This window comes from Ruditapes philippinarum, unplaced genomic scaffold (genome assembly GCF_026571515.1).
Source record: "Ruditapes philippinarum isolate M1 unplaced genomic scaffold, ASM2657151v2 ctg1187_1_1_1_1, whole genome shotgun sequence".
Taxonomy (NCBI): Eukaryota; Metazoa; Mollusca; class Bivalvia; order Venerida; family Veneridae; genus Ruditapes; species Ruditapes philippinarum.
Genome location: NW_026859078.1, coordinates 28,564 through 100,652, shown reverse-complemented (window position 1 = coordinate 100,652; position 72,089 = coordinate 28,564). Strand labels below are relative to the sequence as shown.

General features: G+C 31.6%; 3 protein-coding genes across 5 annotated transcripts in view; 1 reads left to right on the top strand and 2 right to left on the bottom strand.

Annotated features, from left to right (window-relative positions):
• Nucleotides 1-7,248: 7,248 nt before the first annotated feature.
• LOC132755117 (perlucin-like protein) lies at nucleotides 7,249-8,673 on the bottom strand. The gene has a single exon (XM_060745914.1). The coding sequence runs from the start codon at nucleotides 7,843-7,845 to the stop codon at nucleotides 7,420-7,422; it is 426 nt and encodes a 141-aa protein (XP_060601897.1). The 5' UTR covers nucleotides 7,846-8,673; the 3' UTR covers nucleotides 7,249-7,419.
• A 2,979-nt stretch (nucleotides 8,674-11,652) lies between these two features.
• LOC132755124 (myosin-11-like) lies at nucleotides 11,653-61,379 on the bottom strand. Its single transcript, XM_060745922.1, has 27 exons — nucleotides 61,226-61,379; nucleotides 56,561-56,643; nucleotides 56,119-56,230; nucleotides 55,630-55,765; nucleotides 53,342-53,419; nucleotides 52,793-52,847; nucleotides 51,898-51,996; nucleotides 51,641-51,696; nucleotides 50,938-51,001; nucleotides 50,420-50,529; nucleotides 49,117-49,271; nucleotides 48,694-48,711; nucleotides 46,735-46,798; nucleotides 45,561-45,671; nucleotides 42,784-42,855; nucleotides 42,019-42,154; nucleotides 36,869-37,000; nucleotides 35,858-35,996; nucleotides 31,720-31,799; nucleotides 24,738-24,890; nucleotides 24,210-24,312; nucleotides 22,303-22,346; nucleotides 21,035-21,197; nucleotides 17,947-17,982; nucleotides 15,764-15,806; nucleotides 14,358-14,380; nucleotides 11,653-12,132 (listed from the first exon to the last, which is right to left on the bottom strand). The coding sequence occupies exons 1-27, from the start codon at nucleotides 61,284-61,286 to the stop codon at nucleotides 11,885-11,887; spliced, it is 2,574 nt and encodes an 857-aa protein (XP_060601905.1). The 5' UTR covers nucleotides 61,287-61,379; the 3' UTR covers nucleotides 11,653-11,884.
• Nucleotides 61,380-66,864: 5,485 nt separating this feature from the next.
• Nucleotides 66,865-72,089, top strand: part of LOC132755127 (uncharacterized) — a 5,729-nt gene continuing 504 nt past the window's right edge. Inside the window, exons 1-5 of one of the 3 annotated variants that reach the window (XM_060745928.1) lie at nucleotides 66,865-66,933; nucleotides 67,190-67,236; nucleotides 67,785-67,945; nucleotides 68,372-68,527; nucleotides 69,351-69,400. In XM_060745928.1, the coding sequence (XP_060601911.1) occupies nucleotides 67,199-67,236; nucleotides 67,785-67,945; nucleotides 68,372-68,527; nucleotides 69,351-69,400 (405 nt within the window). In that variant the 5' untranslated portion in view covers nucleotides 66,865-66,933; nucleotides 67,190-67,198. Of the gene's footprint in view, nucleotides 67,027-67,189; nucleotides 67,237-67,784; nucleotides 67,946-68,371; nucleotides 68,528-69,350; nucleotides 69,401-72,089 lie in introns of all 3 variants that reach the window. The other 2 variants (XM_060745927.1, XM_060745926.1) reach the window with 2 other exon arrangements.

Sequence of the window (72,089 nt, the reverse complement as noted above, 5' to 3'; positions counted from 1 at the left end):
TTTTTTCCTGGCAGTTCCCAAGAAAAAGAAAAAGGTTGACGTTTTGTAACAAAATCAAATTTTGTTAATGTAACAATAAAATTGAAAATATAAATATCTGGCTCAACCCTCCTAACATTGTAAAACACTTAGTCAAAAATTAATTCCATGTATCACAATAACAATTGAGTGTAACGTGTGCACGATAGTTAAATAATATCGAAAAAGATGTTTTTCACACACATATTTTCGTTCAAAACTGCAATCCATATCATTCCATTTTCCATTCAACATGATACAACTATAACCAAGCAGTCCTCATCATCACTGTTATCTGGTTGCTCTTTTAACCAGTAAGTAAAACCAGCGTCTATTGCTCTACCAGAACTTGTCCATTTGGTCTGTAGCATCCTTGTGATAGTCACACTTAAATTTGCTCATGCCATTTCAATTGGCCCCTTTTAGGGTTCAGCAGAGCTAAAAATAGAAAAACCTTTAAACATCTTCTACTACAGAACTAATGGATGGATGATCACCAAACTTTGTCTGTAGCATCCTTAGGTAGTCTTTTATCAAGTTTGCTCATATTAATTTGATTGGCCCCTTTTAGGGGTCACTAGGGCTAAAAATAGAAAAACCTTTAGACATCTTCTTCTACAGAACCAATTGATGGATGATCACCAAACTTTGTCTGTAGCATTCTTGGGTAGTCTTTTATCAAGTTTGCTCATATTAATTTGATTGGCCCCTTGTAGGGGCTGCTATAGCTAAAAATAGAAATACCTTTAAACGTCTTCTTCTACAGAACTAATTGATGGATGATCACCAAACTTTGTCTGTAGCATCCTTAGGTAGTCTTTTATCAAGTTTGCTCATATTAATTTGATTGGCCCCTTTTAGGGGTCACTAGGGCTTAAAATAGAAAACCTTTAGACATTTTCTTCTACAGAACCAATTGATGGATGATCACCAAACTTTGTCTGTAGCATTCTTGGGTAGTCTTTTATCAAGTTTGCTCATATTAATTTGATTGGCCCCTTGTAGGGGCCGCTATAGCTTAAAATAGAAATACCTTTAAATGTCTTCTTCTACAGAACTAATAGATGGATGATCACAAAACTTTGTCAGTACCATTCTTGGGTAGTCTTTTATTAAGTTTGCTCGTATTTATTTGATTGGCCCCTTTTAGGGGTCTCTAGGGCTAAAAATAGAAAAACCTTTAGACATCTTTTTCTACAGAACTAATGGATGGATGATTACCAAACTTTGTCTGTAGCATTCTTGGGTAGTCTTTTATCAAGTTTGCTTATATTATTTTGATTGGCCCCTTTTAAGGGCCGCTATAGCTTAAAATAGAAATACTTTTAAATGCTTTTTCTACAGAACTAATTGATGGATGATCACCAAACTTTGTCTGTAGCATTCTTAAGTAGTCTTTTATCAAGTTTGCTCATATTAATTTGATTGGCCCCTTTTAGGGGCCGCTAAAGCTAAAAATAGAAATACCTTTAAACATCTGCTTCTACAGAACTAATAGATGAATGATCACCAAACTTTGTCTGTAGCCTTCTTTGGAAGTCTTTTATCAAGTTTGCTCATCTTGATTTGATTGGCTCCTTTTAGGGGTCTCTAGGGCTAAAAATAAAAAAACTTTAGACATCTTCATCTGCAGAGCTAATTGATAGATGATCATTAAATTTTGTCAGTAGCATTCTTAGGTAGTCTTTAATCAAGTTTGCTCATATTAATTTGATTGGTCCTGTTAAAGCTAAAGCTTAAATGCACTAGCATTTCTTTAAATTAAAGTTTAAAGATATTCTAAGCTCTAATTTTAATATAAAAAAAATATTGACAATGGATACACAGTCTCCTTATAAATATAAATATGAAATATACGTGTTTTGACTTCACACAAAGTAGATATGTTATGTTTTAAACTCTTAACACTATTCGTGGTCACAGTATAAATATAATGATAGTGTCATTACAAAAACTTTTTTTTCTTTTTTTTTATAGAAAAGACCATCTTTACATTGCCTGTAATAGCATATGCAGTTTCCTGTACATAGTATATTCATTCTTTTATCCAAATAAGACATTTTCAGCAAGAATTTCATAAATTTCATTGGCTTGGGTCATGACCTGTTTATGATGTGTAAATATATTTCAGCTCTGGAATTCGGACTATTGCATCATTGTAAGGTCAGTTGTAGGTCATTAACCAGGAAAAAATAGGCCTAAAGAAACATAAAATTTGTTTCTCCTGTACTTTACTATCAAAGATGAGTTTATCTGCTCAATTCTCTTATTGAATTTTGTAAAAAATTGTAATTTTTTCATTTTTTTTGTTGAATTAACAAGGGACAAGGGGTTTAATTTCTGTTCCTGAATTGAATTTTGATATGAACTGGCTTACTTTTGATATATTTGATATCGCTTTACCTACTTTTTTGTCTTTTATGTACAGACTTGAAATTTGGACTATGGGTGTAATTTGTGTAATTTTTGATGTTGAATTCAATTTTGATACCAGCTGACCTACTTTAGGTATTACTGACATCATTTGACCTACTGTCTTGTATTTTGACATTCAGATTTTAAATGTTGACCAGGTTTGTAAATTCTGATGCCGAAATGAATTTTGATATCAACTGACCTACTTTTGATATTTTTGATATAATTTGACTTTCATTCTTGTGTTCTTGACATACAGACTTGAAATTTGGACTAGGGGTGTAATTTCTGATGCTGAATTGAATTTTGATATTAACTGGCCTACTTTTCATATTGTTTACAATGTTTGACCTATTGTCTTTTTTTTGAGGTACAGTTATGTTACCATACAGAATGTATAAAAAAATTTTGTCCCAAACTGTGAACTTCAAACATCTACACCTTACATGTTTTGCATGTAACATTTTGTGTTTCATTCGAAAAAAGTTTTTAAAAAAATTGTCCAATCAAAATTAATCCTGCTCTAGTGGTCAGTTGTTCTGCATTTATTCTTCATAGTCTCATAGTCACACACTTGCAACATACATATTTTAACAAATCCTTTCCAAAATATTAGGGCAAAATATTACAATTTTTATAGTGAATAATGAAATGATGGGTTAGATGAGTCATCTAGGGCCATCTTAGTGGTCCTATTGCTTATAATGAAGAAAAAAAGCTAAAACAATCAGTGTTGTGAAAGTATATTACTAAAGGGGCAAGTTAAAGTTGATCGAGCTGAACTGCCGAAAGAGCTGGACTTGCCTTTCAGCAAGTTCTTTTGAAAAAATAATTTCCAACACTGAAAAGCAGTTGTTTCTGGTGAGCGACTCAGGGCCATCATGGCCCTCTTGTTTAATAATTTCATTTTTCTTGCGCAATTCTCTAAAATGAGACTTGGTTTTTCTATATGCGTTTCACAATTAACATTCACCATACCAGGTTGTAAAATAACTTAATTTGGTCCTTAAATCAGTTTTTACCACAACATCAAACTTCATTCAGAATTCATGTCACGTTATTGTGAGCAAAATTCTGAGTTTCCTTTAGATATGAGCAAGAAAATGTTTATTACCCCCCGCCGAAAAGACGGATATAGAATTAGTCTCCATCCGTCCGTCTGTCCTTCCGTCCGTCACTCTACATTTTTGTCCGGAGCATATCTCAAAAAGTATCAATTTGAAACTTCATAGGTGGAGGTATCAACTTGAAACTTCATTTGTGGATAAATCATATTTAGGAAAAGTGCAGTGCACAAGAATGATAACTCTACGCTGCATATTTTTTTCATTGTTGCCCTTTGTTATTCTTCAAACTCAATTTTTGTCCACAGCATAACTCAAAAAGCCTTTGAGATATCAACATGAAACTTCATGTGGATAGATCTCACTCAGGAGGTGTGCAATGCAAGAGTGATAACTGTACCATTTCTAAATTTTGAGTTATTGCTCTTTGTTATTTTTCATACTTAATTTTTCACCTGAGTGGAGCATAAATTAACTAAAAAAACAAACTTTGAGATGTCAATGTAATCTTCATAGGTAGATAGATCTTTTTGAGGATGAATGTTGTGCGAAAGAATGATAACTCTAACCTTTATAATTTTTGAGTTATTGACATTTGTTATTTTCTTACTTTTTGTCCGGAGAATATCTAAAAAAGTGGTAGAGGTAACAACTTGAAACTTCATAGGTGGATAGCTCTTTTTGATGAGAAGTGCAGCACACTAGAATGATAACTAACCGTGCATTATTTTTCAGTTATTGCCCTTTGTTATTTTTCATACTTAATTTTGTCCAGGGTATAACTACAAACGCCTTTGAGATATCTACATGAACCTTCAAAGATAGACAGATCTCAGTCAGGAGATATGCAGTGCAAAAGAGTGATAACTCTACCCTTCATAATTTTTAGTTATTACCCTTTGTTATTTTTCAAACTAATATTTTCACCTCAGTGGAGCATATCTCTGAAAAAGTCTTTGAAATGTCAACATGAAACTTTATAGGTGGATAGATCTTATTGGGGAGGAATGTTGTGCGCAAGAATAATACCCTTTATATTTTGTTAGTTATTGCCATTTGTTATTTTTCATACTTTTTGTCCGGAGCTTATCTCAATTATTATTAATTGAGCCTTGATTTTAAACTAAATGTGTCTGTATTTCTTACCATCCTTTACTGGTTTTAGATTATCATTATTGTTTAATAGGTTTACTTAATTAATGTTGTTCATTATGTCTTATATATATATGATTATGTTTTATCGGATTTATGTAAAGCACTCTTGAACATTTATTATTTATGAAAAGAGTGCTATAGAAATGTGGTATATAATAATAATAATAATAATAATAATAATAATAATCTCAAAAAGGTGTTAGAGGTATCAACTTGAAACTTATTAGGTGGATAGATCTCATTGAGGAGGAGTGCAGCACACAAGACATTTAACCTACCGTGCATTATTTTTCAGTTATTGCCCTTTGTTATTTTTCATACTTAATTTTGTCAAGAGCATAACTACAAAGGCCTTTGAGATATCAATATGAACCTTCATAGGTGGACAAATCTCACTCGAGAGGTATGCAGTACACAAGAATGATAATTATTCTGCTCTACTACATATAAACATGGCTCTTGTAACAAGTTACATGATTATGATATTTTAAAACCTTCTGAACAAGTTAACATGTCAATTCCAAACAATGCTATTTGGAGATACCTTATCAATATATTTAACTGGCTTTTTTTGTTGTTTTTTTTTTTTTTGTGTGGGGGTTGGTTTTTTTTTTTGTCTTTGTTTTTCGCCGTGACAATCATATTGCTGCATTTCCCAGCAATTTTTTACTTGTAGAAATGTTACTCGATTGCCCGTGTGAGGATATGGATTGATTTATCACAATGTATACACCTCATGATATAAGTTAGGTGCTGATAGTATTTAATTATCAGATAAATAGGTTATCGGAGCGGAAAAATGCAATGCAACAAAAGCAACTTGTATTTTTTTAAAACTCTTCAAAGTGTATGTGAGGAAGACCTCGGTTTCTCTCCGTGCAGTATTTCCGGTATTTCGAGCCTAGATAGCTGCCTTACAAGAATACAAAGATTCAAGAAATTCAAAGTTAGCGATTCCATAACCATTCGAGTACTGTTGACCAAAATATTAGCAAATGTTTTGTAGTATAAGCTGCTCTTTTTTAAGGTTTGCCTTAAACTTACAATAAGCAATATTTATTGTTAGTACATCTCAAGTGTTTCTACTTATATATTATATGACTCATTTATGAGCTCTAGAAGACGCTTCATGTAACATCTTCATTTATTTTTACAAAAACAAAAAAGGTAAACGAGCCAACTTTTTTTTATATTTTTTCACATAATAGAAACACTATTTTAATACAAATGGTGTGGGTGGGGGGGAGTTATTCACACATGAGGGAGGGTCACGGTCCTACTGAGCTAGCTCTGGGTGAGCTTTTAGGATCGTTGAATATCCGTCGTCCGTCGTACATTGTCTGTCGTTCGTCGTCCGTCTACATTTCTTCGTTTACACTCTTATGGTCATATTTTTGCCTCAATCATCATCAAACTGTGTCAGGATATTTGTCTAGGTAATTGCTCGGATGAGTTCAATCTCGAGTCATCTCGGGTGAAAAACTTGGTCACAGGAGATAAAAACATAAAAATCTTGTTAACACTCTACTGGCTACTGTTTTGATCTAAATTGGTCTGAAAGGTTGTTTTAAAGACGGATGAAAAACTAGGTCACAGGAGCTAAAAACGAAAATTCTTGTAAACTCTCTGGTGGCTACTGTTGTTATCCAAATAACCTGGAAATTAGTCTGCAAGTTTGTTTTGATAATTTTATGTCAACTTTGAATATGGTTTACCTGAGGTCAAAAACTAGGTCACACTGCCCAAATATGGAAAAACCTTGTTAACACTCTAGTGGCTACATTTTTGACTCAATTGTCATCAAACTTCTAAGTAATTGCTCGCATGAGTAAGATGGGTCTGGTGAGCGATCTAGGGCCATTTTTGCCCTCCTTTTTGTTGAGTTATCTGCCTATGAACGACCTTTTGCTTGTTTATGGCCAATTCCTGAGCAGATTACTATTACCTATTGTGATATATTTCTTTTGAAAGCGAGTGAGGTATGCCAAACCGAAAGAAATAGCAACGGAAATATTTTGTTCTGGAACATTTTATTCTGTAAACGTACATTATTCGTTTATATGTAATCATATAGACATTCTATATTATCATTATATATGTAATAGTAAAATAAGTATTGACTTCTATAGTACATATATAGTGTATATAAGTATTTAAAATTTCAAAGTGATTTTTACCACATTAGATTATAAAAACGTGACCGAAATTCTCAGTCAAATATGGACATTATTTGGGGAAATAGTTGACAGAGTTATGTCTTATTGTTTGTGCTGCAGCAGAGTGATGGTTATAAGCAAGTAATACCAGACACTTTCCGAAAAAGTTATGAAATCTTCTTTCAAAGATTATGTTATCATCGTCCGCTCCCGACCACACCTGTAGTTATCCTTCAGGTCAGTCTGTCCGATTTTGCTTCAGTTGTTCAGGAAAAAACTTTATATTCGCGATTATAATGTTGCAGTCGTCAAAATCCGAGGCTTTCATGCGCATTTTTGAGGACTTAATTGGAAAATCGGGCTCTTTTTCTATAATTTAGATGGCACTAACTTGTTACTATTATATGTCAATAATAATTGGTTACGTGTACTTAATAATGTTGTTTTTTTTCATCTTTCAATTTACAAGATAGTCTTAGTTGAAAATTTAAGAATAAGTTTAAAGTATTGTAACAATGAATAAAGAAAGTTCATGTAGACTTTGAATATCTTGATCAACCCTCATAACTTTGTTAAAACACAAAGATACAATACCGGTATGTGAGAGAAAGTTAATCAATGTTATCAAAAAGTGGTTTTTCACACACATATTTCCGTTCGTTATTACAATCAATATCATTCCATGTTCCATTCTGGTTGATACAACTTGTCAAACAGTCCTCATTAGAATAGTTATCTGGTTGCCCTTCAAGCCAGTAAGTAAAGCCAGCGTCTATTGCTCTACCAGAACTTGTCCACTTCCATGTTCCCTCTTTCTTTTGATCAGATCCTCCAATCAAAAATCCTGTAAACTTCCCAGAACCATACCGCCCTGCAATACTTAACACAAGATCTAAAACAAACTTCACTTCATCTTCGCTCTCATATTCCACTAAATGTGCTCCTTCCTTTTTACAAGACTTAACAGCATGTTTACACGTCATTCTTTCTGTTCCAACTGAGTAGCATGACAATCCGTGTTTGCTCCATCCAGACATTCTTTAAGCGTGCTTAAAATATTCTTAATTGTCTGTATATCTTCCGTATTTTTTACAAAACTTATGTTAAGAGTATTTAATTCATCGTCATGCTTTTTAAGCGATCCCTTGTTAAATTTGTCAAAAGAGTTCAAATCTTTGCCATGTTTCTCCACTTTTGAGGATGTGTTATCTAATTTAGCTTTAACATCGGCCTGATTTTGCTCAAGTGTTCTTATATTTGCATTGAATGTCTTTTCTAATTGTGTGACATCTGTATTTAATGTGCGTATTAAAGAGCACATGTTGTTTTGCCTTGATTTCATACCTCGTCCACTGGTTTTTCTTGAGCCTTTTTGCAAGTCACAGTAATTGTTGTCGTTAAATGTTTTTCGTAGTTGACCAATATCCTTCCATAATTTCGAGATATTACCTCTAAAACCAATATATGTCACTAGAAATCGCCTTCAAAAAAATCATTTTTGAAATGCTTGTAGTTTTTTTCAGTAACATTGACTTTGATTTCTTTTCAGCACTTGATACCAGACCAAACACTAAGGTGAAAAACATCAAATAAAATGCTCCTCTAAAAATCCTCGTATTGATACTGCTATTCTAACAAATATAAAATTTGGAAACGTTCGTTCAGTTTTGTCTCATACGACGGTATGAGTTTCTACAGTGCTTCAATATAATGTGATTAATTATCAAACTTAGGACATAACGAAATATTTGGTAAGGCATAATATCAAGAATAACTTTGTTTTTCCGTCTGTTTTCCCTTTAGATAAAGGTGAAATGTATCTGAAAATGTTTTAAGCATTCTGCAATAGAAAACAATGCAACAACACAAAGAAAAAGAAATGCTAAAATGTTTGACTCGCCTTGGACCTTCATGTGTAATTTAACAAAAAACACTTCATGCCGTATGATGTAACTACATGTATTTCAAAAGGAATGCATTCTTGTTTCATTATTATCTCCTTAAAGAATGGCGTTATGAATTTCGAGCAGATAAATCAAGAAGCTTTGAAGATATAGTTGATAGAAATGTTACTTGATTGCCTATATGCGGCAATTGATTTATCACAATTTATCTTATCCATCATGTAATGATGTAACCAAATGTTATTTTTGTTGGGTATCACGACAATAATGCCAAGAACATGACACGACATTCAACCTACACTAGTAGAGAAAGACCATGTAGCGTTGACACATAACGCTGAACCATAATTGCCTTACAAGAATACTAAGATTCGAGAATTTCAAAGCACTGTTGTCCAAAACACATAGAAAAGTACTATATATAGTATGGGCTGCACCTTTGCTTTTTTTAGTTTTGCCTTAAAGCATACATGTACTTATTGTAAGTACATCTAAAGTATTTCTACTTAATGACGTATAATTATGATACTTAAAAAAAAAACATTTTCTATTGTTTCTTTATCGTTAACATAGACAACGAAGGAAAAGATAAACCAACGGAGATTTTTTGAAATATTTTTTTAAATAATGGGTCCCAGCCCAACTTTTAAGATCTCTGTCCCTACAAGTGAAATTTTGCTTGTTTTCAGCCATTTTCATGAGCAGCTAACTCAAACTATAGTAATGAACATTTCAAGTTCGTGTTTTTTACTCATTAAAGCATAGCAAACTATATTTGCATAGAATTGTTCTAAAATTTACACAATATCTGAAATGAAATAACAAAAATAATTAAATGAAATTAAAAAGATTTCAGTATGGTTAGTTTGGAGTTATCTGATCTAGAAAATGACCTTAAAGGCCCATCATGCTTCAGAAATGCTGTCAGTTTTATTTCTCAAAAAATAGTTATTTTTGGTATTTTGTTTCAGTTTCCAAAAATTTACCCATTTTTCTTATACATGAACTGTTTATGTAAGAGTTTAAAAAAAATGGATTTATGAGGCAGTTTTTTTAAATCGTTGTCTCAATATGATTTTCTTTTATCATGCAGATTTTAAGCATGAGGGCCAACATGGCCCTAGATCGCTCACCTGACCCAACAAACTCATACGAGCAATTACCTAGACAAGCATTCTGACCAAGTTTCATTACAGGTGAGTCAAAAATGTGACCAAGGATTTTCCATATTTGCGCGGTGTGACCTAGTTTTTGACCCCAGGTAACCCATATTCAAACTTGACCTAGAAATCATCAAAACAAACTTTCAGACCAATTTCCAGGATATTTGGATCAAAACAGTAGCCACTAGAGTGTTAACAAGATTTTTCTATTTTTAGCTCCTGTGACCTAGTTTTTCATCCGAGATGACCCATGTTCAAACTCATCCGAGCAATTACCTAGACAAGCATCCTGACAAAGTTTGATGATGATTGAGGCAAAAATGTGACCGCTAGAGTGTTAACGAACAAATGTGGACAGACAACGGACATTCAACGATCCTAAAAGCTCACTCTGAGCTAGCTCAGGGGAGCTAAAAAGCTTGTGTTTCCTTGTTTCATTTTTCCTTCTGTCCTTAAAAAAAAATTCAAGAAAATTAAGAAACTATAATTATGAAACATTTAAAAATATGCCTAGCGCTAAATGTGAAATAATTTGTCATAAATATAGCAAAACTTTAACAAAGTAGTATTTTAACTTCCGTTCATATACTAAATAACTTTAACTGCATTAATTGATAACAAGAAACATGGCAATGCCATGAAACCAGGTTTTCAATTATCACCATTGTAGATAAATATGTTGTATTTGAAATACAAATACAAGCAACAAACAATGTAACTATGTGCAATGTAAAACATGAATAATGTAGGAGGAATTGCCACTGAAGAAGTGTTCACTATAATAGTATGTATAAGGAAAAAAACAAAGGGCCATAATTAGGTCAAAAACTATCCAATCACAAAACCCCGACAATATGTGCCAGGGTGCTTGATGACAAAGCTTCTGTGAAAGTTTGAACAAAATCCGTTGAGAAATGTAGGACTAGTTCAGCACAGAAGAATTTGTTCACTATAATTATATTGATAATTCTGTATAATGAAAAACAAGTTACAAAGTAGACATGAAATAATATATCATATCTTTTTTAAATTACCTCCAAAGATGATATGACCTTTGACTGCCAAATCAAGTTAAAATCATGTAAACAGGATTTTCAATGTTAATGTCACTGTGACCTTGACCTTGGAGCCAGCCATGCGGAACATGCGTTCTGCACGTCATCTTGATGTGGTAAACATTTGTCTGAAGTTTCATCAAAATTCTTCAAAGGGTTGAAGAGTTACAGAGCGGACAGGATTTTCAATGTTAATGTCACTGTGACCTTGACCTTGGAGCCAGCCATGCGGAACATGCGTTCTGCACGTCATCTTGATGTGGTAAACATTTGTCTGAAGTTTCATCAAAATTCTTCAAAGGGTTGAAGAGTTACAGAGCGGACACAATTTCGTTTGACGCCCGCCCGCCCATCCGCCCAGCCGCCCATCCGCCCGCCATACCCCAATCTAATAACCAGGATTTTCAAAATTGAAAACCTGGTTAAAAAGCACAAGAAGAAAAAGATGATTCAGGTAATTGGCTAGTGTGTACCTTTTCGGAAACAATAAGAGTACATCAAAAATAAAAATCTTCTGAGAAATAAAAACAAAAGCATTTCTGGACCACCACGGAAGTCATAGATAGGCCAGGTATTGGACACTTCATTGCACACTTCCATGAGCCCAAGAATTTCACTAATTCATTTCTGTTTTTACTGTTCTCAATGGACTCGTTCCATATTCAGAAAGTTGCATGTTTTTTAGATTCCTTTCCCAATTAATATTCAAGAAAACATAGGCATTTCTTCATAAAATTTATTTAAAAAAAAAAGAAGAATATCACAGTCAAGGAAACTAAAATCATTTAAATGCAAGACAAATATACAGTGCTTTCAATTTTAAGAAGTGGAATTTTACATAAATAATACTATTATACTTAAAAAGTTATTCAATTTCCTTTGTCCCACTGACAGATTAAAATATATGATTTAAATAATAAATCATAACATATAATTGTCTGAAGGGCTGTCAGCTTAAGATAACTTTGTTAAAGATTTTGTTACAGCATTTGGGCCAGTTTGAATTTCTGTTACTTCTTCTGCAATGACGACACTTTTTGCACTTCTTGTACTTCGAATACTTTTAGATGTAGTTGGTCTTGAAGATTTATGACTCTCTGCCTTGTTTGCCTCGTTGACCATGTCCAGCAAGGTTTGACTTCGGGTGCTGAGTCGACTGAGACCGCCTTCCCGACTCGAAAGTCGGCTGCTTCCCCGGGAGTCTACAAAAACACAGAAAAAAATGTTGAACTCTTTTTCTTAAATACTTACATAATTATAGGACTCATTTTGGAAGAGTTTTTTTGGGACATATTAAGAGTATACATTTTATGAAAAGCATATCAGTTTGATCATAACTTAATTAACAAAGTTTAAAGAGGTGACAATTTGATGGCTGATATCTTTGAAATTATCGAAAATGTATATCTTTTTTTTTTTTAAATGAAAATGTTATGCAAAATATTGTAAGTAAATGTATTAATGTAATTTATTAAAGCAATGTTAAAAGTAAAAATTTAAAGTAATGATTATTGCATTACTAGTACTTAACTGATCTAATCAAAAATTATTTTCATATATCATTTTTCTTTGACAGCAATGTCAGAAAAAATGAATACTTCTCTACAAAAAGATAACGTTATGGGAATAAAGTATTAATAATTAAAGTATCAAATATATGAGCCGCGTCATGACAAAACCAACATAATGGGTTTGCGACCAGCATGGATCCAGACCAGCCTGCGCATCCGCACAGTCTGATCAGGATCCATGCTGTTCGCTATCAGTTTCTCTACTTGTTATAGGGTTTGTAAGCGAACAGCATGGATCCTGATCAGACTGCGCGGATGCGCAGGCTGGTCTGGATCCATGCTGGTCCCAAACCCACTATGTTGGTTTCGTCATGACACGGCTCATATTAGGTTTTCAATGATGTTGTTTCTTTCCTATATGCTCTGAGAATAAACTAGATGAACATTACCATTCTACTATACCCAGATAAAGCACAGCTATACATGGAAAAATACAATTAAGTGATCATTTTGATTACATCATAATAATACTCAGTAATATTATTATACTGATTCTTCTCAATTAAAGATCCTGTAACACAATTTTTTATGGTTTTAAATCATAAAAATGATGCTCAAATAAAGATTTATCAATATTGTAGGTTCCAAAAAGCAATATATATATAAAGATATTACCGAATTTAAAATTTCATGAAAATAAAGGGAGGTAATAGTGTCAAATTTTACAATAAGAAATGAATGCATATATTCTAATGATTACATATAATATGCACAAATATTTACAGCACATATTTTACATATTTTTCGATGTTTGAAAATTGTTTTATTTGCATAATTATGTACAATATATAATATATTTTCACTCAGTGTGGTTTAACACTGTGATTATAACATATTACAGGATCTTTAAAGGTCCTCAAAATGATATATAGTATAATATTAGCTAATCTTGTGTTAGACAGCAATGAATTGCTGCAAAGAACTCAAATACACATGTAAACAAAAGTATATCATATTTAAGTATAATGTCCACAAAGTTGAAACTTTTATCAATTGTAATAAGGTCTCCTTGAAAATAAATGAAATACTGTATAACAAAACACCAATTCATGTAAAACTAATTCTTATACATTCATAAATCTGCACACTGATTACTTCTTAAAGAAGAAATACCATCACCAAAATTTTCTTTATAATAAATAACCAAAACACCAATACATTTAAAGGTAAAGTTTAGAATAATGTTTGAACAAAAGTCACATTTGTATATAATAAGGTCTTTATTTGTCAGGAAAAAAATGTCAGAATTTAGTCAATTTACCATTTACACTGTATTAAATCTTTCAAAAAATCTATAACACATATTGTGGACTCAAATAGAGTTGTTTGCAAGAGTGCAATTTTCAGTTTTCTCATACTTTTTCCCATGAATTTACTTTCACTCTTGTCTCCACGACAACCATGCAGAATGGTAATAATCCAAAATGAATTTTCATAATCCTGCAATGTGGTTGAATGAATAACTCAATTCTCAATGAAATTTACAAAATTTAACTAAATGAGCCGCGTCACGACAAAACCAACATAGTGCTTTTGGGACCAGCATGGATTCAGACCAGCCTGCGCATCCGCGCAGTCTGATCAGGATCCATGCTGTTTGCTATCAGTTTCTCTACTTGTTAAAAGGTTTAAAAGTGAACAGCATGGATCCTGATCAGACTGTGTGGATGCGCAGGCTGGTCTGGATCCATGCTGGTCGCAAACCCATTATGTTGGTTTTGTCATGACACGGCTCAAATTTCAAATATGTAAGATTTTGGCTTTCCTATTGCAATACCTAATAAAGTCTTGCCTGGAATAATTATAATCTAGCTAGAAATATGTCACATAATCTATATAGACCTAGCATATCTTACCCTCATCCACTGAAATTCTTAACCTAAAAAGTTCAAGACTATCCCTTAAAAATGTTTACTTGAAACATAGATGTTCACAATATTTTGAGTGTTGGAAAGTTTATGAACTCTTTCTGTAGGAATTTAAAATTTTTTAATAACATTTTATTTATCATGCATCTAAATATCAGTTAAAAATTAAGTCTACTTAAGTCTTATGGTCAATTAAATTGTAATGTTTCTTATGTGTCACAGAACAATAATTATTATGGTATATTAAAGAATTCCACAGACTGATTAATAAAATTTATGTATAAATAGCTTCAAACACAGACCAGTAAGGACATGTTGACAAAAGCTCAATAAAAAAAACATATAGTTTTAAAAAGTCATGAAATTATACTTATTATTGCAATTTTGTTCACAACAAAAAGTGTGTTGATATTGATTCCCATCCTTCATGAAACAGCCAACAAAGAAATTACATTTGAGCCGCGTAACAAAACCAACATAGTACGTTGGCGACCAGCATGGATCCAGACCAGCCTGCGCATCCACGCAGTCTGATCAGGATCCATGCTGTTCGCTTACCAACTCTATTACAAGTAGAGAAACTGATAGCGAACAGCATGGATCCTGATCAGACTGCATGGATGCGCAGGCTGGTCTGGATCCATGCTGGTCACCAACCTATTATGTTGGTTTTGTCATGACACGGCTCATTTCTTTTCATAACAAATCTCATCATACATTTCAAATAAGAGTTGAAATGACTTAAATTAAATAAATTTAAATAAATCTTAATGCAACATTATGAATTTGGACAATAAAATCCCAATATATGTTTTACAGAAAAACTTATTATCAACACATCGAAGTATACAATAACTTGCAAGTTTTGTCAAATTTAAATCATAATCATTAAATAGTTCATAAAAAAACTCTATTTGTACTGAAAACTTCATATACATGTATTTGTTCAGTTTTAATATAACTAATACAGAAACATGTGAATCAATACAAAAGTTATTATTCTTTTTCTTTCCATAATACAAAAATCCCAAGTGGGTCTAACATCACTCACCTGAGTTTATAGAGAAGAATGCTATCATGAGCCAATATGTTTTACAAAACTTTTGAAGATGGTGAACAAGACAATGCTACAAACCAAATATCTTATAGCTCTTTTGGATTTAGAAAAGCCGATCATAAGTAGTAATATATTCCAATATATAACAAATCTAATATCTAATTAATGAAATTGTGGAAAATGACAAATAACAGCAGGATGCAGACATCAAATGATCACAAATATGCTCTCCTCTGAGCACCTTCTGCTAAAAAAAGCTAAAATGGTGGGGAATTCTCTTTAAAACAAACAAAATTCATGCAAGAAAAAAACAAGTGAAGTAAATGGTGAATGTTACCTGAAACTCAATGGTTTTTTCCCAGCAGCAGTGCTAGGGGTTCCTGTTAGTGGTTAGATAGAACAAAATGGTCATTATGATAGATAGTAGGTAGGAACATGTGTAATGTGATCATCATGTGAAAATCATGCTGTATACCCCTGCCATTGTTGGCACAATCATATAACAACACCTACATGCTTAATTGGTTAACAAATAATTCAAAGAGTCTATTAATAATAAACCATTCTATTGTAGAAGTAACCCGGAAAATGCTTTCCCCTTTTGCCCAATCTACAATTAATAAGTCATCTAAATTTCAGATCTTCATGTTTTGTTTTAATCAAAATTCCCAAATTGAACTGAGTCATAATTATAAAGTCTGGTATTAAAGACTGTAAAGATATTTTAACTAAAGCATGTCTGGTTCTAAACTATATTTTAACCCACGCATTTTGTCAATAATGCCATTTAATTATAGTTAACATATAGATAATACGGTTTATTATTAATAAACTTTTAAGCAAACTATCATCAGTTGGGCTTTACAACATAATATATAGTCTACATTATCTCTTAAACTGCTGAATTTGATAAATTGACTTGACCAGCTTTTTAAATTAACTTTTTGAAAATATCCATTATCAAAGAGGTGTGGGCTGGCCTGACTCTATAATACCCACTTCAAAGCCTTATTACTTTCGATTCCAGCAGGTTAAAAGATTTATAACATAACACAAATTAGAAATTATACAGTAAAGAGTATAAGCAGATAGAATGTCATAAGATTTTATATTTCTCAAAGCAGTACTTTCTGAAATGTACACTATATAGAATAAATATTTACATTACAAAATTAATGAATGTGCTGATGATGTTGTAAAATTAATGAGCTCCTATTCTATATAGTTAACTGTTATTAAAATTTAACATTCATTCTTAACATTACAAAATTAATGAATGTGCTGATGATGTTGTAAAATTAATTAGCTCCTATTCTATATAGTTAACTGTTATTAAAATTTAACATTCATTCTTAACTTTGATATAAAACTGTTATTTAAATATGAATATTGATGAATAGAAGGAAATAAGAATATTTATCAAATAGAAATTAAAATTTAATGAACTGAATTTAAAACTAGATTGCCAAGCCAACTAAAGGTTGGATAGTCAAGATATAAAAGCTTGTATTCCTAAGGTCAGTTTTAAATAACTTGATTATTCATCTTTCACCTTATGAAACCAAAAAAAGTTAGAAATTTAAGTAAGTCCATGACTATGATGAAGTTCCAATGAAAAAAAAAATTGTATAAAATTGTATGTTTATTTTCTACAATTTAATAATGATATGCCCCAAATGCTACTATTCAAAGCCACTAATTTATGATAATAAACGTGACATATATGAAAAAATCCAATTGATTACCCAATCCCAATTGATTAAAAGAAATTATTACGGTGTTTAGGTACTTAACTTTAATGATAACATGATAGTCAATAAAGAATATATAAACATGTTTGTTTGATACCTTTTAATCAATAAATATAAGAAACCTCAGAATACTATTTTAACAAATATTTATGAGGTAACATTTTTATCAATAAGAATTATCTCCGGTAAAAAAAAAACTCCTGTTATTTTAAGTTATAATAAATTATTAGAAAATATGTAATGTAAAATGTTTCCCTGTACATGTGATACTCTAACCAAATAACCAATTGTCCCTTTATATCTTCTTAGTGTTTGAAATTATTTTTGTCCAATAGGATTGCAGTATTTCAAATAAATTGTAACACATTTACTTTGGTAAATCGGCAAACTGTGAATCAGTCTAGTAAATTGACTGTTTATCAAAATAATTTAAAACACTAAGATGGTTAAAATTATTAGTACGTATTTACAAAATTGTCACACCTGACAAAATTTAGTTTTGTAAATATGTACTAATAAACTTTAACCTATACTTAAATGCCATGTTATCATAATTCACCTATACAATAATATTTTCATAAGGAAGTTAGATAATTACAGGATGAAAGCGAGAGTTTAATACAACACTGTTATAACTAAAAAACTTGAAGACCAAGCTTAGATAGTGTTACATTGAACTTTTAAATTAGAGTTGGTGCAAAATGATGAAATAATTGTGCTCAAGAAATAAAGAAAGGTATAAAATGGTTATAATTCTGACTAAATTTACCTGGAGTTGGGGTACGACACTGACTCAAATACGAGTCTAAATAGAGATGTAGATATTTTAACAACATGCAATAAAATTGACAATAAATTAAGTTTGGAGGACAATATCATGAATACTCATATTCTGATATGATCAAGTAGTGAGTGATTAATATATACATGTTTTCACATTGAATGTTGTTTCAGTATAAATATAATTATACAATGTATATGATAAATGATTGCTCTCCTCATTTCAACTCCAATCAAATGAACTTTGATCAAATTCAACACAATTCATAATTTTTGTTTGTATATTTTTATTTTTGGTTGGGTTCAAAGTCACACTGACATCATTAAGGTTAAATGGCGACTTTCAAGCTTTCTTGGTAGAGAAAGACCTCTGGTTACTCTCCATTCACTATTTCAGGCATGAGCTGGTACCTGGCAGAGCAGAACCATCAACCATGGTTACTTAAGCTAAAAAGTATGCTGGAAAGCCTTTTTACAGGAAAGATTATCCAAAGTTCCTAAGACGGGGTGGGGAATTGGAACCTTTTAATATGTTTTATAGTAAGAAAGGGCTTCAGGCAGACCGACAGACAGAAAGACAGACACTGTTGATATTTCTATTACATAATTGTTACGACATTTATCTACTATTTATTATTTGTTGTCTCATAAAAGAGCAAAATAAGAAAATTTTATGATAATTGAGCATGCTTGAATGATTACCATATATACAGTTATATAAATCAAAGTTCTATGTCCAGAGAGATATAATTTCTATATTCATGCTAGGTAAAGACAGTACATAATATGTATAGTACATGTATATAGACAATGGCTGGTAGTATGGAACATGCATAATTTATAGGGGTGTCAAAATCTTACATGTTTCTTATGTTTCCCTGTTTGCATGTAATTTTACAAAAATATTTTCCTTTAATTTTTTACACAAAGGATTCTTTTTTTTTGATTTAACCCTTTTCCAAACATGACATATTTGGTACAAAATTGCCGTTTTCAGTTGAAAATGTTTTGTCTCTTTAAAAGTTAAAATGATCTAGTTAAACTTTATAGAAATTTAATATAATCATAATTTGAAAATGTTTTACTGGACCATTGCCTTTTGGCTCTTCATTTCATTAAATTTTTATACCAAATTTTGGAAGAACGACAGTCTCAAAATTTGAAAAATCATTTTATCCTCGAATGAATTTCCCATCAAAATTTATTTAAATGCTGTTCCAATTGAGATGGAAAGAGCTCTTTGACTTTTACACGTTATTATGATCGAAACTGAGGTGATTTTGACCTTTAACCAAGTCCACAAATTTACGGCAAGGGACTTGCCCCCCCCCTTTTAAAGCCCCCCAAATAAGTGGGCAAAATTCCCCTTTGGCACCCCCATAATGTATCGTTTGGAGGGGTTGCGCGAAAATTTGGGCAACTTTTTCGGCACCATTCTCAAACGATACACAGTGGTTGGGGCCCAAAATTGCGACCATTTTTTTTTTGAAAGGGGGGCAGAGTTCAGCCAAGTGCGTTTTTGGCTTGTATGAGGGTAAAAGGACTCAGCATTATAATAATAATTTAAAGCCAATGCTGAGATGGGCTCCTTTTACTGCTAAATCTTAATTTCTTAAAAGTTTGCAGCCTTTGAAATAAATTTTTATGAAAAATAGAGGCAAAATAGTGATTTTTAAGGCAAATTTGAAATATTTCCCCCTCTTGCCATTAACAAAAATTTAAAAAATTAACAAACAATATGGACCAGATTACAATTTGTGATAAAAGTATTCATTTATCTATTGAAGCAGTTTTCCAAGTTTTATAGGTTTTAAAATGTTCAGTAGGCTTACATGAAAAGGCCCTTTATTCCCAAATACTCATGGGGTAAAAGGGTTAAAACAGCATAGCCAAGCAGCCCTCTGCTTAATATTATCATAGGTGAAAAAGTAAAGATCATTTAATTATCATGAGCGAATAAGGTTATAGATTATTTTCAAACACTTAATAAAAACAAAAGATCAAATGGTACTCCTGAAATTAACAGGTCTAATTTGTTATGTAGAATTAAAGAAAACATTTTTCTTCTATCAAATACTTTAAGAACTGTCCAATGACTGTATTAGATTTTGGTGGAAACAAAAAATGTGCAAAACTTCTGCGTTTGTTTCAAAGTGAGTGACCTTTTATATCATTGGTGCTTTCAGCAAAACCAATCTAAAATTCTTAAACAAAATGTTTACACCTTACAATTTACTATGTGTAATCTCTGTTTAGGTCCCTCTTATTTTATTTTTTGGTCTTTTATAATGTTGCTCTAAATTGATTTGGCTGAAAATTATTTTAAACAACAAAATTACCAAAAATGAAATTTGAAGTACAAAATTTACAACAGTGATATTGGTTTCTGCTTTAATGACTGTAGATCAAACAATATGTTCAGTTTACACCTCATTTACAAAACATTGCCTTATTTAGAATCCCTCCTAAAACCAGTCAATTTTATGGATCCCGATTGACCTTACTATATTTAAGTATATCGTAGATGATCTAGGTTTATTTAGAACAACCACTCAATTTGGATCCTCTTTATCTAGTTAACCATTAAGAAAATGAAGACAATTCAATTATAATTTTTTATCATTAATAAGCAAATAAAACACTTATTAACATTCTAATTATCTAATACCATGCATGATTATCTGTCTATATTTAAGTTAGAGAGCTATTCTGTCAAATCTAATCACAAGGTTCGTACTGTTCAACATAAAGACTCAAGTATGAAGGACAGGTGTTTTAGGCTGTGAAGAAACCTGAGGGGAAACTGGCATGACCAGACAGGCGTCTTATGATTTCAATACATAGCTTCTTTCATGCATACAAGAAGTTTGTTTGTTTTTCCATTTTTCAATAATTTTCAAGATAAGTCTTCTAAATTATTCTTTTCATTGTTAGACTGTAAGACAAGCCCTAAACAATTAAAACAATCTTTAATTCATTTGTTTGAAAAAGTTAAACAGTTAAACAGTAAATTTTACAACACAATATCAAAGTGACTGTGACCTCTTATGAGTGAGACAAAAAATAGATAATCTTACCTTTTGGCCTCCTACTAGCAAGGTTGTCCAGGAATGAGGTCAGATAACCTAGCTCCACCTCAAGCTGGCTGGTTATGTGCGATATTTTCTCCTCTCGTTTTGATGTCCTGTCCAGCAAATTACCCAGCTCATCTACAACACCTTGATCTCTGTCTGTAAATTTCTACAAAATAAACACTAAGGTCAGTTCTATTATTACAAATGAAAGTTTGGATAAACAATTCAAGATATTTGGGTTGAGAATCTTAGCATTCATTGTAAGTGTATAACAGACAAAAGTAATGTCCTTGTCTGTAACAACGTCATAAAGAGGGAACATTAAAGTGTTTATGAATTCAACTGCTAGGCCAATTTGGGTTAAAAGTTTTAGTCTATGCCCTACTTTTTCATTCAATGAGAATGCCTTAATCACAGTTTATTTTGCATTAACTGTGCTCAATAGTGCTTATTTAACCATTCAGTTCTATCTTGAAAATCACTATGTTTGTCTACAAAAAGTAGGTCAGCAACAAAATATAAATGCTTTAAACAGCTACAGATGCTCTTATGTCCCCCCTTTGAGTCTATTAAATCATTTGATCTGTTCTTATTAAGTATCTAACAATTACATAAGACAAACTGTCTTCATAAAATTACCACATTTCTTTGACATTAACTCACTGCTAAAGGCATTTTTGTATTGTTTTGTTTTTCAAAAGGTCATATGACAACTTTAAAACTTAACTGCTGGAGAAGGAAAGTGGTGGCATGGATGAGTGGTTAACATGTTGGACTAGTAATCTAATGATTGCTAGCCGCATGGATTCAAACCCAGTCAGGGGCAAGTCGATGTTTCCTAGAGTAAGAAACTTTGCACACATTGCTCAGTACTGGTTAATTCCAGGAACGGATTTGAAAGTGTGACTATAAGCTCATAGCTTCTAACACAAACTAAAATAAATTCTGTATAAACCAAAGACAGCAAGTACACCACTAATAATCATTTGAGAATTGTTTTGTTGGTTTGTTTGTTTCATTTTACGCCTTTTCCCAACAGTATTTTAGGTATATAGGCGGGTAGTTTCCTTACCTTCGTTCCTGGAGAGTTACACCAGTACTAGACTACCTTCCTCCGCGCTAAACTACCAAAGCATTTCCCAGGGATCGAACCCACGCTAGAGGTAACTGGATTAGAAGTCATTGACTCTAACCCCTCGACCATGGAGGCAGTATTTGAGAATTGAGTAGTCCTACAAAATATGAATCAAATCTATAACAAGTAGACATACCTGCTGTGTGTCTTGGTCCTCCTGCCATGTCTTTTCTAACACACCTGTAAGTCAGACATTATATGGATTTAAAATTCATTTGTTATTTAAACACAGCTATAGTCTACACCCAAATGTCAGCTTTAACTTTTATGTTTCCCGAGGAATTAAGTTTAAAATTCATCGTTAAAGAAACTTCACTGAGATAAAAAAACGAAAATCATAAAATTTGAATTTCTTACATAGATCACTAGGGGCACTTAAAATAGAAAGAAATGTAAAGGATAATTTAGAAATATCCTCAGAAGTAATTTGAAAATTGTATTTTTGTGCAAATCTCAATCCGATTGAGTAAAAAGTGTTGCAATGCTCTTCAATTTAGGATAATCTTTCACAATTAGTATAATCATTTTGGAAAAACAGAGTAAGCAAATGATCTAAATTTTTGGCACAAGTTATTGTTATTATAGACCTATATCAAATGATACATTAATCTTGAAAATATATTTTCCATTGCTGCCATGTTAAAAAAAACCTCAGTTGAGCCCTTTTTTAGTTAAAACCATTTTACACAAAGTTAGATAACCAGTTTAACTATGGGTAATAATACTTATTTTGAACCCTATCTAAAATTACAATGATTTAATAATTGATCCGTGCCACGACAAAACCAACATAATGGGTTTGCGACCAGCATGGATCCAGACCAGCCTGCGTATCCATGCAGTCTGATCTGAGGATCCATGCTGTTCGCTTTCAGTTTCTCTAGATGTTATAGAGTTTGTAAGCGAACAGCATGGATCCTGATCAGACTGCACTGATAGGCAGGCTGGTTTGGATCCATGCTGGTCAACGCACTCATACATGTGACAAATGAAATGGGCCAAATCTGGATTTTCAGCTGGATTTTGAGGCTCAAAACTGGATTTTTTATCGACTCGAATTTCAATGCGTGATTGGCACATTTGGTTCAAAGAATCTATATTACCCTCAAAATCATTAAATGATTATACTTTTTATGATTTTTTTTGTTGATCAATATTAATTAATTTCACCAAAAAAATAAATAAAAAGATAAATACGGTAAATAAGTGTAGTCATACAGGCTATTTCTAAAACAGTCACACTTTCACATTTCATTATTTTCAGTTTGAAGAATTATCTGTCTTTTCAGTCATTCAATAATTGTCTACAAGCTATTTGAAAACGTACAACAACTATTCATGAACATAAGACTGTGACAGTTAAATAACGTAACATAAGTAGAAGACTCAAAATAAATACAAGAATCGTTCTGTTAATTAAATCCACATTTTTGCCTGGATGATAGTGTAATTCCTAAACAAAACAAAAAAATTACCCACTCACTAAAAATAGGTTAATTAGACATCTCAAACAGGTTTTTGAATGATCCACTTTAAATGATTCTGCTCACCTTTTATCTTTATCAGTGCGGCACTAATCAAAGAAAATCAAAGGTTGAGCCGAATTCATACATGTAAATTTACAGGGTAGTTTTGATGACGTAGCGTGTAATACCTACTGCCAAATTACAAAAGAGGTCAATTGACTGACACACGACACGTGATAAGTTAAACATGTGAGAATAACTTTGGGTATTGGAACTGTTTATTACGTCACCTTGCTGCCAATTAGCAACTCAACATTTAATCCGCTATAATTTAGGATATGGACAGATAACAATCAATGCCCGGAGGCACTGTTTACATTTTAGATACAGGTGCTGTGTTTAATTTTTTTTTATGTTGATTTTTTTTTTAAATATCGGGAATTCAAGCTGTAATATCGGGAATCGGGATCAGTGTTGAAATATCGGGATTTTTTAAAATCCCGCCGGGATGTCACATGTATGCGCACTACGTTGGTTTTGTCATGACGGGGCTAATATATACAAATTTAGGGAATACCTTTGGTATTAAGGAGTTCTTGCAGAAGTCTTGCCTTGAGTCTCTCATTATATTCCATTTGATAATGTATGTCATCTATTTCTGCTGTGAATTCCTTACATCCCTACAGAAAATAATAAAGTATTTACATATTGTCATATTTCATTTCAGTTCAATGAATGTACATATAGCCAAATAAATGTACACATGAAACCCTGCAAATTTTAATCAGCTTTTGTCACACGCTGGCAGGCAAAATTATAAACTTGTCAAAGTGTCATACTTTTAAGCAGTGTTGTCTGCTCCTCAAAAGTGAAAGCACACTCTTCTTCAACTCAATACAAAATCACAAAATCAACAAACATAGAAATGCACAAAACAGTGACTTTAACGGCCAAAATAACAATGGTACTTGCAGTCTATCTTTTTTATCAAACACAATTTCTAATATAAAATGCACGTGTCTATCAAACAAATGTAAATGAAGCACTATGATAATAATTCTGTCACTGGTAAACTTAAAAGAAAACAAACAAAACTGCATGTTACCTCATCTAATTTATGATTTTCATCAAGGACAGTTTTCAATTTACAACCGCCCACATAGATCTCTGACTCTATTTTCTTGGTCTCCTCGCCATGATGTTTCAGCTGGAATATCACCTCATGTCTCTTCTGCTTTAGATCATGACGCAACTTCTCCTATATGAAAATATTAAATGACGATCAAAACACAAATACAGAGTTCAATACAGGCTTATGAAAAAGTAAAACTGCTAAAGTAAAGCTGCTAAATGTAAAGCTGCTAAATGTAAAGTAAAGGAGATGGGCTCGCACGGCTCTCATTCCAATGCTTATCTGGTGTAAAGAATTTACAATCTGCATGTATATATCTTGAATAAAAATGTGTTTAAAGCAATTTTACAGGCTCACTCATTCATTAGGAACTCATTCTGAAGAGACTAAGAATCTTCACCAGGGGATGCCAGTATCGGTAACTTGTGGTAATTATAGATCAATGTATCCATTTAACACCAGTAAACACACAAAGAAAACATATTAATACACCAATCTCTTTCTTCATCTTAACAGTGGGGCATTCTGAGATCTGTTTGTTCTTCAAATGCTATTGCTTTGAAGAGTTTTAACTTTTCTTCTGTTGAAATGAGAGTTACTGTATAAGCATGTACAAGGAGATATGCAAATTTAGAATATGATGTTTATACTATAATGTTATCCAATTTATAAACAATGTTTATTGTTTCATTACATAGAGCTAACATAACTATGTAAATATCCTATTTTCTATCTCATCATGCATGTATATTAAATCATACTTAAACTTCATAATAAGTACATATTAAAGAAACACTTAGCAAAACAAGAAGATATCCTTCAAAACAAAACAAAAAACAAAAGTACAAAGTTTATTTGACTTTAACCTTGAACCAGTTACAATTAACTGCATTATGATAAAGAGTCATTAAAGTAGCTTGCCATTCATTCTAATTTTGATAAAAAGTTTATAATTATTTTTATTAGGAAACTATTTAAAGTATACAATGAAAAACAGTGTAGATTCAGTGAAATCTTGCAAATCATCACATTCATTATGAATTTTTATACATTTCTTAAATTCTTAGAAATTTACAATTTATAAACTCTTCTTTAAAGAAAACTGTGAGTCTATGGGAAAATTTGCTGGTCACAATAACACTTCATAAAATGTCAAATCATGACTTACGACATGACCTTCAAATGAGTGTAACTTGACCTCACTTTTAACAAACTTAAGAGCATATTAAACTAATTTCCTTTTTCTCCTGAATGCTAGACGTTTTTGACATTTATTTTTTCTGTCATGCATGCCATGTGGGCAGATAACATAAGTAGGTAAAGTGGATCTAGATAATCTATGTAATACAAAGAGTATCTACACTCAAGGCTATATGATTTTTTTCACAAATGTGCCCATTTAATATTAGTTTTAAAGGTGAACATTTGAGATAAGTTTGAAGAAAGTCCTTCAAGAAGTTTTATGAGAATTTATAGTTGAGACACACCATACATGCCATTATCCACCGCCGGGGGACAAAAAACCCCGATTTTCAACAGTCTCCCGATCTCCCGCCGTGGGATCAAAATCCCCCGATTTTCAAAAATTCAACCAACAAAAAAGTTAAAATCATTTTTTCCAATAAACATAATCTAACAATAGACTTAAACAACTTTTACAACTATACATGCCTGACACATGCCTGCTCCGACACACTTCAGCTGTCAAGGAATATACAAACCAATGTATGACAATTCTCCTTTGATAAACCTGTCAATCAGTGTCAGTATGTATAGGATATCGACCGAGTACGAGGTCTTTCTGTTTAGGAAAGACCTGGTCACGAATTTTCATGTGACACCGAGAGCGCGTAGCGCTCGAGGTGTTTCATGAAATTCGTGACTAGGTCTTTCCTAAACAGAAAGATCGATGTACGAGGCCGATATCCAACTTACACACCGTAAAACTATACTTGCTTGAGCAATGGCTGATCCGAAGCATTTGATGTAATGCACAAATATTGTTTTTACCACAACGCAATACAGGTAAGCTTTTTTAAATACAATAGATATTTTGCATTTAATTTTGCTTTTCCCTTGAAAATAATAATCAAACAAGAGGGCCATGATGGCCCTGAGGTCGCTCACCTGTATATAGCCCCCCCCCCACACCCATAAGAAGATGTTTCATGCTAAACATCTAAGCTCTAGCTCATTAGAAGATTTTTAGTTAAAAACAATAACACCCCTGGGGCGGGGCCAGTTTTGACCCCAGGGCTTTTATTTGAACAAACTTTGTAGACACTTACTAGAAGATGTTTCATGCTTAATATCTAAACTCTAGCTATTTGGGTTTTTTCAAAGAAGATTTTAAGTTTTTGCTATACACATATAAGGAAAATCAATGACCCCCGGGGCGGGGCCAATTTTGACCCCAGGTCTTTTATTTGAACAAACTTTGTAGACACTCACTAGAAGATGTTTCATGCTTAATATCTAAACTCTAGCCATTTGGGATTTTCAAAGAAGATTTTTTAAGTTTTTGCTATACACATATAAGGAAAATCAATGACCCCCGGGGCGGGGCCAATTTTGACCCTAGGGCTTTTATTTGAACATACTTGGTAGACACCTATTAGAACATGTTTGATGCTAAATATCTTAGCTCTAGCTCTTTGAGTTCTTTAAAAGAAGATTTTTAAAGTTTTTACTATATACATATAGGGAAAATCAATGACCCCCTGGGGCGGGGCCAATTTTGACCCCAGGGCTTTTATTTGAACAAACTTGGTAGACACTCACTAGAAAATGTTTCATGCCAAATATCTAAGCTCTAGCACTTAGGGTTTTTTAAAAGAAGATATATAAAGTTTTTTCTTTCGGTTGCCATGGCAACCAGAGTTCTGCATGGAATTAAATTCTTTGAACAATTTTTAAAGGTGACCACCAAAGGAACATTCCTGTGAAGTTTGGATAAGATTGGCCAAGTGGTTTATGAGGAGATGTCATTTAAAGTAAAAGTTTACGGACGACGGACGGACGACGGACGGACGCCGGACGAAAAGCGATCACAAAAGCTCACCCTGTCACTTTGTGACAGGTGAGCTAAAAAGCTAAGTGTGCAATTTGTCAATAATAAAGTGAATAGATCTGTAGTAGAAGGTATTTCAAAGAATGAATAATTATGTTGATAGTATTTCGTATCAGACAATGCAGATTCTAGGACATTTGCCCTCCGGATAGTTGCCCCCCTTTTGCTGTTGTAACTTGTCATTTGTCATCTCGTGAATAGATTTTTTGTATGCCAATGAAAATATTGAAGTATATTTATTTATGGATGCTATTTTGACTTTCACAATTTTGCATGAGAGTTTTTATGTATTTAAGCACAATGAAATTTCAACAATAGGCGACAAATTTTGATAGCAAACAGTTAAACAATAAAATAGTTTAACATTTTTAAAACAGGGAGGGTTGGCAAATGTCCGCCCCTTCCAATGATATGAGGGGCAAAGATCTGCCACTGCAAAAAGCGGGCAAACTTCCGAGGGAGCAACTGTCCGAAGGGCAATGTCCGAATACCCAGCAGACCACAAAAGACTTAATATGTATATTGGTGGCAAGTGTGAGATATATGACCCGACACTATATTTTATATTATATGTTAATAAATAAGTGATTTGATATTGGCCCTGTTATTTGTCAGAGGGCAGTCGTATTGGCCCAAGGCCGAAGGCCGAGGGCCAATACGACTGACCCGAGGACAAATAACAGGGCCAATATCAATTCACTTATTTATTGACAATTTTATTAAATAACTACATGTACTTATAATATTTCACATTTAATCCTCAGACATTTCTTCTTATTTTAATTCTAACATATTTTAATTATAACAAAGAACAACTGTAAAAATAACTACATTATATCATTTTGTATGGAAAACCTACATTTTGTAACTTATATTGTACATGTACAACAAAAATGTCAGACTGTGAATGTTTAGAAACTGAGAATATTTTTTCATTTATGCAACCTATCGGCGTCTACACATAGACAGAGTAAAAACAAAATGGCTGCCATTTCCCAGTTTCTTGCAGAAATCTATATCATTTTTTTGGCCCTGCTTTATTAGCCAATCAAATTACTTCAAATGCGGGCTTTATATCTATATCACTTTTCGGCCCGGGGCCGAAAAGGTGATATAGATATTGGCCCTGTTTTAAGGCAGGCCGGCCATCGTGTTATTGAACGTGGCAGGTGCTTTTTTATAGGACTAATAATGTATAGTTATTTAATAAAGCAGATTATAAAATGTTCTAGAATAAAATATGATTGTTCATCATAAATCTTTTATACTAAATCACTTATAACTTTATTAACAATTTTAAAATCGTAATAAGTATGCTGTGATTACTGCTACATATGTATATAGTTTCATTGATATGAACTTAAACAGTTGAATGGTCCATTTTGTTATATTATGAAATTAATGACAGAAGAATCACTTTTATTACTATTACTTTGAAAAATGACGCGATTAAATAAATATTAAATGTGTCCTTACTTTGATATATCCATTTTTTATTCAAAATTTAATTTAGGGATGCTGGAATAATTGCTTAGTGCATTCAATAAACATTAATTTGTCCCGATTTTGTAAGACTTGAACATTATGACAATCATTTACATTTTATTTCAATTCTTAATTTTTGATTGCATTTCATGATTTCTTTGTCTGCGCATTGGCAGGTCTATTTTTTCACGTGTATTTCATGACCGGGTCTGTCTGACTAGAACAGACCTGTGCACGTGCAAAAGATAGACCTCATAACAGACTTTCTTTTGTTTAAACAGGTCTATCCAAAAAACTGTCACAAACAATAGAAGAGGTGTGCAATGCAGGTGCTTAACCAATGACAGCGTCCGATACTGAATGAGTGACATACGGTATCATTTTTTTTTGGGACATGTAACCCCACCTTGAGTTTGTTGTCGGCATTGGGTCTTTGAAGTTGATAAGATTAGTAGGGAAATGATGCAGATGAAAAAATAATGATCAGGCAATAGAAACTCAAAGAATCGCAGATTAGCAATGGTTGAAAATATTATTTTTTATACTATGTATTTCTTATTATGTAAATGTGATCTGTGTTGTTGCAAAAATAAAATAAACTAGCTTTGTCTCACGGTAACAAACAACACTGAGGAAGGATTGAAAGAGGTACAAATCCGTTTCAATCAGATAGATAATAAATAATACCTGTTTTAACCTTTTCCCTTATATAAGCGTGTTTCGACGGCGTTTGGGGGGTTTGAAGGGGGGCGGAGTCCCCCTCATCGCCAAGAAAATTTTGGACATGTGACCGGCTAAAAATGGCCTCAGGTCGATCGCAGAAAAGCCTTTTACTCTATCTCAATTCATTGAGAAGTTGTCGCACTTTGAAATCAGTTTTGATGGAAAAAAACAATGCAAAATAGTGATTTTTGGCAATTTTGAGACGTCCCCCCCGTTGCCATGGTAACAGGAAATTTACCATTGAGCATGCTGTTACAGAGGCTATGATGTAGTCAACATTTGTGCCAAGTTTCATTAGTATTGAAGCATTTTTTCATAGTTTCATAGCAGTTTGAACTTGTTACAGGAGGCTTTTCAATGAAAACGGCCATTTTTGGCAATATGCTCATGGGGTAAAAGGTTAACACCCAAAGGGCCAAAATAATTAAGTCCAATTCAGTACACTCCAAACAACCTGTATACAACCCTTCATCAATTACACAGTTTACATGTATACAGGTATCAAGTGACGTACGTAGTGTCTAGACTCCCTACTGCCATATATGGTAAGCATGATGCAATCGATGTGTGGTGTGAAGTACATAATGGCCTGAGTAAACTGGATTAAGATTTGTGTCAGATTTTTTTTTACTGTTTATGGAGTGCCAACGGAAAATTTTTAAGGCAGCATTTTTTTATTTCACCTTTCTATGGCTACAAAAATTCTCTGTGAAAATGTTGATACCTTTCATTTAAAGAGAAAAAACTTTGGCTGTTAAAGTATATTTATTTTAAAGATTTTGAATGCATCAAATTCAAGTTTATTTGTACTAAAATGATTCAATATATATCTGATATAAAAATAAAAATGTATTTTATATGATATACATGCAATTAATTATATTTGTTATGATATTACAGGGATTCTTATTTTATTTACATCAAATATTTAAGTACCTATGTTTATTTGCAATTGTTTACATATTATTCCTTCACACAGTTATGTATGTTAAAACTTGAAAATATCAAATGATCTTGTAGAAATGTTCATTTTCATAATAAAATGGGGGAGCATATAAAACAAATTTCCTAATTTCCTTGAACAAATTTTTTGAAGAAAATCCTTTAGGGAGTATTGGGGTTACAGAGCAGAGACAATGGAGACAGACAGACGTACTGACTGACAAACTGATCCAACACATTTATTCCAATATATCCCCTTTATTATAATATTATATTATATTTAATTTTATAAAATAGGCACACAATCTTTTTTAAACAAATGTTACTAATATCAAATTGTGTGTTTATAATAAAACTGCAAGAACTTGATCTTCATACCAATTAATCTATGACATTGGTGTACTACATATATAAATATTACCGTTCTATTCTGTATAAAAATACAGTTGCTGCTTCAAATTTAGAGCTGTAAAAGTTTAAGCGAGGGTTTTTTGATGTGAAAAGTACAAAACTAACAGAACAGATACTAAATTATGGCCGGCCTGATCATGTAACCTCAGGTCAAGTTAAAATTATCAGTCAAACATCCAGAGTTGATCCTCACTCCCAGATATGTGAGTGTACTGTCACCAAAAAAAAACCCTTATTTAATAAAATCAAAACATTTGAAAGTTTTGCAATAATCCTAGATTATTAAATGAAATTGTTAAAATTTTAATATAATATATTTTTTACCTGAGGCCCTGTCATTCTGTCTTTCTTTTCCTTTGATTTGCGAATTTTCTCCTCTTGCTGTGATTTTTTAGTCTTCAGTTCTATACAGATTGTATTAAGTCAAAGCATACATCAATTTTTATATAACATCATGTTTAATTATAACATCTGAATATTACATATACATGACCTTAAAGTTAAATAGTACTACATATTACTCAAACATTTCGAAAGTTTCAAATATTTCAATAAAAATATTCAAAACTCAATAAGACAAATAACATTAAATGTTTTCACTTGGTAAAACATGTACCGGTAATAATACATAATTATGCATTCTTTATCATAATTTATATTATCCTGAAAACCAACACAAAAATAACATGAACTAATAAGTTAAATAAAACAGACGATATAATTATATCCTAAAGACACACATACTAAATTAATTAAATAAAAGTATTGACTTGAAAAGGGCAAACAAGTTTCAAGTTTTCATTTAATTCCATGTTTCATTCATTGATGAAAATATTAATTGACTGGCAACTAAATCATTTTGACACCATAGTTTATTTGTAGTGCCAGCAGACTTTAATAACTATCACTAACTTTTAATAGGTTTGCCTTGCTTTTAGCAGGTTTGTCTTAATTTTAATTGGTTCGCTTTACTTTTAGTAGGTTGGCCTTGCTTTTAATTTGGAACAGTTCTTTTAAAGGTAAGGGGTTCTCATATCATAATACAAAAATTGCACTACCAACAGTATTTGTCTGGTTAAGCCATAAAGATGTGCAGATTGGCCTTATTCTATACAAATGGCAAAGGGTAATATCTTTGCATGTCTGCAAGTTTCATTTAGAAGATACAATGACCTGACTTAACCTGATACCCAACGTACATTACATTGACACCTGTCTAACTTGTCCAAGAATCTCTTTAAGCTGAAAATGTGGAAGCTGCAGTTGCCAAATATCTATAATAATTTTTCTATGCCCCAATCAGGGCTTGTACCCATAACCTAACACACTAATGGCCGAAGACCTTGGCCATGTCGCTGAAGTCCAATAATGAAAGTTTCCTGATATTAAACTGTTTCATTGTCCTGGTAAATCTTTGATAACAATAGAAATCATTGTCACATTACTTTAAAAAAAGTCAAATAACAATAAGCAGACATTATATAAATATATGAATATAAAAGATTATGAATGAAAATGTGTTAATTTTAGGACTATAATAACTATAAGTCATTTTGGAAAAAAAGAAAGAAAGTATACTGAGCAAGTGTTTCAACTAGACTAAGTTCCAAGGAATAACCAGAATTTTGCTAATATATACTGTTATAATATAGTTTTAGTATGGACAAATTAGTGAAATTAATTATGCATACAATAGTATAAACAAATCAAATTTATGATTTAATTATCTTAAATATTATTCAGTTGATTTACCCAACCCCCAGAATAAAAAAAAAAATAAGTTTAATGCCTTGTGAGTCCTCCAAGATTTAGTGATAACTTGTATATTTGATTGCACTTGAAGACAATGAAAAGTCTCATGAATAATTGGTAAAACTGTGTAACTAACTAAATGTCATGAACATTTTATGTGAACATACATATAACTGGATTGTTCCTGATGTTCTCATGGGCAATTACAAAACATTGAAATTTTTGTTAAGGAGGTGGGTTGTGTCAATCAAATACACAGTACGGTCATGTGAACAAATTTACAAATAATCATTATAGTTTTTGTAGTCAGATTTTACAAAAAAAAAAAAAAAACACCTCAAAAGTCTAGTTGAACTTTACTGAGTATAAAAGCAATTGAACAGCAAGCAGAGAAAATAAAGAGTTAAAACAGTGTACATAAAGAGTTAAAACAGTGTACATAACTTGGTAGTGATAGCCAGTCATTTCCCCCCATGCTATTACTATAAGTGAAAGATATTATATGATGTTAACTTGCTTTCATTTCATAATCTATTATCTGTTGTCAACACTGGCTCGCTTACAAATAATAACTGCTGTATGGGGTTTTTCCCACTTTGATTTCAAAGAATTTATTGTAAGTGAAAAAAACTTTAACATAAACAAGAGCTTTCGATAGGACATCATGCTTGACTATTCTCTAATATAAAAAAAAATTAAGTTAAAAAAGGACCATAATTCTGTTAAAATCCATGTTAAAATCCATGTTAGAGTGACCTCCTTTTATGCTCTCAAATAAGTGTGTCATAAGTAAAGTTTCAACAAATTCTTTTAGTAGTTTTTGAGATACCAACTTGCATGCAAACCTTAACCAAAGTGCAAACCTTAAACAAACTGTGAGGCCAATGTCTCAGTGTATAATAGCTCTCCTTATTCTAAGAATAGTGAAGCTAAAAATTCAAAACTTGAGCAGTCAACAGTATAGTGACTTGTCAAGACTTATCAGACTACAATGTGGTTTTAATTGCATACAATTTATATTACTAAGGCTTAGACTACCTTATAACTTTATGACTAACATTGAAGCAGATAGAATAACTTCTCTTTCTAAATTAATTTAAAATAAAACGAATAAAGAAGTACTTTCTTTTGTGTTTATGGAATGTTTATTATATTTTTGCTTACACCTAAATCTTATTTTTCTAGAAACTTGAAACATAAAATCTTATAGTTTAAAAAAACAGTTTCACTGTAAATATTACTATTATTTCATCAAAATAGAAAATATTTTGACAGCAGAATACTAAAATATTGTATTCCTGTTTTTATTCATTTCTTAAAAAACCTTTTTGTCGGATGATAAGATAGGATTTCTGTGGGTTTTTTTTTCTAATAAATCTTTGTAGAACTTGCCTCATCACATTTTGCCCAATTTTTTATCAATGACACGAGTGAAAGCAAGTTAACCATCAAAGAAAGGATATATCAATAAGAAAAGTAATAAACATGGGGTGCTAGTGATTCATTGAGAGATATATACTTCTACAGACCATTTAACAACAGATCTTTTTCTTTTTTCAAATAAATATAACTTCATTTTATCACATACACGTGTCACTTTTACGACTTCATATAAATGGTATTGCACAGCCGTGCATATATTTTGATGTGACGTCTTTTACATTATACAATAAACAATGCGTTAAGACGAGCTTAATGTTAGCGTTATACTATAGGCGTGTCAATGAAAAATAGTTCTTTTTTCACTTCAAGCGGTGTTTATTTTTGGTATGTGATAAATAAAATATTAAATTTGTGTAAGTTCATTACTAAATTTATTGAACTTGCTGAATACAATAATATTAAGCTCATCAGAGGCTCGCATAGTATGATTCTATTCAACTCATTCAATAAATTCACTATTAAACTTGCACTCATTTATTATCCTCTATGCAACTTATTTTAAAAATGTCATTTTTTTAAAATCGTGCTCTTAAAAATCTTAAAAAACTGGAAAATTTTCAACATGTCAAACCTGCAAACTTCATTCAATAAGAAAATCAAAATCAGTTGTTAAATGGTCTCTTCAAAGATCAAAATGCCCCTCAGATTTCTTTATCTTTTAAGCTAAATCAAAATGCATCAATACTTGCAAAGAAATTCATACAGACTATACACAAATATATATTCTGAGTTTCAGACTCATTTTTATAATCACAATTTATATGGCTCTTAATACACTGAAAGGAAAATTCGACAGATTTTTGTTAATTTTCATTTTAACCCTTTTACTTAAAAAGTAAACTTTAGGATATATCATGATATTTTGACATGTTATGGATATATGACAGACTTTTGTAGATTGTTAGTGCCTTAGACGAACAATGATCATTTCATTATTTCATTCGAATATTTTAAGATTTTTAACTTTTCAGACTCTAAATTTTGGTAAACTATAGCATAATCCTAGGGACATACACTTGAGCAATAAATATGCATTTTGAATTGCTGACTTGAATCTCCATATTCATAACAATTCTAGTTACTAGTAAAGAACATAATCAACAAAAACATAACATTCTAGAAAAATGAGAGGCATTTTTGACACTACAAAGATAGGAGGAACTATTTTATGTATCCAGACAGGTACATATTTTGTGCATCACTACACCAGTGTGGAATAAGATAAAGTTCAACAAGTGCAGTGTGAAATGACTGGTACCACACCTACCAACTATGCTTTTCTTCTGGGCATCATAAGCCTCAGTTCGCTCTTCAAACCGTTTTTCTAAATCCTCGAAACCAGGCGTGAAATCATCAATCTTCTGATTTTTCTCAGCTATGTTATTTTCCATTTCTATCACTTCTCTCTGTAAACATATTATTAGATCCATATCATATATATTTAATGAAATGATATTGACTTTCAAAAATGATATTGACTTTCAAAAAATGATACTGGCTTTCAAAAATGATATTGACTTTCAAAAATGATATTGACTTTCAAAAAACGATACTGGCTTTCAAAAATGATATTGACTTTTAAAAATGTTATTGACTTTCAAAAAACGATACTGGCTTTCAAAAATGTTATTGACTTTCAAAAAAATTGACTTTCAAAATGACAATGACTTTCAGAATTGACTTTCAGAAAAGAAATTTACTTTCAAAAATGATACATGTAATGACTTTTAAAATGATACTGACTTACAAAAATATTAGCTTTCAAAAAATGATATTGACCACAGGAACTTGAAATTCTATCAATATTAATGATAATATCCAAAATATACCCCCTATACTGTATAGGGGGTATATTTTGGATACTATCATTAATATTGATAGAATTTCAAGTTCCTGTGTATTGACTTTTATAAATGAAATCGACTTTCAAAAATGATATTGGTTTTCAAAAATGATATTGGCTTTTAAAAAATGATATTAGCTTTCAAAAAAATAATATTGGTTTCCCATGTTGTTTCTGTATTTATCATCAAAATTGTTTGAATAAAGTGTCAGTGAAATATGTGGCTGTGTCAGTTTTTGTAATGACATATTAAATGAAATACTTTCATTCAGTTTTGTTCTTCTTTGTTTGAGAAGATAGATTGACTTGAGGATGAATTCAAATTTTGATGATAAATTTATGACATTCTGCCATTTGAAAAAATTGACAGAATATCTATAAAGAAAACAACTGACTAAACTATGATTAAAACAGCATTACATATATCTTACATACCTCCATTGAATCCACTTCATTTTGGCGCTTAGTAAAAGACTTTTGATACTTCTCTTGTTCTTTTTCAAGTTGATCTTCTAAATCTTTAATCTCATCATCATCTGCACGTAATTCTCTCTGTAACTGGGCCCCCTGTCAAGCATATGTGAAACTTGGTTTAATAAACAGATCATTAAATAACTTAGAAACTGTTGTGCATATATAAAACATGAGTGACTCAAGGTGACTAGGCTCTCGTGACATATAAGAAACATGATAGATTTAATGGCTCATCTTATTAATGAGGCCCCTGCAAGGCATGCATAAAACACAATATATTAAATGTGGCCCCTGTAAGTCATATATAAAACATAACAAAACAAATTATTAATATTGAACAGTCTCTTGTGTTAATGTAACATAATAAATCCATTGGCAGTATAAATGGCTCATTTAAATCTAAAATTTGGTCCCTAGTCATGCATACAAAATTATTTTCTGGAGAAATATATGAATATACAGTTTTTACTATACATGTTTTTCCTCAAAATACAGTATAATAATATGAAGAAAAACAATTCTTATGAACTCTCAAATACACAAAAAATTATATAACTGCTCAGTGCCTGAAATCAACAGCATTATTTATTTAAATAAGAGATTTAAGTTATAAATATAATACTTATGTCTTAAGAGTATCAAAACCAAGGGGAGCTAAACCTTAAAAGATCTTTAAAAACTGATGTTGTAAACATATTTAAAGATCCTGTATCTTGTTATTCAGGTTTTTTACCACACTTAAGTGAAATTTTATATATGAATATAAATATGCTTCTAAAACAATTTTCAAACATCAAAGAATATGTAAAATATGTACTGCAAATATTTGTCCTCATTATATGTTATCATTAAAATATATGCATTCATTTCTAATTGAAAAATCACCTCCCTTTATTTACATGAAAATGTAAATTCGGTAATATCTTTACAAATAATGCTTTTTGGAACTTACGATATTGATAAATCTTCATTTGAGCATTTACATTTATTATAAAAAGTCCATAAAAAATTGAGTCACAGGATCTTTAATAGCACTTAATTCTATCTTTAATCCATCAAAATAATCAATCATTTAAATACTGATAAAGTGTAATAAAAAAATCTGCATACAGATATATTTGAAAATTTAATGAAAATGTCCATATAAAAATATCAAATATTAAATCACACATCAAATAAAAAACCATCTCCTTTTTTATTATTGTTCTCTTTACAAAACAACACAATGTTAGGTATAAAAAGTTATCAGTATCATTCAGATAAAAGGGAAAACTAATATCTAAACCTTAAAACGCAAAAAGCTGACAAAACAAGTTTACATATTCGTCTAGTGTACACCAAATAATACAAAATACACCTGTTACAAAAGCTAAAGGGTCCTTACTTTTGCATATTGCACAGATATGCTTTTTTTACCTCTGACCTTGAGGTGTGACCTTGACATTTGAACTACTGACCTAGTTAAAGCACTTATCACTACTTCTCATGAAGGCGAACATTTGCATAGAGTAATACTAAATTCCCATCATGCAGAAGATAATCATGCTCCGGATAAAATCATCTCCAGTGACCTTGACATTTGTAAGAATTGACTTGATTTACTTGGAAAATGCTCAGTCACATGGTGGTAAACATTTGTACGAAAGACCGGTGGGGACATTTCAACTTCATGAATTCCTGATTTCAGCTTCATGAATTCTCGATTTCAACTTCTAGAATTCACGATTGTGAATTCATGAAGATGAAATCGGGAATTCATGAAGTTGAAATGGCCCTACCAGTCTTTCGTACATTTGTGATAGAATCCCTCAGTTCATGATGTCTAAATGGTCTGTAGAAAGGACATCTACATGTGACCTTTATATTGGCCACATAAATTTGAATTTAGTGTGAAACACTCTGCCTCCCAATGAGCATTATATGTGCCAAGTTTAAACTCAAATTTTTTAATGTAGGCTTTTTCTCTGCCTTCTATGTCAGGTTGCTGTGGACAAAACTTGATGCTGCAAACCCACCAGCCATATGGGTTCCCATTTTAAAAGCCATTTGAATATTAAAGCATTATTGAAAATAACTAAAATATTTTCACATCTGTAAAAAAGCCTGACAATACAAGTTTACACTTTGATCTATATTTCACATACAAGTAAAGTCAACCTTACATTGAGCTTCCAACCTTACCCATACCTCTAGTTCATCATACTCAGAGCTAGTATCTTCACTTTCCTCCTCCTATCATATATAAAGCTTTATCAACATTCATTTACATTTTCTTAGTAAAAGAACTACACTCTAGAAAAAGTAATTAATAAACTCTGAAGTTTTGTTATACAAAAACAAAACAATGATGTTTCTTGCATGTAGTAATATTTTAAGTAAAACTTGAATTATCAAATATTTTTATTTTGTCATTTTGCAGTCATATGCAATAAGTATAAAAGTAACAATAACATTCTTTCTTAAGACTTATTAAATGAGTTAAATGTCATAAATATGATATTACATTCTGTAACCAGGTAACCATGGCATAGATATTTAGCAATATGAATTTCTCATTTACAGTGACATTGTATACATATTTCTACTTCTTAAATACAGAACAAATTGTAAAATTGTAAAAAAGACCTATTCATTTTAAAAATGTCACAAAAACAAGATAAATTTAGTATAAAATCTACACTCATTCAATATCCTCTATGTACATGTTTACTCATTTAAGAGTAATAATAATAACAACTTAATTCAAATGCAACGTTCTTTCAAAACACAAAAATTGCGACATTGACTTTAGAATTAGAAACTTTGATGTAACTTATGTTCTATTCAATAAACTACAGCAGGATTGAACTGACCTCTTGACCTTACAAAAAATTATTTTTCACAAGAACATTTACATTACTATAACAATCCTTAATATTGTTATGTTCATTTTATTTTATTATCCAAATTAACACAAATTTACATGCATGTTAATTACCTTCACACTGAAATCACAAACAGAAATTACAAAACACAGATAATTCCTCAAGATGACCCTTTTTTTGTACATAAATAAAATTGGAATACAGATAATGGCAGGCCACTGCTATAATTGCCAGACCAGCTTGCACATCTTCTAGGTTTGTTACTTTATACTGCTGCTCAAAGTTTGTATTTTGATTTTGAATTCTGTTTCATTAAACAATGGATAGTTCCATATTCTATGACAGGAATACCTATCCCATTACACAAATTTAACAACAATAAATGTTAACAGCATATAAATGAGTTAGCAATTTGGAAGATAACTTGAAGTATATTTATTCTATGTACAGAATACAATAAGTTGTCAGTCCAAGAAATTATTGAATATAATATGTTAGCTGGACTATCTATAATTATGATAAAATTATTCCTATAATCACAGAAAATTTAAGCACAGTCAGTGTAAAGTAATATTGTTACTTAAGTGTATTAAAAGATGTATTTTATTTTTTGTTTTAGACACAAGTTTTCTTTTTTTAGACATGAAAATTAAAAGATACATGCAGCTGTCAGAATTCAATACCTACCACTTCTTCTAACTCATGTAGTGTTCTCATCTGAATAATTGTAGGATTTGATGAGTTACAGTTAATTAACTTTTTTTAATGTCATTAACTAAGCCTTAAGTCCGGTAAACAGAACAGAACATATACTATATTTCTGACTTGGGCTCACTGACATTTAATAATAAGGCTAACCAAATTTCTACATAGTAAGATAAAGGTAAAGTGTTATTAAAAATGTTTACAGTTCATTAACTGAGGGTGATTTGTTACTAACACTATTTCCAAGTAACGAACTGGTGGTAAACTGTTAATAAAAATTGTTTCCAAGTCACAGACTGTAGGAAAATTGTTATTCAACATAATTTTCAAAATCATGATTTGAGAACAGATTGCTATTACCAGAATGTTTCTTAAGTCATAAAATGAAGTTGAATTGTTATTAACATTGCTTCCAAATCATAAACTTAAGGTAAATTGTTTTAACATTGCCTCCAAATCATAAACTGAGGGTGATTTACTGAATTGTTATTAACATTGTTTCCAAATCATAAACTTAAGGTAAATTGTTTTAACATTGCCTCCAAATCATAAACTGAGGGTGATTTACTGAATTGTTATTAACATTGTTTCCAAATCATAAACTGAAGGTAAATTGTTTTAACATTGCCTCCAAATCATAAACTGAGGGTGATTCACTGAATTGTTATTAACATTGTTTCCAAATCATAAACTGAAGGTAAATTGTTTTAACATTGCCTCCAAATCATAAACTGAGGGTGATTCACTGAATTGTTATTAACATTGTTTCCAAATCATAAACTGAAGGTAGATTGTAATTAACATTAATTTTCAAGTCTTAACAGAGGATGAACATGCTTTCCCTAAATTGAAATAAAAGCTATTATATTATACAATAAACTAACACAGAAAATATACCAATATGTCATTTGAAGGCTATCAATTTGTTCATGGGATTTATCATCACTTGGTCAAGTGTTAACCATATAAAATAGTTACACCATTCAATATTAAGAGTTTGTTACTTAAGTGTTGAATTTTAGATAAAAAAGGTTAACTGATTTGCATGATTGACTACAATCTAAAGGATTGATATTTTGTCATTTATGAGGGATTAAACTAATAGTAAGTTTAACAAAATAGCTAGCAAAGGTGTTTAACATAGTATGCAAAGAGAAACTGGATCTAAGAACCATATAAAATGTTGTACAAATGCATTTATAAAACTAGTAACAAAACTGAATGCTAAACAATATTGACTGCATTAGATACTCTTCATCCTATACAAACTAATCTAGTAGATGTGTAAAGTTGTAACTACTATATACAGGTGCTAAGTGCTATATACATGTATTGGCATTTTAACTATGACCTACATGTCTCATTATCCATATAATATGTATATTTTTTAACCAATTAACCTGCTGGAACTGAAAATAATTTGCCATTGCCACCAGTATAGAGCCATGTCATTCTAACCAGACTCTAGACTGTTTAAAATTCAGGTAAGGCCAATCCATTATGCAAATCCTGCAGGTAAAGGGTCAAAAGAGTTATCATTACCTCATTAGAAAGTGTTATATGGTCCTGTTTTCCCTGTGTAATAGTGGTGTTCATCTCCTGCATAAATTTATGATTGTCTGCCTTGTAATCCTCTAGTTCTTTAGAAACAGAATTCTTCCTCTGTTGTACCTCAAGCCTATAGTTTATAGTACAATTAGTATTTTATATATTCCTACAATCTTTTTGGTATTTGGCACATCATTTTGCATAATAAATTTGTCACATAAACGACAGAAGTGTAATAAAATCATTTAATAACTAGATGCCCAAGGGCAACTTGTCGAGCCCGCTGTCACATCTGACCTTGAACTTTGACCTAGCAACACTGTTCTTGCATGTTACACGACATCTCAGGATGTTGAACATTTCTGCCAGGTTATTTGAAATTACACCAGCTAGTGAGAGAGTTATGGTGTGGAAAACCTGTTTGAGACCATCTTTTTTACATTTGACTCTTAAAGTATGACATTGACGTTTGACATAACCACATGAATCTTGTGAATGACACACCCTCTTATTATTGTAAACGTTTGTGCTAACTTATTTAGGACAATAAAATGGATCAAAAACCAACACAAATTTAAATATCAAAACATGTTTTGCTTTATTTAGCTTCCTCAGTTGATACATAAGTTATTTGAAATTCTGCTTAATAATGACAGAGTTAATGACCCTGACAAGCATTATCCGGAAGAAGGTTTGTCTAAAACGCAGAAGTTTTCACTAAAAATGTCATAATTTGCTTGTATCATTCATGTATCATACCTTTCTTTCCTCTCCTTGGCCAGCTGCTCCCTGTACTCTTCCACTTGTTTATTCAGCTGAGCCATTACAGCCCTGAAAAATAAAACAATTTAATAAAAGATCAAAAGTTCGGCCAACTTAAATTAAACTTAAATTGTGATAAACTTTTGAAATTAGGTCCACATTAAATGTAAATACATTATAGCAGGCTCAAAGTGTGCTAAATTTAAATGAAAATTCACTGACATTAATGAGTATATAATTGAGCATATATCATTATTTTAAAAAAAGGGTCCTCAGATGTGAATCAGACATAGAAAAAATACTAGTAAACAAATTTTTACACAGAAAAAAGAAAAGTAGGAAAACTTATTAGTTCAATTTTTTGGGTTACAGTGTAACAATTTGTAATTTAATTAATTACAAAGCTATAATAATATTCTGACTAATTATAATTTACACCCAATCTATGTTATTACACTGACAATATACTATAGAAAAACGCACAATAATAATTTCTCTAAGAAAATTGACATTAAAATATGATACATGTTTTAAAAACAGTTTTTAAAACTATTTCCGGCACAAGTAACATACATGAACCTTGTTTAAAAATTTATGCACCACTGGAAGTTACTAAAGAAGTAAAAGATTTTAATGCAAACAACAACAATTATGACTCATACACCTAAAACAACCAAAAAAATTATTTCAATAAAGCTTTTGCTGAAAAGCAAAGTATGAATATTTATGTTTGAGCATATTCAGCTATTGATGATGTTTTCAAAGCAAGGTAACACAAATATCACATGTAATGAAACTTTTTTTATCTTCATTTATCCTAAGCTTGTTATCCTAAACAATTGTTTTTTTTATGCTTGCCCATAATGTAATTTTTCAGAGGCAAGGGTAAACAAATCATAGCCATAACAAATGATTTTTTTTTTAATCTGGAAAAAGGGGGTAAAACTTTCAAAAAATATTCATCTTAGATATGTAGGCAAGCCAGTTCTATTATAGTTACACATATTTCACAGCATATCTTCTCATACACCTAATTCAAACACAATATTGATTGGTTAAATTTACACATTACATATACATATGTTATGACATATAATCACACAACTACACGTAGATTCTCACGCCCTCTCTTCATCATCCATTAGTTCTAGGGCGGCCTTTTGCTCCTCTGTTAAACCCGGTGGTGAGGGAGATCGAATACTTGCACGATGTTTTAATTCATTCTCCAGTCCCCTATTTTATTTTACCATTGAAATAAAAGTTAAATTTGGTATGTGACATGTATTTGTCTATTTTTTGCAAACTTGCCACATAAAAACATAGAAATAATTTAATAGAAATACGGTAACTGAAGTGGAGGTCTACTAAATTTAGATTTATTTTTCAAACAGTGAGCATACTGATTTGAACCAAGCTAAATCAAGGGTGAATAAAAGGGAGAAATAAAAAGAAAAATAAATATGAATGTGCTTTGTTCCCTAATTGGTAAAGCAAGTTTACTCAGCTTAAAAAAAACATAATGATAATCTCTTAAACAGGATCTGCCCACAGGCCGTGTGCTCCACTTTTCTCAATGCTGAATAGTAAATAAGCAACAAGGAAAAAGTGGATAATTTTGAAAACATGCTTAGTAGACTTACCTGCCCTTGATAGTAAGCAAATATTTTGAATACCTTACGGTTATTGAGGAAAAATGCTAACATTCTAAGGGAAATAATTAAGCAAAGATTGCTTTCAGGATTATCTTCCCCTTAGAAATGCATTTCGAATTTGAAAGTGACCAAGTTTTCTCTTAGTTTAAAGTGAATATATATCTTTTTTTTTTTTTCATAAATGAATTTTTGTTTAATCAGTTCTTCTGCAATGTTGTCATATTCTGATAGTGAACATGTAAATCAGGTTTGATAGTTTCTCAGAAAATAGACTTGAACAAAAAAAAGGTTAAAAAGAGTTTTAAAATCTATGATAAAAAGGGCATAACTTGGCATAAAACATTTTTAGATTTATCTGCCTTTTTAAAATGTTGTTCTTTTACGATTATAAACAAGTAGACCAAGTTTGAAGTTTAACAGAACAAAAAGAGGTTAACCACACTGAAGCCAATGCCTTCAAATAGTGGATCTAAATAGACGTTACATTTAAGTTTTGAAGCATGCTAATGTATCATGTGTGCATAAAAGCTGTGCTTGATGCAGAAAAAAAAGAGCAGCAATGTTGTTTCACTGACATTGTTATGCAGAATTTTCTTGCCCTCACTTGATGCTCTATTATGATTTTGTAAACATAAATGTAAGAATATTGTGAAATTGCACTGTTGGTAAATCCCTGTACAATTAAGTCTTTTACTTATGTTAGAAGGCAGAGCTATGCTATGCATTTATCTTGTAACTTACTTATCTGTTTATAAATATAAAGCTAGAACTGTGTCCATAGAACTTCAATGCCCCCCATATCAAATTTTATTGTCAGTCCATGAATAGATAGCCAGACAGATATACCAGGTAGTGGAGGGACATAATAAAATACTTTTTTATATCTAAACTATGTAATGTGTATTTCTATTAGATATCAATTTTTAAATCGCTTTTAACAAATCTTTGCTTACTAATATTTGTCAATGTTTAACTTCAGCATAAATATATTTCATAGTAAATTTATATACATTAAAGTGAAGTGCAATATGAAATCAAATCTTGAAAAGGAGGTGAAAGGGGTGTGTTGTAAATAGCTTTAGAGAGGCTTACAAATCACCAGTGAGTACATCATATACATACTTGTGTGTTTCTCCAAGAGTTTCTATATCCTCTAACATTTTAGAGTTCTGGCCTTGCATTTCACCTACTTCCTCTGCCTTTGATGACAAGTTACGTTTCTCTGCTTGTAATCTGTAGTAAAAAAAATACACAATAAATATTGTTGAAATACAATTTGAATTAAGATCGTCTTACTGTAATGCTTTCCAGCCAAAAAAAATCCAACATCGGCCAATATCATAGCAAATCAGTTATTTCTGGAATGTTATTTTTTCAAAATCTTGGGCATTAGATTATTTTCAATCACTCATCCTTCATCACATATGTACTAAATTCCGTTTACAAAAAGTTAAAAACTATCAAATACTGAAGATTGTCGAAAATAACATCCCCGAAATGACCGAATTATTAAGATATTGGCCAATGTTAGAAATTTTTGGGAGGAAAGCATTGCAGTAAGACTACCTTAACTTCAGTAGGAAAATCATAAGAATGCATAGTTTTGTGTGTTTTAAAGAGATTAATATCAAAGAATTTAAATTGTGTAGCAAACAGTATAGTCTAATCAGACTGTGAACATGTTCACAATGATATAAATATAGCTCTATACTATTGGTATAGACCAATCATTTATTGCCTCTTGTATGTCTAGAGAATGAACCTATAAAAATACCCATGTCTACTGACCTCCACTTTATGAATTCAAACCCTTAGCATGATACAGGTGACTTATTTGGATAAATACAGCATGCACAAAGTCATTCTTTTTTAACCCTTTACCTGCTGAAATTTATGTAATGGATTCGTCTTTCTTTGACTTTGAAACAGTCTATTTTAAGTAGACGGGATTTCAATATCAAAATACAAAACAGTACAGAGCCTGGTCAGACTGCATGCAACCGCATGAAGGCCTGGCTCTATTACAAGTAGAGAAACTGATAGCGAACAGCATGGATCCTGATCAGACTGGTGGCAAAGATTAATCAAGACTAATCACTTTGGATTTCAGTAGGAAGGATCTAGCATCTAGTAGCATCTCTATCTTAGGTAATAAATATGAAGCAGTCATTCATATAATAATGCTTTAACATTGCTATAGTTTATATAAGTATTAGTTCATATAAGTATATCAATATGTGCTTTATCAATAATCAGCAAAAACTTCTAGAATCAGATTACAGGTTCAAACACTTACTGAGCATCAAGGGCTGCTACCCTCTCAGCATCATCACTCCTGACATCCATCATCTGTTCCAATTCTGAAACAGTAAATCATAGTCTATTTATAATGCATAAAATAGAAAGAAAATATGAGCCGCACCATGACAAAACCAACATAGTGCATCTGCGCAGTCTGATCAGGATCCATGCTGTTCTATATCAGTTTCTCTACTTGTAATAGGGTTGGTAAGCAAACAGCATGGATCCTGATCAGACTGCGCAGATGCGCAGGCTGGTCTGGATCCATGCTGGTCGCAAACGCACTATGTTGGTTTTGTGGTGATGCGGCTCAATTATGTACAACACTAAAGGAACTCGCCTGAGGTCCTAAAGCTTAAAAACATAAAATTTGAATTTCTTACACAGGTCAGCAAAAGCATCTTAAACAGAAATATAGAAAAAAAGATAATAAGGAAATATACTCAGGATTAAATTTAAAATTGTAGTTTTGTGATATTCTTAGCCAGATTTGAGTAAAATGTGTTGCAATCCTTTTTCAATTTTTGGTAAATTTTCACAATTTAGAATAATTATTCCAGAAAAACGAAATGAGTGATCTGAAATTATACACACAAGGTCTATAGAGTTTGGTGTTTGGTCTATAGACCTACTGGTACATCTATTATTGTCAAAAAATTATTTCCAGTTCCATCATGTTAAAAAATCCTCAATGGAGTCCCTTTGATTAACCCTTTCACTGCCATAGGGACGGCTTATGCAATCCCAGTTATTTTCGGCGTTTTTGCCATATGGACGGCCTTTTAGCCATTTCTCATAATAAATAAATAGTAATAATAATAATTAATAATAATAATAATAAAAATGATAATAAATATAAAGAAAATTATACCATCGACAATAATTATTATTATACTCACAGATTTGGAAACATATATAATTATTATAATAATAATAACAAATAATAATAATAATATTAATTAATAATATAGTAATTTCTTAGAAAACCCTCTGGCAAATAGGTAATCATTAAAACAATAACCCTCTGGCAGCGAAAGGGTTAATACGGCTGATTATGTTGAGTTATGGGTCAAAGATATAGATAATTTGACCTATGAAACAAGTCACAAGTTTCATAAAAATACTGTTCGAACTAAGTACATGTATTATGCTCAAAATAACACCAAAGCCAGCTTCATTATTCTTCAAATATCAAAGCTAACAATACAAGAAAATAAATACAGTATAGGAACAACTAAATATATTTATATACATGTATGAATCAAACACTTGAACTTTTTCTAAAAAAAAAGAAACAGTGAAGATTAAATGACAACTTTATTGTGCATATATACTTCAAGAGACAGGAATGTACTTTTAATGTAAAACTAGATTTTTTTTTATTGGAAAATTGAAACTTATACATGCAGAGCTCTGACAAAAAAGGGGGAAAAGCACTATAGAATGTAATTTTCAAAGTGTTTTAAAATAGTTAATACTTATTTCCCTTTTATTACATTCTTAGTTATGCTGGAATTGTGATAGTTTGGTGGAGTAAGATATCAAGCACATCCAGGCACTTGTGTATATTGTAAAGTGGCTAAAGTTATATTTTGTCTAATGAGAAAGAATTTCATTTTACAAATTCTGCAGTATATTTATTTCATTTGTCAAATTCTGCAGTATATTTAATTTATTTAATCCACAACAACTTGTAATTTTTTTAATATTCCCTATTAATTTTGTATCATATTGCTCTGCATATTAAAATTTCCCAACCCCAAAGAAAGTTATTTCTTTAAAGTCAGCTTTAAATTTTCTTTAAAAACTATCACTCTTTTCCCCTTTTTGACACAAGACTTTTTTAAATTTTATAAATGTTGAATAAAAAATACACCTTAATAATCATAAAAATTTCATAAAAAACTAAATAAAAAAAGTGTTTTTGGGGGCTTATGTTAAACCCAAACTTTACCTTCTGCAAAACCTTTCCCTTTCAAAGTCAATTTTCTTTTTTTTTACAATCTCTTTTTCCCCATTGATAAAGAAACAGTAATTTAATCATCTCTTTGTTATATAATATTTAATAAACAGTTTACACCCTTTTATTATATTTTAAATGTAAATATGTTCATTTCATTCAAAATAATAACAATTCTAATAGAAATATAATTTTCAAGAATCATAGTGACAGTGCAGTTTAGTATCACTTTTGTTAATATGCTATGATAAACAGACATGAACAAAAATAGTAACTGTTAATCGGAAAAGGTTTCAAATTTGCATTATTATTGCAGAGACAGTGTGAATCTAAAATGGCCTTAATGTTTGTATCATGTCATAAGAATACAAATTAACAGTTAAACTCATTCAAACTTTATGTAAATTAAAAGTTTACAGCAACAGAAATATTCTGATAATAACACAGAAGTCTGATATATATGAAGTACAGATATAAAGTAGAATCCTACCCTTTTTAGTTTACTTGTTAGTTGTTTCTCATTTTCTATAAATTCTTTCTGTAATCTAGCATCTTCAGCTAAAATTGAAGCTCTGAAATTGAAAGGAAATAGGTTCACAGTATACTTTTGAAAAATTTTATTCTTATTTGGTATTAAGTATTTATGGTTTGTAGGTAATCAATTGCTAAAATAAGTCAGGCTTAAACTTTGTCACTGTTAATTTATTGAATTTCAAAAATATTAAAATGTTTAACATTAACACTTACTCTTTTGGAAATAAAACTGATTACTGCCTTTGCCAGCTGTAAAGATTGTTAGCCTACACATCTGCACAGTCAGACCAGGGTCTGAGGCTATGAAGAAATTTTCTAAGCTGAAACTCAAATCTCAAGTATTTGATTGGTCCAAAGTTTGCAAAGAGTTGTACATGAAATAATAATCCTGATATTTGAGAGACAGCTTAGAAAAATATTTTATAACCTCCAGCCCTAGGCTCCATACTGCTGACTTACTAACATAAAACCATCATCTTGATACCACCAAAGTGATAATGGACAGTTCCAAAAAATGGAAGCTGGATACATCTTCTTCAAAAGTTATAAAACTTTTATTCCGAGTTCTGTCTCAAATCTTAGGATTTTCATTGGTTATTGTACATTCTCTGGCAGTTTCTGACCAATCAAATACCTGAGATCAGAGTTTTACCTGGGAATAATAATAACTGTCATATGTTGCGGAGGGATGGATATTCTGATCCAAACCGCAAACATATGTCAGATATTTTTTCTTGCATATTCTGCCATTAATTTCTTATGTTTGAAATATTTTACCTCAATTAGATATTTGTTCATGGAAATTCAAGTCATTTCGTCCATAACTATTTTCTTACAATAGCGTATGAATTTACAACTTAATAACAACGGTGAAATGATGTCATCCTAAGCACATAGTTCCCTTCTAAAATGACATCATTTTAACCCGGTTCATTCATAAAATGCGCTAAAATGATGTTGTTGTATGACACGCAACTCATCTGGCACCCCCATGCCAGATGAAAATGCCGGCATGGGTAAAACTCATAGAAACGCCAGTCTGCTATGCAAGAAAATTTCTTTATTACCTCGGACCCTAGTTAAGGGTTTAAGCAGACTAGAGTGAAGATTTCTGGTCAGACTATTGTTAGAATATAACAGTTAATACTTATTATTATGGATAACAATTAAAGTATTTAGTAAATACCCTTTCTGTCTTAATTCTTCATTTTGTTTGAGTTGTTTCTGTAACTGAGCAGTCAAAGCTCTTTCCTGACCTTCAAGCTTGGCCTTTGATGTCTCAAATCTACGTAAACTCTGTAATGTATAATGCTCAAAAATTATATACATGTACAGGAACAGCTGTAACACTTTTATCTTGTTGATTTAGGGGGAAAATGTTTATTAAGTTTGGATCATTTCTATAAGCTGATAATGAAAAGTTGTTTATTGCAGGAGGTAGACTTTCATGTATTTTAAAGGACTTCACTTTTGTGTTGTAATAAAAAATATATATTTAGAAAATAAAACTTAAACCTTTATCAGTTTAAATTAAAATTTAGCAATAAATAGGCAATAGAAGCTGATAATATCAGAGGATTCATTCATTTCAATAATATTATAAATGCCACATCACTTTGGGTCTGTCAGCAATAATTTAAAGATCTTTGTGAATCAAAATCTAATACTTTTATGTTCTAAATATTTATTTACTAAGCTATTTACCTTTCTCAAGGCATCAAGTTTTCCTTCACTATCTACTAACTTTTCATGCAATGCATCCAAATCTCTGTAAAAAAAAGTACAGCGGATATGGTCATGCAAATCAATAATATGACAAATGCAACTATTGCAGCATATTATAGTTATATATTTCATTAAACAAATAAAGAATATATTTGAATAAAAAATTTATCCTCCATTCAACAGCCACCTGTCTTAAGCAGCCAAAATGGCTGCATCCCTTGGCTGACTGATTTAGACAGCTTTGACTGTACATGACTCTATGGTCTACGGATCACAAAGACTTCCAATCTTATGGTCAACACTTTTCAGCATCTGAATCCCAAAGAATGATATACTGCTAGCTCAAAGTAGGTGGCTTTTCTAAAGTGCCCACATAGTGCATTGTCAGGTGTACTGTGTAATAAGGTAAGAATGTCATGTTTAATCTTCCACAACTAGTAAAGCTATTCACTTGCCACAGTCATAATCTTGTACCATCAGTTAAAATAAAATTTTTAAAAAATTACATTACTTAAATGTGTTTTCTAATCAAAATCTATATAAGCAAAGAGATCCATCGGATGGGTTCATTTTTCACCCTAGAGACATGATTATAAATAATTACAAAGTATTTAACTTATAAAAATTAATCTATAGAAACAAAAATTAAATAGATTATACATTTGTAATAAATAAAACTTACTTTTTCTTTTCAACATTTAAAAGTTTTTGTTCCTTTGTTTTGTCTGTTGTACTTGCCTGAAATTAAAACAAGACCTTAATGTACTAAAAAGGCTATTATCTATATACAGAATATTATAATCAGTTTAAAGTGACAAATTTTAAAAATACAGTTTTATTTTCACTATCTGTTTCAAACATTTTTTTCACTTATCTGCAGTACTTTTATTCTCTGTAGATTAAATGCAAACATTGCAATCAAATACTTCTTCTACGTACCACAGCCTTCTTCAACTGTCTTTTCTCTGATCTTGCCTCCCCTCTTTCGTGTATTAAATCTTCCTTGAGTTGAAGAATACCATCTTCTAAATCTACAATCTGGAAATATACAAAATGATAAAGTTACAACCGTAATAATACATTATTTTTCCAGGCATGGTTAATAACAGCAATTATGATACATGAAATACCTTTAAATATGATATGAAAAATGATGTGTACAAAGTGTTTGGAAAAATAATCATTTTACCAGATGATTAAAGAGTATATAGATAATTGTAAATAAATCAGTATTCAAAATCTAAATAAGAATCTTTACACATAACATGCACAGGCAATAACAAAAATTAGATATGAAAAATATCTCCACTGATGCAAGAAAATATCACAACTACCATTATGAGAATGAATGTATTTCTTGTTGTTTAAAAATGACAGATAAATACTTGTGAGACCACATATTTATAATAATGGTCATTAGCTGTCCCGGTACTAGATTAGACTCAACCCGGTTCTTGAACATTTTGAAATGCCAGAATTTAAGTCATCTCTAGTTGGATTGGTCATATTTAAAGTATATTTATTGCATCTGTGTAGTTTTTTTTTTACCATTTAAAAGTTTTTTTTTTTTATGTATTCTCCAGAACCTCATTTTTTGGCGGAAGGATGAAAGATATACTACCCTCCAGGAGACAGGAGTTTTTAAAGTGGACAATTTAAACAGTGTCCAACAGAATGAAAATTACTGAAAATGGTATATGGGTAACATGTTATATTTTGGGCCTCATTTGAGTGGGATAGTATTGATGCTTAAAGTCGAAGACAGTGTATAATTCATCATGACTGATTTAGAGTACAAAATTTGACTATGCTGAGACCATTCACAGTAACTTACATCTTGATTTGTCTGTCTAACTTGGTCTCTAGTCTCATTTAGGTGAATCTGCATGCTGCAATAGAATACAGGAAGCTTATTTCATATAACAATTATACCGCAACGTCAAATTAATTAAAACAACATGATTATTATTATCATTCAAATACTGTTTATGTTTTGACCTTACCCCATTTCAAAGTTCAAACAAAAAACATGAAAAATGTGACAGGATGAACCTAGATTTTCCGCAAATATCACAAATGCAAAAGGGGAAATAATTCTGCCTAAATGGTAGTTTATGCCTAGCTACATACCTTCATATACCAGTCTTTTATCAAGACAAAGTTTCTCATTGAAAATCCTGCTTAATAATATCATTGATATCATGTATAAATTTTTTCATGTGTTCCTTGGATATATCATGATTCAAACAAAAAAAAAACAATAGTATAATTGAATACCAAAGGAGTAGAAAAAGAAGATTTATATTGGAATAAAGTGGAGAAATTTTAGTGAAAATTAAGTCTGGAAATGTTCAATAAGATAATAATTGAAAGACATTGGTACCTGGCTTTCTCAGCCATTCTTTGGTTAAGCTGTGAGATGATCTCCTCATGTTGTTGTCTAACTTGTTCTCTCTCCGGACTGAAATAATTATCATGATACGGTAAAGTTTTGTAAATCTTTGATAAATCAAACAAAATATGATAACACTTAAGAATAAAAACATGTAACAACAAGTCATAAAACAAAACATCAATTATTGCATTTAAAAGGTAATTATTGAATATATGTTATTAGATCCTCAAATTAAGCAGGAGCAAGGCTAAGTAATTCTTGAGTCATCCTATACCTTGATTTCAATTTCTCAGGTAAAATATTTCAAATATAAATAAATAAGTTTTATTTTTACATTTACTAACTGAAACTATTTACACACAAAGAAAAACCCAGAGATTTTCCTATGACAGTTTTAATAAGGAAATATCAGAGGCTAGACATTTTGTCTTGCATCCTACAAAACACAGCAAACCACACAAATACTCTAAAAAAATGTTCTAACCCCCTGTTTAAAGTTTAAATCTAGTAAAAACTCACAAATCTTTCAAAAAATAAAGAATTGAAAAATAGGCATATTTTATTTCAGTAATCAGCCTTTATCATACTTAAATAGTATATATTGGACTAAATGGCCTGCTTTGAACTTGAATAGACAATTTTCCAAGCATCATAGTACATGTATAGAATTGTTTACTAATAGCAGGGAAAATGTGTACAAGTAACCTAGCAGCTGAGACGGTAGACCTGCAGAATGGTAATTGTTGATGGTACAGACACAGGCTGTGTATTGTCCCCATCCTTTGACACAATCATAGGAGGATTTCTCATATCATAACACTAAAATTCAGAAGCCAACTTAAAGTATATAGTAGGGTCTAATTGCAAGGGCATTCAGACTGGTCTAGCAGTATGTACAGGGGGTATATACTCGCAAAACTGAACTGGCTTTTAAGCTTTCATGAGGTTGAGGTATTTTCTTGATGGAATCAACTTTAAATAATCAGTTCTTAAATCCTTAAAACAAATTAAGAAAGTTTTGTGTTTGTTTGTAAGGTTTTGCATCACACCAACACAGAAGGGGTCATATGTTGACTTTCCAGTTTTACTGTTGAAGGAACACCTAGGTGCACCCCCATGTATTATTTCAGGCACAAGTGGGACACCTAAGCTGAACCTCTTTTCCATAACTTAGCTGGATAGCTTCCTCACGAATAAAGAAATAAAACATTAAGTAATTGTCAACAAAAATACCAGCAAAACACTCTAAACATAAGGTAATAGCCACACAATATCCTGGCATATTTCCTGTAACAGCTATAACATTTGCTAAGGAAACTCTAACTACTAAGAATGATAAATTTTAAGTAGATGGGCAGGAAGTAAAATCAACATTTAAGCCACTGAAAATTTAATACAGCATGTTAAATTGTCTATTTGAGACATCCTGCAATATTCATTAAATGCAAGAATATTAATTAAATGAAAATCAAAAGGGTGATAGAAGAAACAGCTAGCAAATAACTACATGAATTTATCGATTTCAAATAAATAGACCAATGTCTTTTCTACATTGTTTTGAAACTATAATCTAAATGTCTTTAGCTACAGGAACTCAATATACCATTGTCTGAATAAAGAAAAAAGATCAAGATATTTTAAATTATACCAATAAAGACTGTATAATCTAACAAACTTTTAATCAAGTCAATAAAAAATATAAACTAACAACCAAAGTAAAATATATATTTTTTTATTTTAGAACAAGCCATATAAAATCTTATTGATAAAGACAACCTTAAAAATCAAAATCCATTTAATATTAAATTCTAATCCAATACATTAATAAATTTGTATTATTAACATCTACAACTTTGCATACAACACATTTGGCTATTGTTAATTACCAAAAAAAAACACCCAAAATTAACAAACAACATCATAAAGTCTTGTTATATATCACAGATGTGCTGGCTGGCCTGACCTGTATATAACAATACTCGTATTTATAGAATAAAAGAAGAAAATAATGATAACTTTAAATATAAATGTTTGTTGTTATTAAAAGATAAATTTCCATTTTAAAATAGATTCAAAGTACATGTACTTTACTTTTTTATAGTAAGTCAATCAGTAAATCCATCCTGATTCAGAAATGGAAACAAATCAAGAGTTACGCCCCCTGTGTCTAATTAGTTAAAATATTTTTTACGCCCCCTTGTGCCTAATTAGTTAAAATAATCAGTTTCCAGAACCTTGAAGAAAAAAATTGTAGAAATATGCAATGAATGGCTTACTGTAGTTGTGCATTTTCTTCATCAAGCTGTTTCTGGTAACCCTCGAGGTAGACTATGTTTTTGTTGACTTTCTCCAATTGATTCTTCAGGTATTCTATGGCATCAGCATTTGATTTTTTGGCAGAGTTAATAGCATCTGTATGATAAAAATTATCATGTAAGTTATTTTCCTAAGAGTGTGATTAAAAATGTTTAAATGCTAGTATAAAAAGCTTTTTTTCAAAGTTAACAAATTAGTAGGGATGGTTATTTAAAATCTAACATTAAAAAAACGTTTTATTTGCTGCTAAAACCATGTAAACATAGCTTCCATCAAAATGTTACTAGATTTGAATTTCCCAGGACACATTTATTCAGCTAGTGATGCAAAATAAAATCAAGCAGTAGTAGTAAGAAAAACAGTTTGATTACATTCATAATATCAGGGTCTTTCAAATATTAATATTAAAAAAATCCAGTTGTTGATTTTGTTGTTGTTTTTTAAGGTACCTGTGATTTCTTGGGTGATCCGTCCTGGTAGAAACTGCAGTGTATGTCTCTGTATACTGGCACGGATAGTCTCGGCTTCCAACCTGTCATGTGCCTCAGACCGTAATATTTCCTACATTTACAGTATAAGACAAAGAGTCATCAGTTTTTTACTTGAATCCATGTTCCTATATAACTGTTGAACAGATATACCAGTATATTGAAACATGCAGAATTTAGTCTGTAATCCAAGCATAGTTTTTTAGCATAAATCAATCTTAAGAAACACCCTTGAATATTAACGCTTATTAAAACTGTGTGACATAAATATAGATATAGTTATATAAGATTTCTAAATATAAGATGCAGACAATTATAAAAAACTTGATATTAAGTCAATACCTGATATTTATTTTAAGATTATAAATAAGTTGGTTCAATATATTTTTGTAAATAAACTTACCAGTTCCTTAAGTGCTTCAATCACTTTATCTATATTACATACATCTGTCTCACTAAAACCAAAATCATGTCTCATCCGATCACCTGCAAAAACATTATATATTAAGTTTAGAAATACATATAGAATGTATTGCCTATTTTCGTATACAGAACCAAAAATGTAGAGTAACTTATCACTTTATAAGGGGAAGTCAAAGGCATAATGGCAAAGCAGGCCCTGGCTTTGGCTTTCCTGGCTATAGACTATCACGTACATTGTATAATTTAAAAGGAAATAAAATTATCAAAAATATATACATGATGGCTCTATCCTTTGAATCATACATGCCATAACGTCCTGGATGTCGGGGAAAGTCCAAGAAATAAGGTGTCTGTCCAGGAGATGTTTTGTCCCGTTAAAAAAGAAAATCTAAAATAATCTACTTTGAAGCAAAAAATTTTACATTTTTAGATAATTTTATTGCCAAGTTTTTATAAACTAGTCTAGAATGCTAATAACGAACGATTATCCCCTTACAGCATTGCAATGCTAACACTAATCCTTTGATTGGTATATCTATTGGCCCCTTCCAACAAACAATTTTTGGCAATAATTTTGATCAATTAAAAAATTAATTGTTAACCCCCTGTGGCTTCCTGAGTGAAGGTGTCATACACTGTAATTAACAACTGGCCAGTATAAATTTAATCTGCCTGCAGGCAGTTATTAGCTTCCGACTTCCCTTCGTGGCGTGCACGTCGCTCGGAAGGCATAGGTCACACCAGATGGGTGACCTAGTTAGGTCACTTAGCTTGTGTGACCTAACCAACGGCGAAGGGTGTGGCCCTAAAGAGAGCTGCTGCTCCCGGAAGAGGTGCCTTTCCTCTATTGTCAACCATTGTTCAAGAAGTGAGGAAATGGGTCCTAGAGAAGGTCTACGACGAACGACAGCATGAAAAGACCTCTGTCGCGGCTCTACGATCGACGACGTTGCAGGTGAATTAAGTCCTCCGTTGCAGGCTCTACGACCAGCAATCGTAACAGAGGCCGATTGTCTGGGACATATGGGAAGCTGGCGCCCAGTATAAATAAAACTAAAACAACAACAGCAGTTATTAGTGGTCAAACACTGTGAATATTACCGCTAAATATGAGGTGATGAAATCTGCAAGATTCAGCGAATGTTTCAGGTAAAAGACATGACTAATTGTCCTTACTTAACATAGCTTTATTCTATTCTATGACTGATTGAATTTACGATGCCTTAATATTTAAAAAAGATAGAAAAACTGTTAGTAATTTATTTGTTTATGGTTCCATTAAATTTGCAAGTTGTAAATACCGGTAATATAGGTTGCATGCCACTATGTAAATTAAAAAAAATACGTTTGCTGATCAATGCCCAATCTCCAAATGAAAAGTGTCCCGTAAATGAGTCTAAAAATTATGGCATGTATGCCTGGAAACGCCCCAACAAAATTGAAAAACAATAATTTCTTAAAAAAAAGTATTGCAGGTATCAGCAATAAAAGAGTGACTTTGGAATTTGCTTATTAATTTCTAGTGGTAAACATTTTATCGACCATGAAATATAAAGTTTCATATCAGATTTTTGGATTTCGATGTTTTTATCCATGCCGGAAAACCCATCTAAAACCTTTAATGCCAGACTGCTTGCGCTCAAGTGACGTCATTATCTTTATGAAAGAACGGTTGTAAAAATTATTACGCTACTATTAAAATAGTATTTACGAAGTATATGTTAGTTGTTCATCCGTGCTGTTCTACAGAAATTAGAAACTTCGACTGGAGCAATAGCGACTGGAGAATATTTCTTATTTATGTAGAACAGCTACGGATAAATACAAACATACTTAGTGTCAGTGCTTTCAGTTAATATACATAAATGTAAACGAAACCATGAATTTTAGAGAAGAAGCCGTACTTTACCACTATCAAACCGGTGGAAAATTCTCTCACTTTGAATCTGGTGACGCGCATTTCAAAAGAAGTACAGGACGAAACATCATGAAATAAAATCCTGTGTGCCAGGAAAATTGTGGAGAAGGTTATTATAAGTACCTTTACATTAGAACATCACAAATTTCAGAGAAAAAAAGGGAAAAACCTACTTTTGGCTGCATCCGCCATTTTGTTTGTTTGGGTAAGGAATGGCGTGATTCTCCCCCATGTTATAAGGACCCCTACGTAAAGTCTGATGAATACTTAGTGGTACATCATATAAATAAATGATTCAAAGACTGAGGAAAATGGTAAAACTCTCACAAAAAAATATTGTTCTTGAAAAAATTTGTATCACTATTTTAAACAAATGACTTAAATTTGATATATACTGGCACCTCATATTTCCGTGGTACCCATATTTCCAAGGTATTAGCCTAAACAGTCCAAAGTGCCTCCTAGACTTCATGAACCTGCCAGTTAGTTTTACTTTTACTATTTTATTGTATTTTTATAGAAATATTACATATACGACTGGAAAAAAATATTCTTTTTATTCAGATTAAGAGCAAAGTACATGTAATTTATTTCACCATTTTAATTTTAGATTTCATACCTTTTAAGACAAATTTATGTCTTTGTTAAACAACCATTGTGATATTTGATAAATGCAAAAGAGAAAATCCCCACATTCAGACAAGCCTTGGTATAGGTGTACTAAAATATAAATATTATTATTGGGTTTGCTTTTGAAACTATTAAAATGTAATTGCCTTGGAAATATGAGAACACAACTTTACTCACTAGGCAGCAGATGGGTGTTAATGGAATTTGGAGGTTACGTACCATGGAGGTTACGTACCACTGCATAAATGTACCATTTTTGGAGGTTACGTACCACTATAGAAATATATAATAAAGTGATAATAAGGGATAAGGTGTGAAACTATCAAGTTTATTGTTCAAATTCGCGATTTAATTGTATTAATTTTGTAATGAGATTAAATATGTATGAATATAAAAGAATAAACAACAAACCAATTAACGATAATAAACAAGTTTTATATACAACACTGAAACGAACAAACGATGACAATAATTAATAACACTAATATAATTACACGCACTAAACTAGTAGTACAATGAAACAAACCACGGTAAATAAAAAAAAACACTTTTCATTTATAGTATTATTTTTTTATTTATACGCATTTCACTGAAATAAACAAAATAATCAATAGCAATAATAATATTTCATATACATGTTAATATACCGGACAAAATTACTTACCTTGGAAAAAAACAAGCGTTACATATTTATACATTTACATTTTATTTACACGTTAACCGAACTGTGCATAAAATGAAAATTATGTTACAATTAACAAGTATTTTTAAAAATACTTTTTGAGTTTTATTTATCCGCACTGAATAATAATAATATACTGAAATAAACAATACAAAATATGCAGGTTACGTTTTATTTACAGACTCATATATAAAAACACATAATTATGTTACACGCCCTGAAATGAAACAACAATACACAATTAACAAGTATTTTTTAAAATATTTCATTTATCCGCACTGAATAATAATAATATACTGAAATAAACAAGACAACAGATTCAGCACTCGTAGTGTCGTGTAACATTGCTGGAATTTGAAGGTGGTCTACTTCTTCTTGTGAGTTGTCAACAACCTGAAATTAAATTAAATAGGTTTTCCTGTCCCACATAAACGATGCTGCCAATTATTACATTGGTCGCATTGTAAAGCATGTTGTCTTCTTGTAACTTCTTTAGAACAATCTAAACAGTGTGCTGCTGATTCCGTCATGCTGCTTCTCTGTAGGTAATTGCAGTTGTGATATCGGACAAGAATTGCGGTATATTTATATGTTTATTAGAGTTCACTCATTTAAAGTTTGAGTTACACGTACGTCAAAGCCGGATCAGAGTTGTGATAAATAATTAATACCACACTGATTCACTCATATGTCAATAGTTTGCAATTTGTTTGTGATTTGTTAGATTACTCATTTCTGAATGTGTGATAATCATATATAAAACGTTTGCATTTATATTAATTGCTCATATGTGATTTTTAAAAAAGTAATAATAAAGTTTTAAAATTCGGTCTTTTTTTATAATTGTTATGCTCTATATTATTTGTATTTTATATAAATTATATATATGGTACGTATCCTCCAAAATATATAAGTGGTACGTAACCTCCAAAAATGGTACGTAACCTCCTGGTACGTATCCTCCGTGGTACGTAACCTCCAGTAATCGTGTTAATTACAATGCTGTATACATAATTGCTTACATGCATACATTAAATGGAATAAACTTTGATGCAACTGACATGTCTATCCTACAATATTCAATGTGTTTTTCAGAATTTTATCCTTTTAACTTTTGTTGTCTGTGTTAAACAGTTCAGTACCTCGGAAATATGAGGCACCAGTATAGTTGAAGTTGGACAATTTACATAGTGTCATTTAAAACAAACCGTTTGTTATTGTTTTTCTGATAACATCTGACAATTAATTATGTATGGCATTTCTGCAAGTGTTAAAGTTAATAAAACATGTGACTTTACGCAATTTAGTCAGACATGACATCAGCGCCACAGAATTTAGAATGTGTTGTGACTGAAAATTGGTTCCCATAGTCTTTGCCCTACTTTTTCGTTCATTTAAAAATAAATCAATCGAACCTAGCTCTTGTAAATGTTCAACAGCATTATTTACACCAGTAGTCTCCACTTGCGATGACATTTTTTCCTAATATACTAATAAATAAGCTGGCCTGCGCTCATCTCACTTTCGTCGCCATTTGTAAACAATTTATTTGATATACTTCGGTTATTTCCGTTGATTTGTTGCAACCTAGGTTGGTTTCTAGCTTCATATTGGATAAAACCCGTTTTGATTCCCGTTTTTTACCGTTTATCCGGTGTCACCAAGGTACGGAACTAGTTCTGGTCGGTGATTTTTTGTCCCTTTTCAAAGAAAAAGAGTGATATAGAAACAGGCTCCGTCCGTCTGTCTGTCCGTCCGTCTGTCACATTTCATTTCCGGTCCATAACTTTGTCATTTATCAAAGGAATTTGAAATAACTTTGCACAAATGTAAGGTCCTAAATTTATTATTTGTATTTGTTGAAAAATATTAGATGACAGTTTTTTAAACTATGGAACACCATTACCACTTTTTTAATTGCGACGAATTAAGTAAAATGAATTCTGAATACTTTCATGTTTTATTGTTAAATGAGTCTACTAGGTTTTTCTTTCTTATTTTTTGATAGTTTATTTTAATTGTTTTGCATAATAGAATCTATATGTTATGTTATTATTATTTCAGGGGTACCGCTTTAACTTCATTTTGATTTTAAAAAGATGTTGTCATAAAGCTAAAATCCAATTAACAATATGTACACTAAATAAGTAAGTTTGCTTACCTGTGCTTATATTTGCATTATTTTTACATATATGACACAACAATTTGTTTCCACATTATTTTTACTAGTTTTAATGAATATTGTACATGTATGAAATAGATGGTCTTCAGCTTTTAGCATAATTCTATATAAAAAATTTCTGATATTATTTTCAGTTTTTAATATACACTCAGCAAAAATAGAAACCTGACAGTGTATATTTTATTATTATTTTCAAGAAATCGATGACGGAAATGTAAAAACGAATGTTGGGCATGAGAAAGAGATGCATGTACAACATTGATATGCATTTTGTTGTTTATTAATTATGTTTAAGTTTGTTAAATTACGCTAGTTCTAAGGAAAGGGTCAAATTCAATTTATCAATTTTGTGGCTATAACGTTCTGACAACGTGCAGATAGGTTTTAATCATATCATTAACAGTTTAACAATATCGGCTGTGGCCACCTCTGGCTTTAAGTAGTATGTCAACGCGTCGACGCATAGAATTGACGAAACGTTGAACAAGGTTATTTGGAAGATTGTTCCATTCCGCTATCAATGCATTTGTCAGTTGGAGGATATTATGTGGGGCGTGATGTCGTCGGACATTTCTGCTAAGCACATCTTAGATATGCTCTATCGGGAGACATTGCTGGCCATTGCTTGGTATTGACGTTTGGCTGCAGATGAGTGAGCGCGAATTATCCTCGCCGTGTGAGGACGGGCGTTGTCTTGTTGAAACACAACGGGACTGTTTCTTGGCATAAACGGAATAGCCTCGGCATTCAAGACTTCGTTGATGTATCTCTTGGCGTTTAAGTTGTCGTGTATAACAAAATGCCGGGTCTTTTGTCCACCCATTATTCCGCCCCATACCATGACGCTACCACCACCGAAACGATCATGCTGTATAACACAGACAGGTGCAGACCTTTCGCCCTTTCGACGGTAAATTCTTACACGACCGTAGAGTAACGAGACTCGTCTGAAAACATTAAAAGTTTGTGTATTACCGTTATGGCTCTGCTGGTAGATCGAGGTAATTGTAACTGTTCTATTTTCTTTTTTGTATTTTTCGATCGCAGTGTAATAAAATATTCGATCAGGATCCATACTCTTCGCAATCAGTTTCTCTACTTGTAAAAGAGTTGGTAAGCGAACAGCGTGGATCCTGATCAGACTGCGCGGATGCGCAGGCTGGTCTGGATCCATGCTGGTCGCAAACGCATTACGTTGGTTTTGTCGTGACGCGGCTCATTTCATAAATCTGCTTGAATTGGTTCACATCAGGTGGCATGTGTGATCACTCATTGCTCTTGTTTATTTTTTATGTTTATTAATGTGCTTCCCAGAAATGTTTCATCAGAATAATAACAAAATTGAATGGGTATGAAATCATATGATAATTAAGCATTCTTGACAGCAAAATGAAACATTCTGTTAATATTTATTATTCAAAACAAACAACACAGAAAAATGTCCAGATAGTAAATACTAAATACACATATTTCCTTTTGTTAAATTTTTATGTGTTATTTCCTTCATTCTCCGCAAAAAAAGAAATGACAACCAATCAATGCACCGACATTCGTGTATTCATATTGATGCCTGTGTTATGGCAAATACAAATATCTTTGGCCAGTTAACTAAACCAGAATAAAATCGCTGTATTAATACTATTATTATCTGATATTTTGATACAAGATTTTGATATAACTATGTCCCTGTCGAACTCCTTGATCACTGTAATATTGTAGCTACATATATATTATATAATGGTTAGAAATTTAAAGTCCTTTAGATAATAATTGTTGAACAAACTCATCATTAACAATGCATGTGGAAGATAGATATGGGATCAAAATTTATTACATTTAAATGGGTTGATATGACTTAATTAGGATATAAAATTTTCTAACTCGAAATTATGAAATAAAACACTCATTGATCTGAAATGGGTTTGAAAACTTCTGATACAAGAGTACATGTATTTCATTTTGTATCATGTATGGAATGTCTTGATTGATAAAATGCCCTAGTTGAGTAGCTGTGAATGCTATAGGCCAAACAAAATTTGTTTGTTGTTCATTGTTTGAAGGTCATTAAGAGACCAAGTCTACAATTCATTTCAAAAAAGCTTTTGCAGGTTTAGCCCTTTGTATGTTTAAGGTCATTAAGAGACAAGTCCTACATTAATTTAACCTGAGTTACATTTCCCAGAAAAGTTGTGAAGGTTTAAGTCTTTATTACTCTGGAACTGAAAGTGGTAATCCACTACATACAGCCAGGAAGCCTGCCTGTGTAACACTAAATTTTGACTCCGATGCCTTAATTCCCATTATTTAATGACTACCCACCATAAAAATTCCCAACTAGTGATCAAAATAAAAATGCTAAACGTGCCTATAATTGGTCATATACATGAACAGTAATATTTCTGTATTCCTGTCAGATTTTAAGTGATAAATATTTATTCATTTTAATCAAGAGGACCAGGAGCTAATTACAATTTGGCAATTACTGATATTGGACAACTATATGGTACTTAATTATAATTAACGAATGAATTATACAGCCGTTCAACATTTCTGTAATGATCAGGGGGAGTAACCGTTGCGAGATGTGTATTGTATCTGCAACGGTTACTACCCGTGTTTAGTACAGAAACGTGAGTACCAAGGTGCAAGGTTGGTGTAGAAGAATTACAAGTCACAAGTTAAATTGCACAACTTTGATTACCTTCAGCAAACCTGAATTGGGTCATACTGCGGAAGATATTATTTATCACTGGGTACATCATACAAAAAGATGTTAAACAAAAAATTAACTAACCGTTATAAAATGACCCTAATTTGATCAAAATTTAATTAATGATTATTTCTCAACGACTTTTTGATCAAACTTTAATGTTTAATAGTAGGCCTGGCCAATTCTCAACGTCGAAAAATGGCCGATGTTCAGTTCTCAACATTGAAAAATTACCTTCCTTTTAACGGGGTCAAAATTTATTACATGTATCACACCGAACATCCAGGATCTGTAGTGTTGTTTGCACATTTTTGTATTTTGATCGTAATTGAAATGCCTTAAACTTTTAAGTAATGGACTGTTCTAAATTCATAGCAGGACACGCTCATTACAAATAAATAAGGCATTTCAATCAAGGAAAACTTCCAAATTCATGCATGACAGAAATGTGTTAGTATAATGTGACATTATAATGCAAATGATGCTGTTACCTACCCCCCCACCCCCTCCCCCGAAAATATTTTTGTTATTAGATATGAAAAAATGCATTTAATTCTCAAATGTTTCTTTAACTATTATAAACCTTTAATTAGTTCTGATTTCTACTACTGCACATTGGTTTGGATTTTATGTTTTTAAACGAATACCGGAAAGCTGTACCGCAGAGTTCTAAGAATCATTTTCAATGACTTGAACTCTTCCTATAATTAGCTGTTAAAGAAAATAAACAATTTGTCAATATTACATCTAGCCCAAAGAAACCATCAATTATCATTTGTTGTCAATCACCACATGTACCATTTTTAACGATAAAGTTCAATTTAAAATTCAATTCTATCGAAAAATAGCAACAAAACAAAAACTTTAGGCATTCCAAGGGTCAGTATTTAAGAACTCATTTAGGTTTGAGGACGCGCAGATCTCGAATAGTCCTAAAATGATTTATTTCTACAATGAGAAAAATATTGCCTCAGTTTTCAAGAGGAAAGTAAAACACGGTATTTGTATATTCTTTTATAAAACACTAAAAGACTGGTCTGACTAAATATTTACTTTCAGGCAGTCATTATTGAAATTATTTTATATATCTTCTCAGGAAGATAATTCTGTACATGTATATTTAACATGTACCTAGTGTTGCTCTCAAAAGACTGGTCTGACTAAATATTTACTTTCAGGCAGTCATTATTGAAATAATTTTATATACTAGTATCTTCTCAGGAAGATAATTCTGTACATGTATATTTAACATGTACCTAGTGTTGCTCTCAAAACACAATAGCCTGCATTTCAATCTATTTAGAACATGTTATCTAAATATTGCACTTCATTAATCATATATGAATAATAGGTATAGGTAACTATATTGGTACGTCGAATATCACAGGTTTGAACACTGTCATGTGTGATTTGGTTGATAAATAGTAAGGAACAATTAAAAATTTTGAAAAGTTTCTTCAGGTAAAGGGTGATAAATCAAAACATGGACAAAATGTTCAATAGAAAATAATTCTTTAAATTAATGTAGGGGATTCAGTTATAAACCTTGTCATTGTAAGTAAAGTAGAATATATTTGTTTTAAACATATTTATCTAAGCTCGATTGCGAAACAAGTTCTTGCAACTTATATTAATCATTTTCGAGTCTGCTTCCTGGAAGCAACCAGTACTGGTGTCATATGAAGAAACATGGTCGTGACCCGATTAGGGCTTGAACCCATGATCCCTGGTTGAAAGGCAGACACCTTAACCACGAAGTAGGATATATTTAATTATTTCAGGTACATGCGGGCGAACTAGCTGGATAGCTTCCTCATATAAAGGAATCCAATGTCCCCATATATAACTGGAAAACAGAAACAGCGATCGAAACCAAACTATACCTGTAAGCAAAATAACTGATGATATATTATATTGTGACGATGGGTATTTATAATTAGTTATGAAAATGTGTTTTGATATACTGAGAATACATTTTGATTTGACAAAAATGTGTCTTAAACATTTTTATGATAAAATTCCTCTTTGTCTATGAGAGGTTTGCGTAAGTTCCCTAACGAATGATACAAATTACATGTTCTTTGACGAGATTCGATACTTGTGCGCCATAACACGTCAAAAGTCACGTGATTTACAGCAATGAAATACGTAAGTACAAATGTTACTGGTGTTCATAGTTGGAAGTTTAATCAGAGCGAAAAGAAAGTGAAACGTTGTACATATCTATCAAGGTCATTTGTGGAGCTTTGCAATCACTATTAACCTCAGTTAAAATAAACTGTTACAGAAAACTCTTGTGAGCAGAAAGGCTGAATTAGATACACGTACGGATATTAAAAACTAAACTTCATTGTTAATATATACGTTTCTCAACCAATTACTAACTTTAATGACAAGTGTATGATGAAAAAATTAAAGGGAAGTACTAGATATTACTTGCTATGCTAGAAAATCTATATAAAATGTTCCTAAACTATTTTTTTTCAGGTCGCAAAGATGCTTGTTCCTATCGCTTATTTACTTCTTATTGGCGGGTAAGGATAGCTAAGGTTAAAATAAAATTGAAGGTGAAATTTAAAAAAATAAACATTTACATGTTTTGATATTTTGATATCAAAAAGATAACAAAAGAACGCATTTCACATACATGTATTTATACAATTAATTTTATACATTGAGTATTTTTTTCTTCTGACTTATTTTGTTCATGTAAAACATAACACAGTACGGGAAATTTATACCTTACTGTTAACGGCTTTCATGCGCTCGTCATACAAATATATATTTGCGTATAGCCAATTTAGTAGTATTTATGTCATTAAAGTTATTGAATGATGGTACCCGAGCTGATTCTTTGAAGGTAAACATATGTTTGAATTTCAATAAATACAATAAATAGCATTTTAAATAAAATCCTCTTTTCGTAGATTCTAATTACAATTTATTTTGACACTGAACTTTAAAAGACTACGTGTGCAAGTAAGTGAACTTTTTTTAGAAGCCCCTTATTTGAAACCTCGAAACGTTGGAGGATGATAAATTTTGTACAATAGATAGTTGTATATGTGAAATATTTTGACAGAGTAACATGCTTGAAACGTCAAAATGCTGGCAGTACTGCATCTGAATTGAATGAATTTAATAAGAACTTAAACAAGAATTTCCAAGAGTTGGACTATGACAATAATGGACTTGTTGAACTGGTGGACTTTGAAAACCGCATTCAAAGACAAGACTATGATAGTAAGTGTTCATATACTCGTGCATATAAGTGTTTCATTAATGATTTCTTGGATATTTTTTATCTATGCTGGTAAAAAGCCTGTCGGTTGAAATTCTATATATATTCAACATATGATAGGGATCATTCCTGCCATAGTTTTAAAACGCACGTGTACGCTATGTAATATCTTTTAAAATCCACATTTTGAATCACGTGGACAATACAGAAAATTGATATAAACACAGCATGTCAATATTTACATAGTTCCTATTAAATGTTTGTCTCAAACGAAATTAATCATCATCCTAATATCCTAACAATAACAAAATAATCATCAATAATCATCAATAATCATCATCAATAAATAGAAAATCTACACAATAACAAATGCAAATAGAAATTGATTGAGCTATTGTTTTACTATGTTATTGTTGGATGTTTTGTAGAGGATGGCTGCGTTAGCTTTCATGAGTTCTTAAGGATACGACAGCACGAGTCTCTTAAGTTTGCATGGTCTGTGTTTAACCACTTTGACCATGATCATGATGACTGTTTGGAAGTGCAGGATGAGATTGAAGAATTTCATGAAATTGATATCAACCGTATGCTTCTTTTAATACCTTTTATGCTAATTTATATACATGTACCTAGAAAAAAGTTTCAGATTTAGTCAACCAATTGTTTGTTAACATTGATTTGATAAAACTTATGTAAACGTATTTTCAAAATTTCTATGACAACATAGAGGCAATCAATGCAATAATATACTGTCTGTGTCACCATGCTTTACCTGGACTCCATTGAGTTGCCCTTTTAAATGAAAGGACTGGATTGTCTTCAGTATTTGATGTAGGTTTTGACCAATGACTTGTGTGCAAAATTACAGATATTTCAGTCACCCCAATTCTCCAGATTTGTAATTTTAATGAAATATGACTCAGACATGCAAAGACTAGCGGTGGCCTAGTGATTAAGGTGTCTGCCTCTCAAACCAGAGATCATGGGTTCGAGCCCTATTCGGGTCCCGACCATGTATTTTCATATGACACCAGTACTGGTTGGTTCCAGGAAGCGGACTCGAAAGTGATTACTATAAGTTGCAAGAACTTGTTTCGCAATCGAGCTAAAATAAATATGTTTAAACAAAAAAATAAAGGATTTTGGATTCATTTCTGACTAGCGAAGTTAAATCGAAATTATCCTTTATTTCCCCGTTTTTATAGCCCCTGTTGATCTGTTTCAGTATTTCAATTTTGACGGTTTTTTATGCATTTGGACCTCATTAGAGCCCCTTTAAAGCAAAATGCATTTTTACGAGTTCATCCAATTAAATAGAAAAGCTTGCTTTTCCTATTGCTGGTTAGGAAATAGGAAAAAGGAAATTTTCGGTAAGCGGTATAATAAAACTGTCGAATATCTTTTCAGCAAAGGATGGAGAAATTTCTATTCAAGAACTGGACACTTATTATGACAAGGTATGTTCTATATATCGTGTTTGTCTTGTATACATATATTCATCCCGATATAAGTAATTAAGTAATTGAGTAAAAAGTATATTTATTTATCACATACCCGTGCCGATTTTGCGACACCGTAAAAACGGTATTGCATGGTCGTGCATATATTTTGATGTGACGTCATTTGCGTTATACAAAGATGGTGTAAAGACACACTAAATGTTAGCGCTACACTATAAGCGTGCCAATGGAACATGTTAATTTTTCACTTTAAATAGTTATTATTTAGGGTACGTGATAAATAGAAAATTAAATTCGTGTAACTTTAAATTTAAGAATAAAAGAATACTATGCTCGCCAGAGGCTCGAAAAATAAAATTTTATTCAACTCGTTGATTTTTTTTACGGACGCGGACAGACACATATAGGTCTCGTCACGACTAGATGTCTCGAATGAAATTAAATGCTTTATTGACTTCGCAAGAAAATACTGAAAAGCTCATTGAAAAAATGCGGCTGTATGATGTATCGCTGACAGATACATCAGAACCCGGTTTTTCAAAACATTAGTTAAAACTAAGCAATGAACGACTTATCCACTAGTTTAATCATTAACCAGCGGCCAAGTATTCATTGGATAAAACTTCATTGCCTACCTTGGCTACCTTGGTGGTGGCGGTGTTGGTAATTTTCACTCCGGATTACGGCATTAACCCACATTGAATTCACCAGAGCACACATTAACCACCGCATCGTTCCCGGGCAGACTGTCAAGCACTTTACCAGTACTAGTTGCTTTCACTTTCGCAAGGAACTGAAACTACTTTACATAACAGAGCAGAGGTACAGGTTCAGTGCGAATGACCGTAGAAAAGATTTCATGATCAGCAACGAAAGTGACCTGCGCCGTCCGGGAACTGAACTCGGGTCGCCCGATACAGAGTCCAACGCTCTTCTTATTGAGCTAACCGGGAGCCCCTGGTTACCTTTACCAGTGGATTGCGTATTTATCCACTGGTAAAGTACCACAATGCAACAGGGCTTGTTAGTGATTATTGAAACCAAATGGCCGATTTAATAATGCATATGGAACTTCAAAGAATCAAGAATCCCCCAAAGAATTAATTTTACATGTTTTGAGCTTTCATATTTTTGAAATTTTTGAAATTAAACAAAAAAGTATAGCAAAGTATCGATAGATATATTTTTTCTTAGACAAATTTTATCCGTTGGTTAACACTAACCAATGATTTGAACAACCGGGTTCTGGTCTTCGGTTGCAAAAGAGATGAAAATCTAAAACTTAACTTGACTTTATGTTTTGTTCCTTTTTCTTCTTGCCTTAATGCTTTTATAATACAAATGGTTTTGCATAAGAAGAAAGTTTATATCATATTCTACAAATAATTATTTTCTATTTGCTATGCTATAATTAAAAGTACTTGGAATAATACGTACCTATATGGAATAAAAAGGGCGCTATTCCATTTGTACGTGTTCCGTGATCCGCGTCCGTAATCCGCGTTCGCGACCAATTCGCCCAACAAAGAATACGTTGAGTCTAGTCCTTTTGTCCGTTTATTATCCGCATCAGTGACGGCATCCGTGACGTTTCGCAGGATGAGCGATTTTTACGGACGCGGACGGTCATGGTAGTGTTAATATACGTACCTGGTCTCGCCAAGACAAGATGCCTCGAACGAAATTAAATGCTTTATTGATTTCGAAAGAAAATACCGAAAAGCTCTTTGAAATAGTATGGGAGAACTGTGTGATGCATCGCTGACAGATTAAAAAAATGAAAATACTAAACATCTGGAATTCGGTTGCAAACGGATGAAAATCAAAAACCTTACTGGTTTTTAAGGTTTGTTCCCTTTTTCTACCTAAATTCTTTGATGGTACAATGGTTGTGATACTAGGAGGAAATTATATCATATTATACAAATTACTATTCTCTGTTTGCTATACTATAATCAGAAATATAAGGAATAATACGTACCTATGGAAAAATACACACGGACATGTCACGGGCGCGCATCACGGACGCGGACCACAGATCGCGTACAAATGGAATAGCGGCCTAATACTAACGAACATTCCCCGGATCACGGATGAAACAGCGACCTTACACACGCCGAAAAATGACCCTTTTATAACAGTTAATTGATGTTATACGAGATATATGTGATAAATAGAATATTATATTCGTGTAGATTCAATACAATTTTTTTAACTCGTTGAAAAAATCAACATGGTATAGTCAGAGACTCGCATTAAATGATTTTATTAAACTCGTTCAATAAATCTACACCTAATCATATTATATATGCGTGAAATTTTTAGTTTCTCTCACAATGAAATACATAATTTACGCTCAATAAAGATCTTGTTCTGAAAAGTATACCTCGTACAAATTATTTAAAGGATTCTTTTTCTTATATCAGTATTGACGTTTGGAATAAATTACCTATTAGAATCTACTATCAAACAATGTCTTTCAAAAACTTGTATTTTTTTTTTAAGATTACAGTTAGAAACATGATGAAAATTGATCACTTTATATTTTAATTGTTGTAAATGTTGATATCACCATTTTTACTCTCTCTTTTTTATCATTACGAGTTAATCTATAATTACTATAATCAATATGAGTGTCAGTCGAATGAATAAATAAAAATTATCTAACCTTTACATTCAAGAATTT

Bases quoted from the DNA above. Each gene is read 5' to 3' on its own strand.
- LOC132755117 (XM_060745914.1), bottom strand. From the start codon at position 7,845: ATGTCTGGATGGAGCAAACACGGATTGTCATGCTACTCAGTTGGAACA.
- LOC132755124 (XM_060745922.1), bottom strand. From the start codon at position 61,286: ATGTCATCGCAAGTGGAGACTACTGGTGTAAATAATGCTGTTGAACAT. The intron at 55,766-56,118 runs GTACCTTAAAAA...TTTATCATACAG, and splicing joins GATCACCCAAGAAATCACAG to ATGCTATTAACTCTGCCAAA. The intron at 12,133-14,357 runs GTAAGATATGCT...GTGTTTTTGTAG, and splicing joins AAGAATTTCAGTGGATGAGG to ACTCCCGGGGAAGCAGCCGA.